The sequence below is a fragment of the Aythya ferina genome (assembly GCF_964211825.1).
Source record: "Aythya ferina genome assembly, chromosome: 7".
Classification (NCBI taxonomy): Eukaryota; Metazoa; Chordata; class Aves; order Anseriformes; family Anatidae; genus Aythya; species Aythya ferina.
In genome coordinates, this window is record NC_140302.1 from 36678117 (window position 1) to 36750205 (window position 72089).

Sequence of the window (72089 nt, forward strand, 5' to 3'; positions counted from 1 at the left end):
TTGTCCACCCTCACAAAGTGAGCACTTCTACCAGGCAGACCGTGTGCTCTGTCTTGGGAACAGCTCTGAATGGGTTTAGAGCTAGAAATGGGCCTCAGTAACATTTTTTTTTTCTTCCCACTGAGATTTGGATCTTCAGTTTTCCTTTAACACTTCAACAGTATCTTCATTAGACATGAATCTTTCTTTGTTAGATATGTATCTATAGATATGTATCTATACATATGTTAAATATGTATTTTTTTTTTCCTCTTGAAGCAATTGTTAAAATTTGCCAGTGACACTGCAGGCAGAAGTTCTTTACTGAGAGAAGGTAATGTTGTTGTCATGTATAAGCCATGTACACTTGCTATGTACACTGCACTGTGAGCTATGTGGTTGGAGAATTTGGTGTCTTGGGGGGGGAGATTTTTGGCAGCCAAATCTTATTGAAGTAAATTCAATCCACATGGTGGTCTTGGCTAAATGTAAGGTGGAAAAAGGCAGTAGTGTCATATGTTGAGCCATACTGAAGACACAGATTCATTCTACTGGACCTTATCTGGTCTGTCTTTGGTCCATTTTTGCATTGCTCCAAAAGGAAGGAAGTATCAGAAGCAGTTTGGCCAGCAGAACTAGGGAAATGATTGTTACCTTGTACATGCCACTGGTGAGACTGTGCCTGGAATGCTGGGCTCAGTTTTGGGCCCCTCACTACAAGAAGGATATTGAGTTGCTCGAGCTTGTGCAAAGAGCAACAAAGCTGGTGAAGGGGCTAGAACACAAAATATGTGGGGAGCAGCTGAGGGATCTGGGGTTTAGTCTGGAAGGAGGTTGCCATGAGAAGAGTGTCAGTCTGTCTTCTCAGAGGACAAGCAATAGAACATGAAGAAATGGGCTTGAGTTGTGTGGGAGGTTTAGGTTGGGTGTTAGGAAGAATTTCTTCATGGAGAGGGCAGCCCAGCACTGGGACAGGCTGCCCAAGGAGGTGGTGGAGCCTTAAACATCCCTGGGGGTGTTTAAGGGATGTGTGGACGTGGGGCCTAGGAACATGGTGATGGAACTTGGTAGGCTGGGTTGACAGTCGGACTTCACGACCTTGAAGGTCTTTTCCAATGTGATTCTGTGATTTTGTGACTCTAAGTACCACGGCAGGTTAAGCTGCTTTCATTTGAGAATGTCTCCTCCCCAGGACTGCTACTCCACTACTTCTCCAGATCTATTTTTACTGTAATTTACTGTAATTCAGAGGTGTTCCAGGGCATCAGAGCAATAACTTTATTGTCCTCTGATTAAAATGTTTTTTCTTGTGAGCAAACCTTGCTGTATTAATGGAAGAAGAAACAGTGATGTATCATACCATCTCTTTAAATTATGTTGTTTTGTGTCTGTGTTAGATATTAAACATTGTGTCATAAAACGTGTGGCTGCAGAAAATTTCAGTAGGCTTGACATCAAGGTAAGAGACAAATAATAAAAACATCCTAGTCTCTTTTATAACAGAGCCCTTTGCAACCATGGAACACTAAAGCTAAAATGACTTTTTGCCAATAATTTTCTTTTGGTTCTTTAAAGCAATATAGCCAAACCTCTGCAGACTCAAAACTACCAGTTATGGGATTTGCATCTCTGCTAAATGCAAAATTCAATTCAGTGTTCAGTTGTTTAAAATTTAAAATCTAAACTTAAGTATGTAATAAAAATTGGACTGCTACTGGTACTTATTAGTCTGGGAAAAAAAATGGTCTAATTCAATGTAATTCATGGGCATTGACACTACATTGGGGTTTATTAAACAGACAAGGTTGTTTTAATATATAAACCAAGAAAAGGCTGCAACATCAAGCAAATTATGCAAATTCGGGTGTTTAGGTAAAGGAGTCATATCTGCATCACATCTCAACTTAGGAGGACTGTCCCTTGCCAGATCTTCATCATGCTGGTGATGGTGTGCACGGTCAAATTGGACTGCGCTTCTCTTTCTCCTGTTGGAAGCGCAGTGCCAGTATGCTAACACATTATGGAAATTAAAATTAATAGATTTTAGAGGCTCCAGCAGAATTTGAAGCTTCATTATACTAGGCACTGAATCTATATATAGCCTCGTCACTGGTGGTGCGGTTTGTGCTGTGTGTAGTCGATGTGCTGTGGAGCAGCCTGCGTCCACGCAAGGTGATTTGTGGTGCGTATTAACTGGCAAGAAACCATGGTTTGCAGCGCTGTTTTAAAACAACATGTTCACTGAGTGCTACACTGGTGATTGTGGGTGAACATTTGCAGTCTGGCAGTGCTGCAGCTCTCTATCTCCTCTCCTTTCTGGCTGCCTCCCTCTGCCATGTCCTCTCCTCGTGCTCCAGGGGTTGCTTGCACTGCTGGGTAAGGGTGGGAAGACATCAGAAGTGCTGCCTCAGAGAGAACAGGGAGGTTCTCCACCAACAGCTGGAGATATGTCCCTGTTTTCTGCCTTTCAAAAATCAGCATTGTGCTGTCTGCCACTCTGCTGTGACCCACCTCCTCCATGCTCATTGCTGCCTGGTTGGGTTGGACCAAGCCAACCCAAACACCCCAGTCCTGGATGTCTCAGGAGAGCACAGATTGCTCTGCTCTGCTTCAGGGCTGCAAGGCCAGGAACCAGAACCTTTGTAGGGAAAGAAAGTTCGAGCAGTGTGACAACAGGCCATGTTAAAATTAAATTGTCTACAGTATGATCAATGCCCTGCTTGAGGTCATCATTTTCATGGCTTTGACAGTGCAGCATCTGACTGTATAGGGCACACTGGCAACCAAGTGAGGTGCTTTACTGTGTTTTATCAGGGCAGCTTTGAAAGAGACTTTGTAGTATGTAGGCATCTTCCTTCTGGTGAAAATAATTCCCATAAAATTTAACAGTGCTGTTGGCAGTGGCCGTAGAGGGTCAGATACAATTGCTCACCCTTTTCTAAGAGTCCTGCTATTGATGGCCAATGAAACCTCTGCTGGCACAGCTGCTCCTGCAGTGGGAAGGGAGTCCCTGGCCATCATTTTCCTTTCCTCACCTATTACAGATACCTGCCCAGCTACCATGTAGGTTCAAAGAAAACATGCTTCTTAACTCCTGTTATTTTGAAATGATTGTTAAGGGGTCACAAATGGATCTGGGCTTTCATTTTTTGGTGGGCTAATGAGGATTTAGTGAGTCGATGTGTTGGATCTGTCCTCCCCTCTCAGAGTCTTTTTGTGATCTAGAATATTAAACACCAAATTACAGTTGATCAGGCAGGAATAGAAGTAGTTACACATGCTGACTTAATGCCAGCTTGTTGGCACATCACTGTTGTTTTGGGATGGACAGTCTCCTTGTCTGAGCGGGATGTTGGGACATCCATTTGTAAGGCAATTCCTTGAACCCGTGATAATTCCTCCCCCTCCAGCTGAAAATGCTGCCATTGCATTTAATTCACTAAAATAGTGATGAAACATTCCAAGATACTTTCAAAGATTTTCATGAAAATATTGATATGATTGAAGAGTATATTTTTTAAAACATCCACTCTTCCAATAGAAGTTATAATTAATAACTGCATCTTCCTTGCAGCACTGTGCATTTTATGGAGGAAAAAAATGACACATCATAATGATACCACTGCATGTTAAAGAGGGCATTAAAACACCTCAGAATGAAAAATAAAATTAAAAAAAAATATATTAAAAAAATCCATGAGAGTAAACGTGTCACTTCTAAGAAAAGTTCCATTAAAAAATGCAGTTTTTAAACATAAAACCATGGTCTTCATTCTTAAGTCACTACATAAAACCAAGCATGGAATATTTCACATCAGACTGGAGAAAATCTCCCTGAAATTCTAATGAAGTTCATAAAATATACATGAAAAATATGCAGAAGAGCAAAGAAGCAACAGCCAAAAATTCACTGAAATTTTAGACTTGCGTTTAAATGTCTCCTCTTTTAGTAAACAAAGATCCCTTTTGGCTGCTCGTAATTGTCTGAGGGTCTCTGAGTCTCCACTTGGCAGCCCAGGACTCTCTCCCTTGCTCCATCAGGTAATATTTCCACACCGTGCACTCTGTAGCACAAAGCTGGTGGCATCTCAGCAGCCCCTCTGCAAAACGGTGTCCTGAATAAACACCACTGTTATGTGAAAGCTGTTTGGGGCAAAAAAAGGGTCACTTTCCTACAAGGCCTTGGTGCAGGTACTCAGGAGGCTGCGAACTACAAGGTGATGCTGTCATGCAGCTCTTGGTGTCCTCGGGTCCCTGAGTGCTGGGTGACGCTGGTGGTCACCCTGATGTGGCCGTCCTCAGGCGGTGACTTCCCAGCTGTGCTGGGCCATCAGAGCACACCGTGTGGTCTTGGTGGTTGTGCTGGAGTGAAAATGGAGATGAAGAAAAGCAAGGAGTGTTTTCAGCACCTCTTGGATCCCTGTTGTTCTTGCCAGGAGTGCCCATGGGGGGGGTGAAGGAGTAGTCTGATGGCATTACAAGCAGGGAGCACAAGGAGAAGGTTATTGGGAGCAGCTCAGTGCCAGCTAACCTCCTCTCACCACAGGCTTGCCTGCACCAGCCTCAACATGCAGTTTTCAGTGTTATACACTGTTTTTCTTCAGTGCTTTCAGCTTCCAAAAGTGCTCTCTAAATCAATTTTGTGCCATCACTGTGCTCACACTGTGCTGGGTCATCCCCCAGAAGTGGAACCCTGATCAGGAGGGTCCTGTAACCAGCACAGCACAGCCTCTTCCTTCACCCATCAGCAAGAGAAATGACAGAGGAAATAATAATGGAAGAAAATATTTCCAGTAAAGTTCAACACAGACCTGCTGCTGCTCTTTCCTGTGCTGGTGCAGTGCTATTCCTTTGGCTTCATTCACACCCCAGTCAGACACGAAGGGAAAGCTTCCTGCACCCAGCACCCTCCTATGCACAGCACCAGCCCCACCCTGTGCAGAAAGGTCAAAGATTTTATTTTGGTTTTGATTTTCAGATGTTCTTCTGTCTACCTCAGTCTATAAAAATGCCAGAGCCTGTGTTAGCTTGGTGCATGCAGTTTTACAACAATTTGGACCCTGGAAGAGAGCTGCTGAGTCCCTTGGCTTTGGTACTCATGCTTCTGCACTTTGACAGGTGCCAGCTTAGCAGACATAATAGGGCACAGAAGGAATAATAAGACTTGGTGACCTTGAAATTTATGGTAAATATGAGCCTAAAGTATCTGAAGAAATGCTTGTCTGCGGTTTAAATGTTTTTAGAGCAGTGATACTCCTACTGCTTGCTCTCTGCAAACATAAAGATTCACCCTTTCCTCTTAAAAAGCCACCTGGGATTCCTGGGCATGAAGTTGCCCTGATTATGAAGATTGAGGATTTTGCTAATTTCCATTTACAGCAATTTTCCCAGATAAATGTTGGATTTATAGTCTCCTGGCAGACACTGTGTAAAGGGAATAATAACCGTCTACAAACATTTTTTTTACTTTACAGCATAATGTAGATAAAATGTAAATGTGGCGGGACGCCTTCAGCACAAGGCTGCTGTGTCCCCTGGCCACAAGGCTCAGTGCATGCCTGGCTGGGCTCCTCAGTTTCCCTCAATGCCTCTTCTTTGCAGGTGCCAGTTGTCCATCGCTTTCTCTAAATTCCCAGTCCTTGTTATGAGCTTGCTGCTGGTGGCTCCTGTTGTCATCCAGAAAATCCAGGGGAGAAACAAGAAATGCCAGAGGCCAAGAAACTGGGGAAAGTCCTGCAAAGCAGAGGTATGGCTGGAGAATATTGGCCATTGGCATCGTGATGGCAGTGACCTGAAGTACTGCTATAAGCACACACCTTTAATATTAGCAGGTTTTGTGTTGCATACATATTGGGCAGCCACTTTAATTATTTGTCATCCCAGAAGTGTGTCAAAACATGTATGTATATATATGTATGTTTATAATCCACGATGGTTTGTTTATTTGCTCTAGTTCAGCAATTCCGTATCTATAAAAAATAAAGCTTTTCAGCCTTTTTGATGAATTAGCAACAGCCCTGGGAATTTCGGCAATCAACACTTGCTGAGATTCCCAGTGTTGTAGCTAATTTGAATATATTTAATGAGTTTATTACAGGAAATAACAAACTTATCCTTTTTTCTTTTTTTTTTTTTTTTTTTTTTTTCCCCCCCAAATCCTTTCATTCTTTGCTAACAGATTGTTTCATTTGTTTTGCAAATTATTTCACGAAGTTTCTCAGAATGTTCATAATCCGTTCATTAAGAATTCCTTTTGTGCTTAGGATAATATCTGATAAACTCCAAAGGAGAAGAGCAATAATTTCCTTCAGAGAAATAACTGTATCAACATCGATTTCCATGGAAGCATGGCTGCAACACCACTTTCTGCCAAAGTTAAGCAACTCTGTAAATTGCTTAAGAGTGAAAAGTTATTGCTGGCAGCTGTGAGAAGGAAGGGACTTTAGCTGGCATTTGGAGTTGTGTCGGATGTGTTCCCCCACAGCAGTGGGTGAAAGCACAGCGATCTTCAGCCAGTGCACAGGGGGAGATTTCTCATTCACTACCAAGTTGTAGAGCTCTCTTTGTTGGTGTCTCTGGGGCTGGTATTCTCTGTTAAAATAAATAAATAAATAAATAATCCTATACTGCTAGGTGCATTTAAAGTATAGAAAACCCCTTGAAAACGTTGGCAGCTCCTAAGACATCAAGAAATATTCTCCCTGTGTTGCTCTGAGGTACCTCAGATGCACTTGTCTTCCACGATATGTTGAAAAGAAAAAAAATGGGGCTGAGAGGACACGGGTTTGCCCAGCTGTGGCATCCCCCTCAGCTGAAGCAGCACTGGAGTGATTGGATAAATGCAGATTCACCTAAAGCTGCTCCCCTGGTCTCACCTTTGCTCTTTTCTTTTTCCCTTTTTAAATGAAAAGGAGCGAAGCTGTCAGCAGGACCGAGGCACACCCTCGGACTTGTGTATTGAACAGTGATTGTTCGTTGTTGTCACAGCTGATAGAAACACGTGAGGAAATTTCCTTTCTCCTTTGCTCCTGGCTGGCTTTGCTCCAAGCTAGGAGGATTTCTGAAGTCATACCTGTGTTTTCCAGCTCTTGGTGGGAATTTGAGGCCAAGTTCGATTCCTGTGCTGAAGACCAGGCAGGGGGGTTGAGGCTTTTTTCTGTTCCACCTCCCTGAACTGTCTCCACAGAAAGTTCAGGATTTGGCAAAATACAAACATGGACACTTTAAATTCTCACTTGGTGTACATGACACAGCAAAGAGAAAATACAATAAGTTTAGGAAAGGAGGAGAAAAAAACTAGCAAACATCACAGGAGAATTAAGATTTGGTAATGGGACAGGTGAGAGGTGAGTTGTCCTCATTGGCAGTAGTTTGCAGAATAGATTCACGTGGATACATTGGCCTTTTCCCTCTCTTTGTGGTGAAACACGGTGAAATCAATTTCCACTGCTCTAAAACAAACAAGCTGACAAGTCTGGTAACTGGTTGCTGACACGGGAGGTATTTAGATGCTGCTGGCATATCACACGTGTCCCTGCACAGCCCCTGCACCCACCTGGGACTGGAGCACTGTCGCTTGAAACCAAAACTGATGGCAAGACGGGAAAGGTGGAGCTGTGAGCTGAGGGATGAGCAATGTGGGAGAAAATATCCAGCCCTATGGTGCTGCCGTCACTTGTTTAGCTGGTTTGTTGTATGGGAGAGGGAGTAGAGGGCATGCTGCTGTTAACACGCTGCTCAGGAAGCTGGTAGGCAGCAGTGCAGGTACAGAACTAAAAGGAGACAGAGTTTAGAAAAATAAAAGAAGTGTAAACAGGGAATTGATAGGGTGAAAACAGAGCAGCTGTCATAGAGAGCCATAAACTGGGACACTGAGCCCACAAGGTCCTGTGGGCTTGGAGGGGGTCCTTGTGCAACCAGCACAGCTTCTGAGCCACAGCCTGCCCCCTGCCCGGCTGTCACAGGGGAAAACCAGGCTGATCTGATGGAGTTCGTTCCTGACAAACTCACGGGGGCTGATTCCCCTTATCCTGGTTGGGGTGTTGGTGATTGCAAAGGCTTTCCTTCATATTTTGCTCCAGCGTGTGGGGAGGAGCTGCAGTTAAGCTGAGCAGCCTGAAGGACAAGAAGCAAGAGCTGCGTGCTGTCACACAGACTAAGGGCTAAATCCTGCAGGTGGTGTCTCACTTCAGGTCATGCTTCTTCTGCAGTGACAGCTCACAAAGTGGATGTAGGCCACTCACGGCGAGGGGGAGATGTGTGCTCGGTGCCTATGTGTGTGCTGACTGTGTGATGGGCTCTGCCCCGGCACTGGGCACAGGGCTGGCTCAGGCCTCGAGGCACAGCAGGACACAATTGAGTGCTAAGGGTAGGCAGGACTGTGCAATTCGATTCCTATACAAAACACCTGAATCCCAGAAGATTACTGACCAAGAGACTGTGGTATTGCCCTCCTATGAATAGTGACCCCAAGCACAAACTCCCTGAGCTCTCCAGGGACCACAGCAGGCTGTACCGCCCCATTTCCCCCAGCTTTTCAGGGCTGGCTCCTCGAGGAACGAGCTTGACCACAGACAAACATTGATGAGACAGAAGGGTGAGTAATTCACCTTAAGGGGGATTTGGAAGTGCATGTTTGGGGTTAGAGCTCCCCCAGGACCCTGCAGTAAGCCTGGGGTGAACCTTGCCATTCTCAAATCTGGAACTAAGTCGTTGTTTGTATTGTAGCAAATTCCTTCGGTTCATTGTGTTAATCGACTAATACTCAGATACTGATTAAATGCTGTTAAGAATCACATAATCTGATCTTATTATTTCCTATAAAGGCGTATAATAAATCCTTAATTACTGCTACATTAGATTTGTGTAAATCTAATTCCATGACACTCTGACTTTCCTCGCTTCATAGATATTCCTCCTGCCTGTTCATGTGAAATTTGGATCTTAGTGACAGACACAAGGTGGAGGAGGTAAAATCCCCGTGAAGAAGATTTAGAGTGAAAGGGATATAACCATGTTTAATGGGGTGGAGAAAAGGAAGGTTTAGGCACAAGCTGAACTTTTGCAAAATAGAGCCTTGGGGGATGTTGTTCGAGACCTCCATTTAAAGCTGGGCTGAAAGTAATTGAGAAAAGTACTGCTAGGAAATACCTGCCCTCGGTGCTGAGGCTGGAGGCTGTCCTGGGGCATTTCCCACTGGTGCTCTCGATCGCTGCTGGGACTTTGTAACTCTCATGGGATAATGTTCTGCTGTCAAACCGGCTCCATGCAAGCACCAGCATGCCTGGTGAAGTGTCTGATGGACATCCAGCTGCATGTCATGCCAACATCTCATTAACACTCAGCCTAAGGAAGCAAGCTGCATGTGGCGTGTCTGTTCGGGTGCAGCGGGGCTGTGAGCAGCCAGCAGAGCAGGGGCGATGCTGCCCACCGTGCTGCTGGAGCTGCACAGGCAGTGCTCAAACATTTTGTCCTGCCTGCCTGTGCCTTGTCAGCCCGTGAGGGTTCACAACAGCACCCATTTCTCTTTTCTGTCCACCTCCCTGACCAGCCAGTAACCTTCATATTTCCAGTAGATTAAAATAGTTTGGCTTCTGCCATTATGTCAGTGAACACCAAACAGTCGAGAATGTACAGTAATGCAGTGGTAAAATGCTAAGGGTGCAGGTGAAAAATGTTTATTACCTTTGAGTTTCTCTTCTGTGTTTTATTTATTGCTAAATTAAAAGCTGATAGCCATATGGGATACTGTTTATTATTTTTCTGCAGTCAGCATTCTAACGCTCTACCCGTATGCAATTAAACTGAATGCCATGCTTTGCATAGAGGTTTTTATTTCTTTTAAGAACAGAAAGGAATAACTTTGTTGTTCTGCATTGTAGAATAATGTGTTTAACACCCAAACTCCAATCAATGTGATATAGATTTTGTGTTCTTCTCTTGCCATATATTTTGTACCCACCCTGCACATGCTTAGTGTTGGCTCTGTCTCTGCTCCTAACATCAGATAGAGTCATTTAAAATTCACAAAGCCACATGGGATTCACACTTGTCTGTGAATAGCTGGTTGCTATCAAAAGTATGTTCACGGTGAAACACTTATTTTTTTTATTTAGAAGTGTTTTCCTAAAGGTGCCAGAAACTGTTACTGCCTGTTATTGTGTGATAGCGCACAGTTCTATAAGCACTGCTGCCTTAAAGACACTGCAGCCTGTCTGTCTTTGTGCTTGTGCCTTGATTTTATTCAAATGTCTTTATTACAAATACTTTCAAATGTCAGTGGCTGCCCTTAGTCATCCATCTCAGCTGTCAAGTCAAGAGTTTAGAGACTCCAGCTGCAGGACACTTGGGCTGTGGAAATAAAGTCTCTCAATAAAAGGGTACTGGGGAGAGCAAGGAAGGTGGTAAGCACTGAGTCTGAGCCACATGGGTGTGCAGTTACACTCACTGCAGGTGCCTGCCCCAGTTTAGATCTGTTCCCAGACTGGGGAAAGAGCAAAACTGGGATGAACAGAAATAAATGGCCACTGAAAACAATCCTTGGTCAATTACCATAAAGCCTATTTCCTGTTGGAAAATAACATAATTAGTGGTATTTGGAACTTAAAAACTCTTCCTTGGTAGTTATTAGATTCCGTGACATTTCAGCTTGATTAACTTTTCAACAGATAGAGCTTGAGGCTGTTACAGGGAGACTTCTGAGGTGGATGCGATATCTGATGACCTACCGCAATGACAGTTTCAATTACTCAAAACAAAGAAAATGTATTATGAAACCTCATTAGTGAAAGGAAAATGATTAACTTATTGTCTGATCCTGTTTTAACACCGGCTGAGCTGAAGGGCTGCGGTGTGGAAGGAAGCATCCTCCTGCCCCAGCAGGTGGAGGGAGAGCAGTGAGAGGTTTCAGAGCTCAGCTCTACCTTTGCCTTGATGATGACATCCTGCAGGAGTTATTTATGCCTTTTGTATAGCATATATAATTACAGGGGGCTATTCTGTTCTTGAGAGCCCCCGTTTACAAAATTTGGCTTTGTCTAACCTTAAAGTGAAACAAACCCAAAGAAATAAAGCTCTGAACAAGCTGAAACTGACTGAGCTATTGAATGATGATCAGAGAGATGTTTAAATTCATTTCAAGATGTTCTATGCTTCAGACTACTGAAAGTGAATATACTTAAGGATTAATAGAATTTGCTTTTGTCTTTCTTAAAGAAGGGGAAAAAAAGGGTACTTAAATCAGTATTGTGCTTGTTATGCATACGAAGACAAAAAGGTTATGAAAATATGGCACAATCTCTTCAATACTTAGATTTAATTAACACATGCCTTTGAGGAAAAAAGCAAAAGGGATGCTCACAATAATTGTAATTGATAAACTTGTTTCACACCTTCAAAATATGGAACACAACAATGGTAATAAATGACTACTTAATAGCACGAAATGTCGGGAGAGGAGAATTTGAAATCAACTTAGAGGATAAAGGGAAAACCTGAAGAAAGTGGGTATGTCATAAGTCATCCTTATGAAAGGCTTTTCTTTTAAAATAATGAGTATTTGAAGAACTCTGTAGAAAAGATGGATGAGGGGATTGCTGTTTTTCTCAGTAAGGTGTTTTTTTAATAAAAAAGTTCTATTCCAAACCTATTTAGCCAAAGTAGTGTGTGAGTTCTGTAGGTGACTAAAGATGGTAGAAGTAGGGAAGGAGTGAGCCTAATAGGACAGTACTGAATGATGCTTTAGATATTTGGGGAGAAAAAGAGCGATTTAGGATCTGTCATGTGAAGACCTTCCCAATTCATTAACCTGGTGTATAGTTACATCAGCAATTAGACACCGTGCCATCAGAGCATCAGGAAATCCCTTGCGGTGCCCCAGTGGGTGGTGTCCCTTCCTGTATAAAAAGTGTTGTCATGCTGTGGGTACCCCAGGGAGCAAAGCAAGAATCAGGAGATTTTCAGAATCTTTTTTCTTGTAGTTGGTTTTATTAAAGAAGTAAGAAGAAATTGAGCAGACAGACAGGAATCGTTCTCAGCAGCCCTACCACCAGTATCTGCAGAGAATTTCAAAAAACAAATTTCCTTGCTTTAAAACACATCCCAGGTACGCCTGCATCATTTCTAGCCTTGGAGCCCTTTCCCCGCTTTGATTCATGATAAGTTTTAATTGGAAAGAAGTGTGTGGCAAGGTGGTTTTATAGCTCTTCTGACTCCTTTCTCAGCTGGGAGACTTGCCAGTTTTGTAGGGTGCTCCCAAAGTCTCCTTAACCACTTAGTAATTGTTTTCTGCTGGGAATGGGAATTAAGCTGTAACCATTTCTTTTAATCAGAGCTGAAGAAAATGACTGTTGTCCATGTAAAACATGAAACGTTCGGATTAGTTCCCACTGGAGCCCACTTTTGGGCTCCAGACAGGACTGAGTTGTCCCCCCAGAAATGCAGTTTTGGAGAGCCTGAGGTTTTGCCTTTAGAAGCATTGGGTCATGCTGGAGGCAGAGCTGAGCTATGTGCAAGTGTTCGTGTTGAATTGAAGTTTTTTGTGGCTTTGTGGTCCTCGTGTTGCATCCTCAGATGCCACCAAGAGTGCCTGCACCTTCACTGGCCCTGCAAGCAGCAAGCACACGCTGGGTGTTATTGTGTGCTTTCTCTTTTAATTTAAAATAAATAAATAAATAAATAAATCTCTTCTGGCAACTATTTTTTTTTTTTTAAACATCTGAAGTGATCGTTTCTCACCATCAACACCTTATTGCCAGCCTGAACTGTTAAGAGAGAATCTAGCAATTGTGTGCTAATTACTCTTATTGCTGCAGTATCTCAGATAAATGCTGAAGAGTTGGAAGATAATTAGTATTTAACCAATTAAGATAGTTACAAGTTCAGGAACGCAGCTCTTGGATGTTTTTTCCCTGGTAAATTCAGAGGGAATGCAGTAATTTAACGGCGTTTTCAGAACTAAGTGGAAGAGATGGTCAAAGAGAATTTTTTATTTTAACAGCAGCTGCGGGATTTCACCTTTCCCTCCCAGCTGCCTCCCAAGCCACCTCCAGCTTCTCATTAGACATTGTTAGATTACAGTTGTTGGATTACGGTCTGACCTCAGGTAAACCCACAGTTTTTGTTTCCACGTCTGGGTAATGTGAAAAAGTAGAAATATTAGTCTGTGAGTTATGGTAAAGATCAATGTGGTTTTCCTTCCTCTTTTATTGCAGATTGCAGCCACGTCCCAGTGGAGCATTCCCAGAACTGCCGTGGTGCCTTGCGTTGGGTCCTTCACAATAACATTTAAGCAGTGCTTGCCTTTCTGGTTAGCAAATCATTCCCGAGTGTCTGAGGGGGAAAAATCCACCTTAGTGCCTGAGCAATCTTGCTTATGTGCCTGCAGGCAGGGCTCCTGGGCTAAGAGAGGTCTAAAATAGGCTAACATTTGTGCTGATTGCCAATTAATGTGCTTATTGCTACTATTTTTTTCTAATGTAAATTACATCAATTTCAAGTGAATGTTAACCTCCTTATCTAGCAGTCATTTCTTGCCATTGGCACAGCTGCTAACCATGGGGGTTACCTGGATGGTGTCTTTGAGATGTGAGGGAGTGATGAAATGACAATTGGAGCAACCTTTGGAGGACCCTGGTGGGCCTGCCTCAGTGCAGCCCGGGCCCTGCCTTACCTTGGTTTGGTGCCGGAGAAGAGGAATTAACCCTGCTTATAAATGAGCCTAGGGAAAATTTAACAACCATATTTATGAAAATATAAACGTTTATTTAAAAACGTATCCTGGAATAAATGGCCCAAGAGAAGTTGTAGGTGAGTTCATGGCCAAATCCATCAAACTGCTCTCGCTGTGCTTCCACGTCCACAGCAGTCCTAGAGGAAGGACTGCACGCCAACCCTAGGGTGGGGGCTTTGCTTTACCTCTTGGTTAATTGCCTTGGTTCTGCAGAAACTGCATCGGTTACTCTCTCACGAGAGCAAACTGCTCTTTCATCTGCTCTTCCACTTGCCGTAAACTCCTTTTGTACATGCGAGCTGAGAGAGACTGCTCTAATTAAGATATGCCAGAGCAAAGTTAATTTTCAGAGTTTCCTCCAGATGCCAATGGGAACACAGTGCAATCATTCTATAGCTAAGGTAATTGGCTTCTGCTTCATGTGATGCTTGCTTACAAACAGCCAGTCAAATGCACCAACGCCAGCAATGAGCAAACTGGTCACAGATATTACCAATAATTCTTGAATTAAATAATGCTGAGTCTGTTAATGCCTACAGTCCTGTTGCTGTGGCTAAGAGGAAAGGAGATGCTGATTTTAGTGTTTTTTCTCAGTGGGATGAACAGGCTGTAAATGACTTGTGAATTTGAAAAAACAAGGTGTTCAGCATGTTCTTCTACTTCTTCAAGTCAGCTGTTTGTCTACATTTATTTGTTCTCATTTTATGTGAATATTTTATTCCTTTGAATTTTTTTTTTTTTTTTCACTGGTTGGGGTAGTTTTGCCAGGGCACGGCCAGGCAGCACAGGGTCCCTTGTGTCAAACAGCCTTATGGGGAAAATTGCAAAAACTCATTTTACACTTTGGAGAACCCTGGGGGTACGTTGGCAGTTGAGGTCATCTAATAGAAATGTTTAGGAATTGTTTTTCTTTATGCAGGTTTTAAATATTTAAATGTAATTTTTGAAATCACAAGCTTTCTTTAACTTGTATTGATTTTGAAGCATTGCATGGACAACGTTCACAACGCAGAGAGGCTGTCAGATGCACTCACTGCCTCTCAGGGAGATTGCAGTGGATAAAAGAATTCTGAGGAGAGAAGCAGGAAAATACATAGAATATACATGGATTTTCCCTGGTCCTGTCAGGGCACTGATTGTTTTTCTCATTATGTTATTTCCATGAATTTCATAGATGCTGGCAAAGCTGATCCTCTAGCCCGGGTGGACAAGTGCACGATTCAGGAGCTTTGCTCATGCTAAAAGGGATAAATGTGAAAGCTCTTCCTGAGAGCATTGTGGTTGTGGGGGAATGCTGGGTGGGTGTAATGCACCAGGAGGTGTAACACACCGAGCCTGTCCCTCCAAGGGGTTAGTAGGGAGCCAGGACAAATCCTGGGTGGGCCCCACACTGTTGGCAGGAGAAGTGTCCCCACGTGGGTGTGCATCAGCTGCATTTCAGGCTCCCATGCCCACCTAGAGGAGCTGCTGCTGTGTTCGAGGGGTCTGGCTCTGGCTGCTCAGGCAGATGACGGGTAGGAGAAGCCCTGCTGCACGCACGATGCACAAGCAGCTCTGCCTCATAAGCAGGAGACAGACACAGCTATAAATTTTGTAGGTGAGCAAAAGAACTCTGACAAGCCCTTTGGAGGTAAAATTTGCCAGAGAGGGATTTTTTGAAAAAAAGAGTATTCCAGCTTTTGTTCATGTATGCTTTCTGAGTGACCTGTATTAATTTTTCCTATAATTCTAAATAATTAATACTTGGTGTGAAAGCTAGAATTACAGACTGCAAGCTTCAAGCATCAATGTAATCTGAAATCAACCCTCTGATATTTACCCAGCATTTATTTCTGCCTTTAGCATTCAAGAGATGCAGTAGATAATTCAGAAGAATATATGATCAAATGCAGCTTTTGAGCAGGGAGGACAGGCAGTGGTAACAACTCTGCTGCTGAAATAACCTTTTGCGATTTCTTTCCCAGGCTGTTGTCTGCCTTTTCCTTTAACTCTGCTTTTAATTTGACTCTGAGCTATAAAATACCAGCCTCGTCTGCTTTACATTTGTACAGAAATCCTCCTCTTCAAAGCATTACAGAAACCTTAATTAATCCATTCTTGCTATGTGCCACAGCACAGAAGCGTCCTGGCCCTGCTTTAGAGACAAGAACTGAAAGAGCAGAAACCCAGGCCTTGGTTCTACAAACCCTGAGCTGCTGCAGTGATTTACACCCCATAAACATGCCAGTTGCTGTGACTTTTGTTTTCCAGCACCCAGCTCACCTTGTGTAGTAGGTGTGTAACTGATATACTTGTGGCATTGAATGTGGCATCACAGGAGGAGCAAAACCCGTTGTGTTTGGGACCCAGCAGCAACCTTGGGATTGTTCAGAGCCTTGGCAAAGCTGGGCCCACAGTCTGCATTTCACCAAGAGTGATTTCTGTGGGTTTAATCTGCTGAGAGCTCAGTACCCACATGTGCATCTTGCAGGGTAAGGCGAGGAAGCAGCCCTTGGCATGTGGTGAGCAGACCATCACCTTTGTGGTGTGGTGGCTGCTGGACTGGATTAGAACCTGTGATTTATTTTATTTTTTTTTTTTAATATATTTTTTTTAAGGTTGAAAGGTGCAGCAGGTGCACCCAGGTGCTATTTGCAAAAAAAGTCTCAACCTTCATGAAGGGGATGCTTCTGTGAGGCTCTCTGTCAGGAAGGTGCTCGCGCTTTCCAACCGCTGCCACAGGGAGGATGTCACAAACATCGCATTTCTGACACACGCTTCTGCAACATGCCAATACTAGACAGAGGTGCTCTGTCAAAACCAAATCCTCATCAGGACTGTAGTAATCTTCCCACAACCTCTCTGTGTTTGCAGGGATGTCACCGGGGTGCGCTGGCAGGCGGCTGTCATGCTGAGGAGCTCCATCCCCCGCAAGCCCCCGGGATGCCTGGCGCTGCTCCTTGTGTTCCCATGTGTCAGAGCATTAGGATTTGATATGGCACCCTAATAGCCCAGCAGGATTTGTTAAAGTGCCAGGTAAGAAAAGGAGAGCAATGATACCAGGAGCGTGAGAGGTATGTTAAGAGTGTAAGGAAAATGTGCGTTATTTACCTGTTAATCTTTAAGTGAAGGAAGAGCAGAATGGAAAGTGCTTTTCACCTAACAGAACAAGACATATCCTCCTCTCTGGAACATAACTTTCTTTCCCTCATTCCTTTCCTGGACATTTCTAGTCTGTTTTATGACAGTGATTCAGGAAAGCACATACTCATGGGCTGCCCTAACCATGGCTTTGAAATTAAACCAAGTGGCGAAGCAGAGTCAATGTGTTCCAGAACAATTTTAGACACCACATATAACCCTTTCAAAGTATTTTCTTGAGGGTTTGTTCCTGTGGTTACCTGAGGGACGCTATTTTTTGTACAAGGAAATAAAATCACAATGCTAAAAATGACTGCACATCAGAGCTGCTGGAATTACCGCGGGTGAAGTTCATGCCCGCAGTTACTCACCTGTTATTTCCAAGGCCTTGCAAGTTGGGTACAAAATTCATCTCTACTAGGAAGCTTTAAAATCTCAGTCCAAACAAATTTCTTAGCTATATAAATTAGAAGTAAAAGAAAATTATATTGTGAAGGTGCCAGAACTGTTGGAAAGTGACTATTTCAGAGAGTGATTTCATCAACTTAATTTGACCATGCGCGAGCACCGTGGGGATGTGGTACTCTATGTTGAGCTGTTAGTTCACAGAACAGGAACGTAAACTGCTTATGTCTGCCATTGACAGATGGTTCATTTCGTAGAATATCGTCAGGAAGTGTATTTAAAAAAAAAAAAAAAAAAAAAAGAGGAGAGAAAGAGAAACCCAGAAGGTTTCTCAAGGGGCTATAAGCTGGAGTTTCAGAGGCCATGAATCTATGTAGGATGATTAAAACTGCAACCAGTAATTCACGCCTCTCTCTGATCTCAGAGCTTGAAATGAGCTGTGCCTGTTTTACTTGTGACTCTTTCCCTCTCTGTATGTTGCCAACATTATTATTTACACTTCTTTGATGCATTTAAATTATTACTCATATGCAAGAGTGAACATTTCCTCCGGTGGAGAGACTGAGAAGAGTTGGGGTGGTGATGCAGCGCTGTGTTGTGAACAAGGGGCCCGTGCTGCCCAACAAAGAAAGCACAGCCCTGTACAGAGCCTGAAACACCAGGGCTGCGAGAACACCGCTACTGCAGGAGCACTGGCACATGTTTTCAAGGAGTTACAAGGTTTGGTTTCTTGTATGTTGGAACTTTAGAGTTCCTGAGTCTGGACAATGCTTGTATACGCTCAATTTTTGATGAACATAGTGATCCCAGCCCCGTGTCTGAAAAGCTTTTTTGAGTGTTGAACTGGTAAACTTGTTAATGAATAGGCTTGCTACAAACCTAATAATTTAAGACATCTTATCCCAGGTATACCATCCTTGAATACTGAACATTTAGTATGTTAATAGCATTGGGGAGACCTATCAGAAACAATTAGGAGGAGAAAGCTGAAAGCTTGAATAGGAGGAACTGGAGAGGGTTTCTGGGTGGGACAAAAGCCCTTGAGAGTTTGAGCTGGCTCTGCAGAGTCTCGTGTGGGAGCCAACAGAAACCACAACTCTTCCTGTGTGGAGGGATGTCTTAATCCCATGATTCTTATTTTTTCTCCCATACAGAAGTTGGTGTGATTTACTAGCAGAGCCAACAAAATTGCTACGCATGAGCTCTGCAGAGACTGAAAGGGAGAGAGGAGCCTTGGAAAGGTCATCCACCAAAGTGGTCTGCAACATCAAAAAATTGAAAATTAGTGTGTAGCTGCAGCTAATGGACCTTAATACATCTTGAATTGTCCTATTGGGAGCAGGAAACACTTCCAGAGGATGGATGAGGTATTAATATTTGCACTAGCCTTTAATTCTTACCGTTGCAATCTCAAGAAAATGTCTGTGTGGTTAAAAGTTTTCCCCTCACTGGCAGAGCTGGTAGAGGAAAGCCAGCACTGAAGTTAGCAATAGATAAAGTACTCAGACAATGTTTTCTTAACTTTTATTATTATTATTATTATTATTTTAACATTGACTATATGGAAACCTTTTCCTTTGAAGTATCACGCAGATAGAGATAAATTCTATAAACATCTTGTCAAAGCTCAGAGCCAACAGATGGAAATTTGGACAGAAGGGTTTAAACCCACTCACTTTATAACTGGGTTAGAGAAAATAAACTTAAGATGAAGTCTGTGCTAGGACCGTGCCCTTTAACAAACTCTGCAGCCCTTCCACACCTCAGGGCTGATCATGCACGGCTGCATGGGGAATGAACTATCTGATGAATGACTGCAGCCAGCATGCTAGACAAAGTTGCTTTAGATGCACGTATGGGCGAATTCAGAAGTGTGTCCTTAGCTTACAGGAAGAGAGTCTTGAAAACAAAGATATTCCAAAGTTTTTCATCACTACCCTGGCATGACCTTCTTCAGTTGCCATGTATGCTTATATTTTTCTGCCGGCAGGAGTCCAGGACCTCACCCAACATTATTTATTTATTTATTTCTACTTCTAAAAGGTCTTTAGGATTCCTTGCTACAAAACTTCAATCCAAAGCCAAGAAATGAATGTTAAGTTTGCAAATGTGAGCTACAGAGAACAACAACCAGCCAGGAGCTTACACCAAGCCAACCAATGATGCCAGGAACAACCACGAGCAGCTCCTGGGCTTGCTGAAATCCTGGGGGCAGAGCAGGGAAGTTTCAGCTGCTGCTGCAATCAGAGGTTATTAATGCTGGGTGCCAGAGGCAAAAGTGTTCATGCTGGTAGGCTCAAGATAGAAAAACATGGAAGAGATACTGTTTTTATAGTCTTTTTTCCTACTGCAATGGAAAAAAACTCAACAGCACAAATTGATATTCTGATTAAACTGGAGGACACCTGCCTCTGGTAATGATGGAATTAAGCAAATTATCCTTTTATTGCACCATTCTCAAGTCTTTATATAATTCTCCTCACGTCTTTCTTGTCATTGCAGCATCTAAAAACCTTTCCTTCAAACAGCATCACTGATTTCTCTTGGAGGTTTGTTCCTTTCCTTCTTTATAGAGGGAAAGGAATAAGTAGTAAGTGGTTTGGTTTTATTTGCTCTTCAGTTTTTAAATAAGGCCTAATAATTGAGTATTTTTAAGGGAAAGATAGTTAAAAGACTGTATAAATTGTATATAGAGTGAAGATCCAGTCTGGTCATTGTGATGGAAGTTGGGTGAAGTTCTTTACGTTTAGTGTATCGTCTCCAGATAAGGAGAACTTGGAAGGATTGCTATTGCTGAGCACCAGGCATAGTTTTTTTTCTGGTTAACAACCTCTTACAGACCATAGATTGCTTCTGTGTGAAGTGGAGATCTGTGCCTGAAATCTGGTATAGGCTGTCTTTATTTCTATGTCATCGTACAGGTCTTCCCAGCTCCAGCTGAAATAGCTGACATGTTATTAGATGATGCCAGTCGCTTCACCAGCCTGGTTTGCTTGTCCACATTTGTGTTCTGGCTGAGCTGCTTGCAGAGCTCCTTGATGAATAGCAGGCTTTCAGCACATAGAAATAGCCAGCCATTATGCTCCCTTTAAATGGCTTTCAGATAAATATAAAGGGAGGAGATAAATGATTTAACAATAAAATATTTGCTCATTTTTAAAGTTACCCGAGGTTCCAGGGAACTTCAGTGTTGTGGAAAGAATGCCCAAGGAAAGCTCGCTTCACAGAAACCATTGCTTCTTGGAAGCTAAGCAATGTTAGCAATGCAGCAGCACATTTTCCTGTCTAAATAGTACAATATTGTGATTTTGCTACATATAAATGTCTTTTTGGGTATGCTTTGGGTATCTTTTTGGGAGGGGCAATATGTTCCTGCTGAATTATTTTTTTTCCTACTGCTTTTTACATATCACACATAAGAATTCCTGCTTCAGGTGATGTGCACACCTGGGACTGAGTTTGAAATGCATCAGAAGCAAATAATGGGAAACACAGGAAATAATCGCTTTCTTTTGATACCTCCTCTTCTTCATGCCGCCATCTCCCCCAAAAAAGCAGGAAAGGCTTGGTGAGAATAACATAGACTGTGCTGCTGGAGCCTGGAGGAGCAGCAGAGAATGCAGAGAAGAGATTTCTGAGTGCTTTTGCTGTTTTCCGTAGGGATGCCCTCAGGTATGTGGCTGAGCCTCAGCAGTCCCCTGCTGCCAGCAGCTCCCTGTGATCCCGTTGCCAAGTTTTACTTCTCCTCTCTGCATTAATTTCTACATTTGTTACCGCATTAATTAGCGCATTGATTGCTGCACAGTGGTGTTGGTCTGTGTGATGAACCTGAGAGTTCCAGGTTTGGTGCTGAGTAACTCGTGCACGGGTGTGTGTGTGGGGGGGGATGCCTGGTCCATCAGGATGGTTGTACGTGTAGACGTGTGCATATACGTACACATCTTGTCTACACGATGGAATTTCTGTGAATTTTTAGCAGCTTGAAAGAAACCCAAGAAATAACGAATGGCCCAGGTTACAAAGTCAGAATAATAAGGCTTAAAACATGTCATCACTGGGCCTTCACTCAGCTTTCCTGTGATTTCTGTGCAGGTAAAGCCTGGCTGGTTCCCTGGCTTGCCAGGAAGGAGGGAACAGAGGCAGAGCCATCCCGAGCCATGGCTGGCAGCAGTGCTCACCCCATGAGTGTGCTGGGAGCGTCCCGTTCAGCAGGGCTCTGCTGCACGAGGCAGCTCCAGCAGCACGAGCAGCTGTGCTGAGCCTCCCTGGTGGTGTTTACGAGGGTGGCTGGTGCTTAACCAGGGGGTGAAATAGGGGCTGACACAGCAAGCACTGCCGCTCTGCGAGGGCAGCAGCTGTGCTTTGAAAAATGCCCGGAGGTAAGTGAAAAGATTTCTCGTGGGCCTTGTGCCATTTGTATGATGCTAGTGAATAAAACACCAAAATGACGATAAAGATTTTCTTCCCTTAGGTGATGGTTTACATCAGTTGCTCTAATAGCCAAGCATTAATTTTATATATTACTTTTACTAAACTCATTTTCTCTTAAGTGATATTTTCAGCGCATCCCTTTAATACATAGTATGCTCTGATTATGTCATTTTTTGTTTGTTGTTTTTTTATGCTTTTTTTTTTTTTTTTTTCTATCACAGAAATGGCCTTTATTTTCTCTAAATGGCGGGATGATTTTCCTGCCTGTGAAGATTGAGGACCAGAAGTGCTGTGTACTGAAGTCTCATACTTATCCGCAGGCCAGACATCATAGCAGTCTGTCGCATCGCTCTGCTGAGCCTGGACTTGGAGGTAATTCACTGAATATTATGGCCAAGTCCTGGGGTCTGCTGAGCAGAGGTTAAGTTTGCTACGTGGTGATAAACTGTGCACTGCGACTGCCTAGCAGACTAACTGCTCTGTCTGCTGGAGCTGGGGGAAGCCAAGCTTGGTCTGCCTGGTACTCATCAACGTACTTAAAGTATAGTCTCCAAACCATTTGTTGTCATGAAACCCTTCTAAAGCACTCTGTTAAGCTGACTTTGCTCCCTGCTGTAAGAACTGTGCACCCCAGCCAGTGAAGTGCCTCTGAGCCCCTGCGGTCCCCTCCCAGACATCCTGCCTGGGGATCGAGCAGTGGGACAAGAGGAGCACCCAAAAATGCAACAGAGAGGGTACAACTGTACATCCTGAGTCTCTGTTAGCATCATTAGCCAGGGAGAGTCTCCTGCTAGGATAAATGCCTCTGTCATATGAGTTATTTCATGTAACACATACGTACATATATATTTGACATCAACTGCAACGGCGGAGGTGTGGGCAGAGCAGTGCTGTGTTGTTGCGAAAGGAGACGGGCTTTTCAGACAAACTTGTCTCCTGAAAAGGTGTGGAAAAACATTTCTAGAGCAAACTGCTTTTTGTCTTGAGAACATTTCACTATATCAAGTGCTTCACCACTGCAAGGTTCAGTGACTGTCACAGATATTTACAGCCTGCGAACGGGGAAACCATCACAGAGGTAAGGTGGAAAAAGCACAGATACATAAATTTAGCTAACACGCATCTGACCGACTACAGCTGCAGCTGCGGAGCACACTCCTTGGAAATAAAAAAATATATATATTAAAAAAAAAAGGAAGAAATACGGGTAGCATTAATCTCTCATGATGAATGTGGTGACATCACCTTTCTAACACAATTACTTTTTATTTCTCTTTAAGAGACTTTGGCTTGGCTGCCGATGGGAAAAATGAGATTTTTATGAAGAAGACTGTGAAGAATACTGTGATTAATCTTGAGGCAAATCTCAGACTTTTCTGAAGTTTCTATTAAGCAGGATGCTAATTTTATCATTTCCACTCTTTTCCACATATTCCTTTAGGTTATATTCAGAAATTCTGAGTGTTAAACCAATCCTTTGATTTTTCCAGCTAAAGGGAGCAACCTGAACAGCCTGTGATGGATTGACTTCTATTAGATTCTTCAGGCATCACCATCAGTGTGAACTCCATTTAAGTAACACCGTCAGAGACTTAATTTATTATATAATTGATAAGAAATATCACCTAGGAAGCCTAGACAATGAAAGCGACTTCTACAGGAAATATTTTGCTAAGAGACAGTGACATGGGAATGCACCGGAGGCAGAAAATTGAGTTATGAAATAAATAGGTAAAAAAATAATTCTTCACATATAACAAACTCCTATTTATTTATTGCTGTATGGAATTTGGGAGGGCCTGGCATTACTTATTTGTAGGTGAAAATAAAACAGGAGAAGGGGAGTTAAGCAGAAGGGGCTGGAGATGGAGATTAAAAAGGGAGGTGGAAGTCAAAAACGGGAGAGAAAATTGCCAGGAGGAGCAGGGGAAATTAAGAGGTGAAGAAACAGGTGGGAAGGCAGAGAGCGTCTGGGAAAAAGGGGGAGGAGTGAGCAGGAGGCAAGGGCAATCCTGAGCTCTGGGGGTATCCTGCTGCAGGAGAAGCTGGAAAATAGCTCCTGCTGGGCTCTTAGAGGAGAATCGCCTGCCTGGGAGCAGACCAAGCACTGTCAGGGATGCCTTGGTGCCACCACAAACTGGTTCTGTTGCAGTGGAGGGTTGTTCGCATTTCTCTCCTATGCATATTTTTAAGAGTTTGTGATCACCTAATAAATCCTGCTGTCTGACAGCACTTCTGCTGAGTGCACGATGGCTCCTCGCTTCTGTACATGCTTTGTAAAGGGAACCAACCTGTTGCTAGATGAATTTCTGTCTCTTGGGTGCTGTGTCCAGGGAGGGCTTGGCTTACCAGCTGCCCCTTTGGAATTTATTCTTTGCCATAATGCCTCAGAATTGACACTTGGATAACAGAAATTAAGGCAAAACCCTGAAATAAGGAAAAGAAAGGGGAAAAAAATCATCAAACCCTTGACAAGTTGCCAGGGCAAGGTCAGGAAGATGATTGTCTAAGCTAGGAAAGAGCCAGCACCTATGGGGAAGGACACTGAAGGGTGAGAAGTGAGTAGGAGTGGGGTGCTGAAACATCTCATGATTAACTTGTTAATTATAAACGAAATAACATTTCAAGTTTCCTCCACGTTTTTCTACCCCATATTTATTTTTCATGCTTCTTTAAAACAAAGACCTTTCTCTAGTTTCAAGGCTGGTTTCAAAAAGTAGCTTTTTCTCTCCACATATCTTTGCTCTGCTCTATATCTAAGGCTATAAAACATGGCAGATAGCAATGTTTCTAATTAAGTTTTTGAAGCCCTATGCCAAACCCCTGTCTCAGGGCTGAGAGGATACAAATCACTTGATGATTACTTCCAACAATGGTCAACCAATGGGTTTGAAAAATACAGATCAAAAGGTTGATTCTCAAATATTTATTATAATAAGCTGAACAAGCAGCAGGCTGTAATTCATATGGCAGAATGAAATCCTTGCTAAATCATCACATCATAAAGAAAATTGCTTTTTTAATTTAATATTTCTCTTTCAGCTGTTTCTATAGAGACATGCTAATTTAGGAGCTTAATTTATTATCTGGAAGAATATTAAGCTAGATACAAGTTTTTCCCAAATCACTTTCAAGTGAAACCAAAGGCTCACGTAAGCGAGGCATGTGAGCAAAAGTGCAAATTGCCTCCATCATTATTATATAATGGGAAATCATGTAATGGCTCATCATTCCTCTGGCAGCAAAGGAGTGGATAATGATGCTCTTTGCTACTAGCTTGGTCACTGGAATACTGTAAACTCAGCAGTGGTACAGCAGCAGCCTTTTCCTGAGAGCTGTAGCACGGCAGTGGCAGAAAACCATTTCTTGGCTGGGGAGGCATTGGTTCTCTCTAAGAGCTGACCCAGCACAGGCTGAAAAACAACAACAAAACCTAGCTGCTTTGCTTCAAATCTGTCACTGTAGCCTCATTAGCTTTTCAACACCCAGAGAAAGTCCTTGGTATGTGTTTTCTTTATAACCCATCCAGCATGATGGGCTCAGGTCCACAAAGAGTATTGCAAGGGGAAACTTACTCTGACCCTCTTCATCTCGTGCCTGTGCTCCCCAGCTGTGGGACAGCTCATGGGATGAAGGCCAGGGGCTCTCACCGGTGTTCCCCAGGTGAACATCAAATGCTGCCTATTTCATAAAGTGTGTGAATGAAGGGGTGATAGTTCAGTTCAAAATAGGCACGTCTCTAGCTTAAGAAACTACCAGTTTCTTAAGAAACTACAGTTGCTGTCTTTGTTGAATCACAGAGATAAATAATTGCTTTGTGTACTATAAGTGTGGTTGGTGCAGCGCATAAACTATGTAACAGACTCCACAGGAATAAAAAAAAAAAGAGAGAGAAAAAAAGAGGATGCTTTGCTGGTCTAGCACAGTAAGTAAACAGTGAAAGATTACCAATACTTACAAAAAAATAATCCATAGCTTGTATCTACTATGTGTTGTTTATGATGTAATAATGTTGATCATAAAAAAGACTTTTGGTTCCTTTATGGTATTGGAAGTTTTCTTGCCTGCTAAGGGAAGGACAGTAGGCCAGGGGATGCAGTGGAGGTACCAGTGTGTTCGGGAAGTTACCCGTGCATCTCACCACCTGCAGCTGTACCCGTCCCTTCCGTGCCCCATTTGCTGCATTCTCCATGATGTGGGGGAACAGAGCAGCCTCCTGCCCTTCCTGCAACCCACTGCACTTTGCACACCTTGCTGCTGCAGAGCAGTTTCATGTTGCACGGCACACAGCAGTGATGTCCCACTGCTACCTGGCTCTGGCAGTAGATGCCTCGTGCCCTTGCTCACTCTGACCCAGGAGCTCAGCCCCACGAGAAGGTTGGCCTTGCACTGAGCAACAAGAAATGCCGTTAAAGCTTTTTAAAATTTCCTATTCTTTTTTCTTTAATGCAGCCAAGTACCCTGATTTTATATAGAAAACGCAGTTCTTCTGCTAATTAGAGGCATTTCCACAGCACTAAGGTTTAAAGATGAACCTTGAGATCATTATCTCATTATTTTACCTCAACCAGTTGTTCCTTGCTGCTCACAATTGATTTCCCTTTATAATAAAACATTTTGTTTAATTTCCCAGAGATTGATTCACAGCTCACTGAAAGCTAGAGAAATTTTTCCACCAAGCTCCATGCTCCTTGGGCAGGTGATCTCAGGGCACCAGCGGTCCTTTGTAGAACAAATTAGAAGCTTTAACAGGACAAAGATTTTGCTCCCAAGACGAATGGGTATGGGCCAGGAGCAGCTTGTAAAATCATTTTCCCACATGCAATTTTGAAACTTCTTTTATGGATTTTGTCATAAAAGGCAAAGTAAGAGGGAAGAGAAAGGAGTCACAGGTACAGCTGGCTGGGAAGTATTCCAGGGAGGAAAATTTCCCTCCAAATTGTACTTTAATTTGACAAAGGCTTAAGAAATGAAGTTTCTAATTCCAAGTTGGGAAAGGAGTATTTTGAGCTTGTACAGAGAGCCTTATGGGGATTTGTCATTTTTCTGTGGGTAAGTGAATTTGTAGGACTTGGTTTCATTATATACAGTGTGATACAACGACAAGGAGCACCACAAGTGGTTTCAGGCTCCCAAACTTTCCTTGTATATTCTTCCTGAAGATCCAGTACTGGTAAATGTTTTGATTTCCTACAAATTGACTTTTCCAGCAGGTCCTTGCGCTGACCAAGCTCTGGTCAGCGTGGTGCTGCAGGCAGGGGAGCGCTGAAGATGCGGTGGCAATGGGCTGTGGGCAGTGTTTGGCCCCTGCACTCTGCATGCCCCGAGGTGAGGCACAAACACAGAAGCAGCAGGGGCTGATTTCTTGCCATATCCCATCTTTTCTGGGAAGGAATGAAGGTTTTACTTTTTTTCTCAAGGGTTTTTATGTTCCCAGCCTGCAAGCCTGGAGGGTATCCCTGTAATCCTGCCCTGCAGTGATGCTGCCCTCTGTGCGCATTTGCCCGCTAGCTAGCTGGGCTTCTTTTTTATGTACTTATTTATTTTTTTACTGCTGCAGCTTATCTGGTGTAGTGCTCAGAACAATTTTTATATGCAGGCATTACTTTGGTATTTGTCAAACTGTTGGTATTAGTTTCACCAGCCTACAAGTACAGCTGTCCAGAATAGTGGCCTAAAACCCAAATAGGACAGGGGCCCTTTATATGAGGAAAGCATTTTGCAAACACTACAATAAAAGATTGTGTGAGTCCAGTAAGTGGCTTTCAGCAGGGAGAAAGCAGTATTGGCACTCTGTTTCTTAAAGCTAAGCTCGAGGCAGTAAATTTATTGCTAATGGTTTTGCCTTCCTTTTCTGTCGTGGTCTTTGGATGCTCTTAATTTAAAGAATTATGTTATTTTCATGCAATAGATCGATAAAAGAGAAGAACTTTCGTGGCTGCTTCTGGCTCGGAGAAGGGGCAGTGGCCACAGGCCGGGGATACACCGTTCATTCAAGCCCTGCAGAAAGGGAGTCCTCCTGCCGCTTCTCTAGGGCTCGGGAAGGTGAGATTTTGCAATATTTCTCTGAAAGCTGAGAATTAGTCACTGCTGTTCAACTGAACCCCATACCTGGGCAGCTGGAGCTGCTCGCCGATGGAGCTGCTGCCGAGGGGCACCGGCAGAGCACTGGGAGGCTGTAGTAGATGCTCAGAGCCATTCACCTGGCTGTTACTGAGCAGAACCCTTTTAGTACTTCCACCTCCTTTGAAGAATTTGATGCGATTTGATACTGGCATGTGTAACCACAAAATTAAGGACTTTTCAGTGAATTATGATGAGTGGCTCTCGGTCTGTCTGTAAAGAGTGGCTGGACAATGCACCCCGGCATCACCTCAGGAGTTAGCACATGAGTCTGCTGGCACTGCAACACATCAGGGTTATACACAGAAAATATTAACTGTCTGGTTCCCGATGAGCAGGTGCCCACCTGCATGCCCCGTGCCTGTTCTCCTTGCTGGTAAACCCAACTGCTCAGTGCTGAGCTGGTGTCTCAGTGAAGGTGCCCCTGCAAGGCAGCTGCTCCAAAAGCAACGGCGTGCAAAGTGAGCAATGTTCCTCGTGCCACTAAATGACCTCCAGGAGCAAGACAAAATATTTTATCTGTAAGTCTGTTTTCCTAGAGTGATGTAGGCTGAATGACCTTTCTCCTACTCTGGTCTGTAAACAGTGACAAGCACAAAATTCTTGAAAGAGCCTTTACGGTGCTGGTGATGGGTCTGTGGCATGAGCAGGGTGAATACGAACGTCAGGTGCGTGCCTTCCTGTCCTGACAGCACAGGAATTTAGGAAGGGCCTTGGGTGCTGCAGTCAAATTCAGGTTCCCACTGCAAATGGCAATTCTGGAATAACATTCCACTTACTGGGTTTCCACTTATGCTGATATTTCATAAGCAGCTATGCTAAGATAGGTGTTAAGGTTACTAAACAGACACTTATGAATTAAGCAATGCTATAATCTGTGCTGTGTGTTATAATGGGATCTTTAATTATGCGGTCATGCTGTGACCTCTGCAGAGGTTTGGAGCGTTCAGAAAGATGACTTAATTACAAAGTATTTCTTTTTATTTCCTCTTCCAGCCTGTATAGGTTCTCATTTCACAGCTACCTCGACTGCTTGGGTGGGTAATTTGGCTGAGGCACTTTCTCTAGGGACCGTCAGGCTCTTAGTGCAGCACCAAGCGATGCTATTTTTACAGCTCTTCTCTGGGCAATTTGAAGTGTGAGGGCTTGATGGAGAAGCTAAGGTCAAACTCGTTTCCGTGGCTGCTAATTTTGTTGCTCAGCTTGAGGCTCTTCCAGTTCATATCTGTTTTATCGTTTCCCCCAGCCTGGGTGCTGTCGCCTACAAGCTCCCAGCAGCTCTGCAGCCCTGCCCATGTCCCACTGGCTGCTCAGAGCAGAGGCCACTGTGGGAGCCTGAGCAGGGTACGGAGCACCACGAGGGCTCCAGCAGGATTGGTGAGCTTTGCTAGCCTTGTTCATGCCCAGACACTGAGGCACCAGACACTGGTGTGGAAAGCAGTGGTGCTTGGAGCATCAGGCATGCAGCAGTGGGTCAGATCAAAGCTCCAGAAGCCTCCTGGTTGCTGCCACGGAGAGCTTCATCTCCTTGCCTGCAGGCATGACCAGCAGCTCTGCAAAACAGAGAGATTTTTGACAATTTGCATACCTGTAGGGTTGTGTTGACTTGTTTGTTCTTACAGTGCACAATTTCCAATGCACTTCACAAAACCCACTTACTAGTTTTACCAGCCTAGCTTCTGGCCTGATCAGGAGCAAACAAAAAGGAAAATGCAGGGTTTCCCAGAATGTGCGCGCGGCTCTTTCATGAGGATCACAAGGTGATAAAAGCAACTTCAAAGAGAATGGCAGATTTTAGCAATAAGCACTTCTCCCGTGCCTTCAAACCACACACCAGTCCCTTCTTATCAAGAGCGCAGCTCCTGTGTGTGTGCGCATTTGCTGTAGACCAAATGTACTCGCGGTGCTTCCCAGCGTGGTGCAGCTTAATTGAACAGCTGAGCACAGGAGAGCAATTGATTTTCTGTAGTCGGGAGACACGGGGCAGTGGTTGGAGAAGTAACGCAATCCCCGCCTGAGGAAGGATTACTCAATCTATACCAGACTATGGTTTAAAAACAGCAGCTAACAGCATCAAGTGCAAGTTCAGTACACAGGTTTTGGAACTGTCTTGCGTGAAATGTTTTTGATGTCCGTAAGTGTGCCCAGAAAAAAAAATAGAGAGAAAAAGTTTGTGACGATTTTCCAGAGATGGATTCCGATGAGGTTTTCTTTCTAATAAATAATGCTCTTCAGCACAAGCAGCACAGGTCCATGCACCGATGAAGTCTTTGGATCAAACTGCTCAGAGCACAGGGGGTGAGACAGTTGTTTGTGAACGGGATTTCTTGTTCTTGCAAACACAATAAGTCATGGTGGAAGCTTAACAAGTCTCTGGTTTTGTCTGATAAGGAAGTTATTGATGAGTGGAGGAAAGGAAGAAGTGAATGAGCGAGAGAAGGCTAAAAGTGATTCAGAGACACAGGAGGGGAAAAGAATTATGTTCGTGTGAAAAACATCAAGGAAGGCATGATCAGTCGGGGTGATGGGCCAAATGATGGAAAGCACAGAAATGAAACTGGGGAAAGAAAGTGAAGGAAGAACCATGTGCCAGGGCTAGGACTTAACACATTTTAGGAAGCAAGAAGAGGCTTTGTAAAACCCTCAACCTACTGTGCAAAGCATGTGGCCAGAAGAGGGACCTGGGGCGGTGTGGAGGCAAGAGGAGAGAGGCAATAGAGGAGCAGTGACTGGTTCGTGGTGAGGTCCTTGGTGCCCTGCGGATACCACTGCCCTGTGGCGCTTCTCCTGAACCCCATCAGGGCTTCAAACCCCTCGTAGGGTTTGTTTTCCACACCACTGAGCAACCTTCCAAAACTTGGATAGTTTTGTGACACTGCTGTCACCATCTGCAGTATTTCAGTATTTTAGAGTGCATTTTACAAGTAAGGTATTTGCGCATTCTTTTCTGCTATAATTTTCCTGTATTTATATATCAAGGATGATTTTGTAATTCCGGATCAATTCTGTCTAAATAGTATTGGGGAGAACGTGGTGCTTGGGTTCATATAGATGACTTTCCAACACTGGGTTTATGAACTACATAATTTTCTATAGCGACAGACCATTTAAAGCTGATGCATTTTATTAGAATGGACTTATATTAAATAAAAAAAAAAAAAAGGAAAAAAAAACTCCTGGTAATTTTTTGTATCTCTTTAATTGGTCTTAAAATCACACTTTGATTTTTTCTTTCTGTTGGCATCATAAAAATGATGTTTTGTTTGCAAGTAATTACATATTGACTGCTGAAGTGCACTCACTGCTGAACATTTATAGAGGAAGATAGTTTTATTAAATGGAGGGAAGAGAGCGCAACAGGTTGGGTGGATGTTTGGCTGTATGCAGCCAGCTTTTACAAGGAGGGGTAGCTGATCTTGTTTCAGGACTAGAGAAAATGCAACTTTTCATTTACTTTTCTGGACTACTGCCTTTGCAAACAAAATTAAATGTTGCTTTGCAGGAAGATGGATTTTTTTGTCCTGAAGAGGTTCCTTAGTGTTTATAGTGTGACTGTAAATAAGATATTTTTGCAAAATTTTGTTACGTGTTTTGCTTGACTGGTATGAACACAAGCAGTAAGTCACCTGGGAGATTTTCCAGTGACTGTGGACTTTCTGGTAATTCTTCACAAAGCCGTGGGGATGTGATGTGAGGAGCAGCCACACTGAAGCTGTTTCCCCGTGCTGCAGCTGGCTCTGCAGCTCTACCATCCTCTGCTGAAAGTGCTCTGGTGTATAAATATTCCAATGACTAAAAAATTAAATCCAACCAGAGAGTTAATTACATTGGAGGTTACTTTAAAGATCTGCCAGCGATTCCCTCCTGGGGACCCTCTTGGGGGAGCAGTGGTCCCGAGGGGCCGCTGCTGAGAGCTCCTGCACTGGTGGGGAGGGGAGGGGGGTGAACGTGTCTTCACAGGGACATCTCTGAGAGCAGCTCTGGTGCCAGGTTCTTCAAATATCAGAGCTGCTGGAGATGAAATCCGAACAACCAGTTGTAGCTGTGTTAAGGTTTGGGCTTTGCTGAGCCCTTAAGCACACGTTGCTTCTTGCTAATCTAAACCTCGGGTGGCTGGCAGCAGCGGGTGGTGCAGCAGCACCACAGTAGCGTTTTGCTTCTGGACACATGGTTTAAAGTGGTACCAGGACAGTTCAGAGGCAGGATCCCACCTGCTGCTCCCCTTGTGTGGCTGCAGTCCCACTTTATCCCCCCTTCACCCTCTCCACTGCCCAGCAAAGCATTGCTGTGCACACCGTGTGCCGGGGCCAGAAGGGCACGGTGCAGAAACTGCTTGCAGGGCCTGCGTGGGTGCCACTGGGTCTGGATGAATCGACACAGCTTCCAAACCAGGTGTGGATTTTAAGAAAAAAAATCCACCTTTTGAGTTTCTTTTCAGAGAAGATTGTGAACGGGCCATCAAGTCTTGCTGGATAGAAAAATGAAGACCACACCACCTAATTAGACAGCCCAATTAATAAAGCCCTTTGTTTCTTGTATAAGCCTCTGTTAGCCAGTGCAGGGCAGTAATACCAACATTACTGAATGTAAAGGCTCACAGGGATTTGTAAGAGATTAAATATTTATATAGGTAATAAGAATACCCAGTTATTCATTAGGCAGGGTAAATGTACTGGAGGGACAAGAAATGCTTTTGTTTCAGAGTACAACATCTCACTGAAGGCTGAAATTCGGAAGGCTTTCCCTCCTCCCTGGTGAATGTTTGTCCACAGCGGGTTTATCAGCCACAAACAGCAGAGGTGGGAGAGCCACAGGGTGGTGCTGAGCTGAGCAGCTGCTGCCGCAGGTCTGCTGCTGCCTGAGCATCTCCAGGAGACTCCTCGTTCCACCCGGGGGGTTGTGATCAGGAATGTGTTCATTAATTCTTCTGCTCCTATGAAATAAGGAGATTTGGATGTGGCTGGCTCGATCAGAGCTGCAGCCAGCTGTGTAGGGGACCTCTGTATGGGAAAGTATCTGCGGCCAGTCTGAGAGCAAACCTCAGGAACCGCTGTTTGCCCACCTGAAGTGTCCATGCAGTGCCTGAAAATGAGTCTCATGTAGGTATGATAGTCCATGATGTGCTAACTTAAAATATGCTTCAAATATCACAATGTATTTAAATTAACAGGCAAGCCTTTTTGCCTAATTGATTGATGATGAAGTGGCAGGCTGCATTGGGTAAATTAATTATGGAGAAGGAAAGACAGAAGAAAGTGAAATACTGTCGCTGCTGTAGTAGTATTAATTGTTCACCATCTGTCTGGAAATGAAAGAGAAACAGAGCAAAAAATAAGATCTCAGAAGGTTGGATGTGAACATCAGAAATATTCCTTAAATTTTGAGGTTCCCTGATGTTCATAAAGCAGTTGATGTTCATGATGTTGGTGCTAATAAGGAATAAAAAAGAGATTTGAAGCAACTAAACATGGTAAAGCAAAAATTCCCTTGGATTTTAGTAGGTGACAGAAACTTCCCCAGGTGTGATGGAGCTGGCCCAGCTCCTGTCACTGCTGCCAGCCTGGAGAGTGGCTGTGGGGGGGTTTGGGGGCTGTGGGGTCTAATGTGTCTGGGCAGACACATTAGCACCTCCAACCTCCATCACCTTCCCAGGGTTCAAGCAAACAGGAGCTCTTCCCTTGGAAGGATACTTCTAAAATGTGAGCAAGATTTAAACTGAGAGCTGGCTTCAACACCAATAGAATTCATATGCATGCTTAATTAAAAAAATATAGATTATTTTTATGTAGTTATTATATATATGTATATACACATATTTTATATATTTGTGTTTTGTATTTATTATATTTTATATATAGTGTGGGACATAGTTCAGAAGCATACTAAGATAATTTAGTGTTGGGTCTATTAACTTTTCACTGTTGACCGAACCAAAAAAATATGAGCTTTATTGTCTCTACAACATCGTGATTAGATAGCCTCATTAACAGTGTTTATTCTGTTTCCCCCTAATTGCCTCCATTCCTTTAAATGATATGTCTTTAGAGACTGAGATTTTCTTTAATCTGATGGCTGAGGGGCAAAGCATTGGCTAATGAAAGTGCATTGCATCTTTTCTTCTCTCATGTTGGCCTTGGAGGGGGGCGTGGGAATGTGGGGTATGGATGCAGTTTATGGTAAGAAGTAGATCACAAACTGTCACATGGATTTTTGTCCCTGTGCTATGAGAATATGGTTTTTAAAACCGTGGAGCAGCACAGCATGGCACTTAGCAGCCATGCCTTTGGCTTTCTCCTGCCCCTGAGGGTTAAATTTGCAAAAGGGGCTTATAATTTGGAAGCCAAGGTAGAAATATGTGCTTGATTTCCAAGCTGCTTACCTCAAACACCAAGGGAGCTAAAGGGAGCTTCTGTTATTCCTGGGAATTGGCTGATTTCCCAGTCCCATAATTTCATGGCAAAACCATTGGTGGAGAATAAAACCAGAAAGTGATTTTTCTTGAGGCCTGCAATGAGTTGCAAGGCACTGAGTCCTGCTGGTGGGACCCTGGGGTGGCTGCGCTGCCCAGCAGGTGCAGTCACCTGTGGCTCGCTGTCATCACTCTGCCGCTTGGCCTTTACTGCATGCAAAATGCACACGTGAAGTCCTTCAGCACGTCTTTGTAGTGTAGGATCTAGTTTTCTGCCCCTTGATTTGGGGGCTGCCATGAAATCCTTTGACCTATGTCTCTGCAATCTGGGCATGTTATTTACACAGACTGATGCATGCGTGTTGTTATTCCAAAAGAAACGAAAATACTGCTCTGTGGTGTCCAACATCTCTAGAAGAATATCAGAGGAGATTGTGGCCCATCTTGCTACGCCCTATTTTTCCAGTTTCTGCAGTTACAGAGAGGGAAATAAGAAGAGAAAAAGAAAAGAAGAGAAAATATGACCCCCCTCTGGGATTCATTAGAGAAATAAATAAATATTCATAACCATCCCTGATGGTTATAGGTTTAATTCTCCTTTGGACAGAGATGATGGAAAAGATGCTTTTGGTTAAAGGCAGGGAGTATAACCAGATGTGCTGATGAAGTCATGGTGGTCCCGTTCAGTCAATTTGCTGTAAAATTCCTGTGTGTGCAGTGGCCAGCAGACAACTTGTAATTCCATTCAGAGCCAAGGTTCCCTTAAAATCAGAATCATCTTCTAAATGTTGCACTGAAACAATCCGAGGCTTTCACTGTGTTTGGTTTCTAAACAGTGCTGCTGTGTTCAGTGTAATCCCACGGAGCAGTTTGCTTGGTGTCTGTGTGCACATGCAAGCTTGGTGACCTTTTCTTGCACGTCTGAGCTCAATATCAGTGCAAATAGCACAGTTCAAAAGTGACTGAAGAGCCTGGTCTGCAGTTTCCCTCTGCAGTGGCCGAACAGAGGGTTTTCATTTCATACATCATTTACAACCTGCTGCAGTGATTCCACAAAGGCAGCACAGATCATCCAGACAAAGCCGAGAGCAGAAGTGAGCATATTATTTTGATGATCTCTATTGTCATCATCATCAGGTCTGCTCGACACCAGGTTTATTGTGCCCTACCTCACCAAGCTGCCCCGAGCACTGGCTGGCACTTCAGCATTAACCCAGCAGAGTTAATTTCTGAGGGCAGTCCTGTAACTCTGCCTTTTTCCATGGCCAGCACCCACCCTCACCAGCTGCCTGGGGGGCTGCCCAGAGCCACTCGACCCCCTGTGGGTGCCCAGTGAAGTGAATTCTTTCCAATGTGCCCTCCCTCCATCCCCCTGTTGCAGCTGGGCCATATTCTCCTCTTTCTCAGTGGGATGCTGGTCCCTTCCATGTCGCCCTTTCCTTATAGGTGTCTGCAAGGTGGTGGTGCCATTAGTGCTTTTGCCAGCTTAATTTTACTGGCTTTGGAGGCAGCAAGAAAGCTAGAACAAGAGAAAATTGCTAGTTCTACTTGGGATGAAACTATCTTCCCAAACTGCCCGTCCTCCTCCTAAAACCCTGCCTGAGAAGTGTTTAGCAGCTATGTCTCTGTGGCGAGCTTCCAGCAAGTGCTGTCCTAAAGCACTAAAAATAGGCTTGGTAATGTTTCCCCGCCGTTAATTTGCATGTTGGAACAGCAGAGCGTGAAGGCTCTCTGTGTTTGGGGGTTGCTTTAGGAGATTTCAGTACTTCTGAAGGTACAATACCTGGCAATCCATCTTAACCTTTCATTTGCAAAATGAGAGTGGATGCTTTATCAGATTTCTCCCTTAGGATTTTCTCTCGACAGTTAGTAGCAAGAGAAGAAGCAGCGGTGTCCATCCCTTGGCATCTCAGAGCTGATAGAGATTGAAGGGAAAACAACGCCGTCAGGAAGTGTTCAGTGTGAAGCTATTCCAGTTCTGTTCTGTATCAGGAACAGATTCTTTTCTGTGTATATATTCATAAAATGCTTGCATTGTTCTAAGCGCTAATTACTTGCTCACTACCCACAGACCATGCAGAGCTACCAGCAGCCCTTGTGTCCCTCAAAACAACTTCTTTCTGCCTGGCTTCCCGTGCCCCAGCCCGTTGTACCGTGGTTCCTGGCCGTGTTCCCTCGGTGTTGTGAGTGGGGCTTGGGGCCACGGTGCTGTCCTGAACATTGGGTCTGGCTCTGCTCAGCACATCCAGGCACCGGGCACTGCCAAATTATATGGATCTTAATCAGCTGGCCGATTATCAGCATTCCCTTCATCTGCTGTAATTGAACTTTAACTTCAGGCGTTTAAGACTTGATCATTGCTTTCAGGGCTTGCCTGGTAAAGTGGATGGTAATTATAGCTATATGGAACCATATAAGAATCGTGATGGGTTTTTAAGACACTTTTCCAGTTTCTCCATTTTAATTAAAGAATAACTTTAAAACTAGCTAAGAGGCTATTATTTTTGAATGTTGGTTTAGTGTTTTGACCCTTCTTCATGCAAGCAATAATTTATTTAGAAGAAAAAACATTTACAGGTAAGTGAGGAAATGAAGCAGGTTGAATTGCTGTTCAGAAAGGGAAGAAAAACTAAAAGAATTGTGATCTGATCATAGAGAAATTGTCAGCCTGATTGCTTTCCTTTTGTGCAGCTGAGAATTGCAATAAAACTGGGAATACAGCAAAGATTGATGGTTTTGTGATGTTAACTTCCTTGTAAAAGTGGACGAGTCCTTGAACAGACTCATTCATGTTTCCATCAGAGAAGAACTTTACTGAAAACAAAACAAAAAAAGTTAACTACAGGAGGGACAGAAATCAGTACAGCTGCAATGTGTAGCTGGTAGTGTAAGCATGACTTTAACAATATTTTTACAATAGGGGGGAGGGGACACACCACATTAATTAGTAGTGTTTGACTGTGTTATCTTCCTGTTCTTCTCTCTTTGCAGTGGTTGTTCCCATTAATTTGAAGCCCAAAAGTTTTTCAGATAGACATAAGTAAAGGTGGGTAGAAGAGTAAGGGAAGCCACACCCACAGGTTGGTAAAATAAGATGTAGGGCCTCAGACATCTCGCGACAAGTTTAGGTGGGGTTGGAACCATTTAGAGTGGGAGAACAGAGGAAATAAATCACCAGGGTGCAGTAGCTCGGTGTTCCCAGGGTCCTTCAGCCCTGACAGCACTCAATGGACTGTGTCAGACCTGGGATGGTGGTGATGGCACTGCAGGCTGCGATATTTATTCATAGGCTAGCAAACCCAGGCTTATTTATTCAGTTCATAGGCCATTAATTCATGATCATTCATTCCAAGAATATAACCAGAATTAGCATCAAAGTGAACTTGCAGCCTGTAGAAGAAAACTTGCTCATCGCCTTAGTTCAGTGGAAGGTTTCCTGTCAAACAAATAAATTTCCACTGCTAATTAAGTGTTGCATGCAGAGTTTAAGAACAGACTCACACTAATTCTAACCCTACAATAAAGGTTTAAAAATAATGTTTTCAACCAAATGTTATACTTCTAATTTATACCAAATCATAGCATAGAAAAAAAAGAAGAAATAAACGGTGTGACAATATTTGTTATTTCAAAACTTGGATAGTTTTGAAATAGACTTTATTCATAATGTGAGCCTGTGAGATCCCCAAGATATGTGAGTAGTAGGCAGTGGATTAGCTGCAAATTTATTGCTTTTTTTTTTTTTTTTTTTTTTTTTCTTTTAATCTACTTACTTTTTAATAGGAAAACAAAACAAAAAAGTCTGTTCAGGTTTGTATCCCCTTTTTGTATCTGAGGGGTCAAGGAACCCCTCAGAATTGGGACAATTTTTCTGATGAATTTATTTCCCTCTATTTGTAAAAGCTAACCTGGAGCCTGGAGGCAGTTCAATTAATAGAAACTTGCTTTCAAAGCTTTCTTAGAAAAAAGTTGTGGTTTTCATTTTTTATTTTTATTATTTTTATTTATTTATTTTTGTGGGTGGGTTCACACAATGGCTGTTCTAGATATAATTTACTTGTCCTGCTCTCTGCATTGATTTGTTCGGAGGAAAGTTGCAAGCATGAAGAACCCACAGTTCCTGCTCTCTAAAAAGAAAATTAATCAAGTAAAATCTTGACTGCTTAAGTAAGTAACAGCTTTTCTGAGTGATATGAACAGTGATGACTGCTGAATCTTAAAGGTCTGTCTTCCACAGAGAGCTCTGTGCCCAGCTGAATTTCTAGCAAATTGAACTGTTGTTCAGAAAGAACAATATTATCACTAATTCATCTTTATATTGGTTATTTTAAAGTCTCTTGTATGTGGTAATCAGACTCAGAATGGTGACTCACTATCAGCTTTTCATAGATAACTACTCTATTACTGCAGAAACGTAGATATATTTTTCTATATCGCTCCTTAAAACCATAATGGAGCCATGAGTATCTTTTCAATAGGCTTGTGACTAAGGACAGCATTTTCTGTTAATCAGATTTAAAAAAAAAAAAAAAAACAACAAACCCCTCCACCCCCTCCCCCCCCCCCCCCCCAAAAAAAAAAAAAAAAAAAAAAGATTCACTTCCATAAGGTCATAAAACTCTTGAGGGACAATTTTTGTCTATAGCTATGGGTCTGGAAAGCAACGTGATAACTTATTTGAATGGATGATCCCTGGAGTATTTAAGTTGGCATTTATGAGCAAAGAGAAATAGAAGGAATAAATTATGCAACTTCTGTGGTAGCATTCATTTGCAGTAAAGCGTGCATTGTTTCTGGCATGAGAAAACTGATATGTTGTAATGCAAAGTATCAGGAACAATAAAGGGAATGAATTATGCTGGGTGCTTGTCGCCAGTTCGTACTGTGGCTGTTCTGGGTATAATTTACTTGTCCTGCTCTCTGCATTGATTTGTTAGGAGGAAAGTTATAATCATGAAGAACCCACAGTTCCTGTTCTCTGAAAAGAAAATTAATCAAGTAAAATCTTGACCGCTTAAGTAAGTAACAGCTTTTCTTAATATCTGAAACAATGAAGAATACAGGTTTTGAACTGTTTTACTGTTTTAAATTAATAACTTCACATCTGCTTAAAAAGATAACACTGTCCTGAATAAAGCATGACTTTCTAGCTTTGTATAATGACTCTTTTTCAGATGGTATTACAGAGAGCCATAGAATATGAGATGAACCTTAATTAATATTCTTTCAATTACAATATATTTCACTGTCATATTCTTCTAATATTCATGAAATAGGGAGAAGCTGGTTATAAAGCTAATGATGAGGAAACTAAAAGAATGAGAGTCCAACTCCATTTCCTCCCAGAGAAGACAACTCTTTAATTCCCACCTTCCATTCATTATTCAAAGCTTTGCTTTTAAAAGTATAGACAGTGATCCAAATTCTGCCATTACTTGTGTGAGGAAAACACATAAGTATTAAAATTTCATTGAAAGTTCATTTCAAATTTGTTCAGGTTTCTTGAAGAGAAACATAGCCCTGTATGGATTAATATCTGGGACAGCGTGCGGCTTGCTTTGGCCACCTCTTTTTGGAGTTGCTGTAGTGACTGCATCTTTAGCGATAGTGGTTTTTAACCTCTTTTAGAACTAGAGCTTAGGTTGCTAATAATGCCTTGGACAGCAGTAGGACAGCTGGCGGTACTGGGCTGTGATGCTTGCTGAGGAACGATGCCCTTGCTTGCTAAATTGAGAGCTGAAGTCATTAAAGCAATCAAAGTTGTTTTTACCTAGTGTGTGCAAAGGGGATCAGAACCACAGGCTCTCCCTTCTAAGGTGTCTAGCCTCTTTTTTTTTTTGGGGGGGGGGGGGAGCTTAACCACATAACCTGCACTGATGACTCTTTCTCCACTGATGTTCCTCGACTCTGTTGGGTAACTTGCTGCCAAACTCTAAAGCAGCCACGCGTGGTCCTGAAGTAAGCTATGTGATCTTAAGGGTTGAGCTGGAGACAAATAAAGCTTTGTTTCAGACCTTTCCCATGGTGACCCTGTCAAAAAATAAGTTCGGTCTTGACTTTTTTAACACAGCAGAGCGGCCACAGCCCTGCAGATGCTGCTCACATACAGGCACTTCTCAGGTTCACACGTCTGAGATAAAAAGCAGATTTAATAAAGGCTGCCAAGTCAAACAGCAATATATGCAGCTTTCGTAATTATAAAGCAGCTTTCCTTTGCTGTGGTGTTTGAGATATTAGATGGGACTATGCAGTCATAAAAAAAAGAATAACTTCTCAGAATCAGCTGCATTGTGAAGAGAAAATAATCATTTTCTACAATAAATAAATCAAAAATCATGTTCACGGCTTCTGGAGTGTAGAAATAATAGCTGACAAAGGAAATAAAATCATGATAGTAACATATAAGTGTGAAAGAAACCCCTTTTCAGTTGACCTGCTCTAGAAGTCATTAACTAGCAATGTGCTGACAGCACAGGAAAAATAACCTCTCCGAGACTTTTATTAGTTTTCCTGCTGAACTTCAAGTAATGTCAGAGCCAGTTTGGGAATTTAATGCGGTGATTATATAGCATGTCCTTAATTATTTCATAAGGCATTATTTGGGCAATTTCTATTGACCAGTTCACAGAATGTAAAACTCACTGCTCACCTCCAAACTTCAGTGTCAGATACTTTCATAATGAAAATCGATCCCACTTGTGGTTTAAGATCAGGCCAATCACCATGCTCCTGAGGTAACTAATTTTTTTGATATTAATAATTGACATGATAGACTAAGTTCTTTCCAAATAATTCTAAGTTTTTGGAAATAGCCTGTCCTTAGAGCTACCGCATTGAAAAATCAGATGGGCAGTGCTGTGAGATGTAGCAGGGTGTGGCTGGGAGCAAGGGGATGCTGCCCTCTGTTTTTTGCAGTTGTTTTCCTTAAAGCTCATGGTCATGCAAGGTATAAACAGAAAGTAAAATGATAAAATAAAATTATGGACATAGCAAATAATATCATTTTCTTCTCTGGTCAGGCCAGCTTTCTTGCAGTGGTGGCTCCCAGGCACAAGGGAGTGCAGGGCTGGTCGCCTTCACCCAGTTTGAGTTCTGGGCTCTGCCATGCCCCCGCCCCCTGGGCTGTACCTGCAGGGACGGAGCAGGATCTCTGCAGAGTTCTTGGATTTCAAATGTGGTTCTCCCTCAGTGAGAAATAACCTGGATTTCCTGCTTTGTATTTATTTTTTATCATTCTTTTTCTGACTCAGAATGATGAGCCAAAAAGTAGTTTTCCTGGAAGAATGGGGAAAAAAAATCTCTGTTGTATGTCTAAAGTGAATTCATCTGCTGTTGTAACTTGTACTGCAATAAGCCTATTTTCCTCCTCTGTTAGGTTTTATAACTATTGTTAAAGAATATGGTCCAGATGATTTGCCAGGCAATATAAAACAGATAGAGATAAAGAAAAAACAGTTGATTTACTTATATAATACTTAAATAAGTTTCCTAATATGTTTTAAAATAGAGTTTAAAATATATTTACGGTGGTTATATTTCTTTTGTCTAAAGATAAAAAAAAAAAGATTTTAAAATGTTAAGACCATTCCTGTTGTACCTCTGCCACTCCCTGATTAAAAAAAAAAAAAAAAAAAAAAAGAAAGGGGGCAGAGGGGTGATGCTTCTCATGACCAGGTTCGTTAATGTCATTAATGTGGAGGTGATCTTTGAGCTTTCACTGATGCCATGCTAACTAACTGCGCAGCAAACCGATGTAGCAGTTACTCATTCCTTGCTACTTTGATTATCTACAAAGCTGGGCATGCAGTGAGTAAAGCACCTAGGCAAAGGCAGATGTTTTTGCTAGAGAAAGTTCTTTAATTTATTTCCACATGTGGAAGTTGCCACTGAACACACTGCACGTCCCAAGGATGTCAGTTATGGCATAATGCCCTGCCTCCCGTAAATTGTGAATTAAACCTCTGCAATCCACGAGCTCTCCGTGACACGCACCCCGGTATTTTGTAATTGCAACACAAATTGCTTTCCAAGGAGATCATGTTAAGTTCTCGATTTCTTCACTGACACCCCTGAAGAGGTGAAGTACTTTACACTTATCATTAAAACCCAGCGATCTATACAAATCACTTCCCAACGTGGCACTCACCCTTTTACTCTGAGACAGATAACCAGCGCATCCCGGAGAAGTTTCAGCTTACATCTGGGTGACAGATAAGAAATTTCGTTGGACAGGTTTCCACTGTGATAGACAGAAGTAATATCTCTGTCAGCAGGAGTATTCAACCATGTAAGTCTCTGTAAAGTTAACGCTTTGGGAGTCAACAGCTTTTATGCACGAGGAGATGTGAGGCAATGCCCCTCCGCTCCTGCTCCACTACTGAGTTGACGTGTCAGGAGCTGCAGAAAGCTGCTGTGAGCAGAGTTGTTGACTCTTAAAAACTGGTCTGGAAAAGTGGGTGTGACCTGGAATGGTTTAGCTGGGGTTTTGGGGAGGGAGGAAGAAGCTGATTAACTCAAAATCAAAATTTTCATAGAAGATCTGTTCTGGTGCAAGTGTCCACTTGTATTTGACAGCGGAGGGGAGCGGAGCAGCTGCAGCCGCTCCCTGGAATAGCTGCTCTGCAGATCTCTTGGTTTGGGAAGTTATGGGTGAAAATTGTTCTGATTGGCCCTTTTTTTTTTTTTTTTTTTTTTTTAATTACTTTTTTTCCATCTCTTGTTTGTGATCTGGCAGTGGAAGATGTGGAAATAAAGACAACAAGCAGCATGGGAAAATGTATTCCACCTCTACTGTGGTGGGGTGCCCCTCACCTTTTGTACCCATGGTTGCACTCCAAGCCCTGGGCAGCCAGGGCTTCTTTAGTTGTTAAAAGCTTCTTTAGCTGTTAAAGAAGGTCATTGTCACAGTTATTTTCCTTTTTAGAAAGTGTAATTTTTCGAACTTTCAGCACTTAATCCTTTTTGTTGTCACAAGTGTGGTTGTTCCCATCTAATGAGGTAGAGCAAAATGGCAGAAACTGTCTCTGCTAATAATAGTGATATTTGTTCTGTCCCTGTCCGCATGTAAAAAGACCTCACAGTTAAGTGGGAAATAGGCAGAAAGCAGCTGATGGAGTTATAAAATAACATGTTCTTCCCTTAAGAAAATGCAGGCTAACCTGCCATAGGTAAAAGGTCTTGTTTTTCTGATGACAGGCATGAAAGCCAAATGGAGACCTGAACAAGAAATGAGTCTGAGGACAAGGCACCAATGCTGGTCACAAATGTCACCGTGCCAAAACAGCATCGCACTGAAGTTCGCAGGATGATGAAGAGCTGGAACTTGTTACCTTGATGATTCTCCAAATCACCCTTATATTGGGGAATAAATTCAGGTCAGCATTATCTCATTTACTGCTGAAATACCTTGCTGCATTGTAGAGCACCTAAAAGTCTCTTTCATAAGGATCTAACAACTGCCTGGGAAAGGTTATTATAAGATATGGGCTTTTTTCCCCTCACTAAGTGCTAATTCCTGCCAAATGCTATGTTCAGAAATGCTTCCTGCACTCAGGGGCTTTGAAGGAGACCTATAGGCATAACCAAAAGGCTGAAATGAGGGAAGGATGACACCAGGTAGGGGACACCATCAGCCCCACACCCCTTGCACAGCCACCCCCACCCAGGGACAGGGGGCTCAGGGGCAAAACCCGAGCTAAAGCAAAGTTACAACTAATTGGAGAATAAGGAAAGGAGACAGAGTGCTCGCTCCTTTATCACTTATGCTGTCTTTATCACCTTCTCAGTGGTAGCCTGCGGTCTGAGGGAAAGGTAGGGTGCGTAACTTGTATGAAGAAGAGCTTTGCGGGGGATGCTGCCCTCTTGCAGCACACACTTTGAAGTAGGAGGCAAGCAGGGGCTGGCATTTGGACCCCAGGTGCCCGGTGCTGTGGTTTCTCTGCTGGACATGTCTGCTGCTGCCTCCAGCCTCAGAGTGGAAGACACAGACCCCGACTTCTGCCGTGTGTGTTAGGAATGCATGCTGCACACAGCAAAGGTGATGGAACAATACACACAGTGTCATTTGCTCATTAAGAAATCCAGAAATAGACAGGCACAGGTTTTTGGATCCTGCTCTGTGAGGGCTCAGAGCCAGGGCAGGGAGTGCTCGGTCCCTGCAAAGTGATCCGAGGAACAAACCAAATCACACAAACAAACGAGTTCCAGTCTCTTTCTTTCTCTTCCTGTGCCTTGTGAAGTACTTTTCATCTCTCTGCAAACCCACCTCCTAACGTTGTTCTTCTGGGGGAAGGGGGAACAGAGAAAAAAAGTCTCTTGCTGACAGCAGACGGCTGGCACGAAGAGCATGGGAAATCCAACACTCCTCTCTCTGGCTTCCCTAACAAGAGAGAAGAAAGCAATGCATCCTCTGAAATGACAGTCCTAAGTACTATTTCACTACAGAGATAAAATAATAGTTCCTGATTCATATTATCTAAGGCAGATGAATTCTGCAGAGCAGTGCTTTGCCTGCTCCCCCTTGCTCGCCTCCTACACTCCCTGGTGTTTTACTGGGCTTGTGGCAAGCAGGGAGCTTGGGATGCTATGGTTTGAGGCATGAACAAATAAAATATCATTTCTCTGCGTAGATAAAATTATAGCAGTGAGTTATTCATATTCTATACTAAAATATGTTTATGAATTCAGATCTAAAACTATATAATATGTCTCTCTAAAGATGTTTTAGAATATTTATGAAAACAATTCATAAAATTAAATTCCATTAGTTCTAGATTAGCACTTGACATTTGTCAGACTAATAACTTTTCTTAGCTGGAGGGGATACCCCGACTTTCAATAATGCTTAATGGATTCTCTTCCTGATATCTATTTGGCGGTGTTAGTCTTATTCTTACTTAGAGAAATGGCACTGATCTGACAGGATTGCATTTTTATCTGGGATGCAGTCTTTAATCTGTCCTTTTCTGCTAGCTATATGCACACATACCATTGGCATATCCGGCGAAAACACATTTCTTATTTTTTGTGTGCGTAACAATCAGCTTAAACATGACAATCCACACTCATTAATGAGTTAAATCATATATTTTTATGTCAATGCTGACAAAGTTGTTTATACGGTTACCTGCATGTTTGGAGGGAAGACTGTCTTGGTTTGATTAATACATCACGAATGTTTATGAACCGTGTCCGCCTGGTTGTCATATTCTACACCAGAGACAAGTTTTATGGAGGTTTCTTAACATACATACCTTACTTTCCTGGGCAAACAAAATTCAGGAAGCAATAACAATGACATCAAACAGGTATGTTTACTCGCCTGATTTGAGTGTTGTAATAGAGCAAGATTCACGCTTTGTAGACAGAAAAAAACTTTGATATCTGTGAGTGTAAGATCAGTACCATATATTGTTCCAGATTACACCAGAACAAAGATGTCTTAGGTATCTGGAAATAAGGATTTGAGAAATGTCTATGGACCAAAGCCTGCAAGTGGACTGCACTGCTTGTGTGCTACTTAGTGATTAGTAAGCAACAGCTAGTGAGAATTTCCTTATTAGGCACTTAAATCCTGTAATCTTAATTACTGTAAGGTTTCTCCCTTTATTATAATCCCCTCCTTTACCCTCAATTTCCTACCTAGTCACCTAAACTAAATCTGCAGCCAGAAAGCACCATCACTGTACACTTCTCAAGCATATTCATCAGCTGTCATTGATAGAAGATGGAATTATTTTATTTACCAGCTTGCAAAATGCGTAACATACATATTGTGACTGGGATAAGCAAACCAACACTGATGCTGGTATTCACCTGAACAAGAAATCTCCAAAACTTCAAAATGAACACTTCAGCCTCTGCCTGCTCGGTCACTGAAGAAATACATGTTTTCAGCTGCAGGCTCATGACACGCAGGATCTGTGTCAGTGATTGTGCTGACTTTGGTCCCAAGGTAAGCGATATGCACCATGGTTCCAACAAAAGAACCAAAGACCATAAAAATGGAGCAGCAGTAAGAGCATGAGCTCTCGCTCAAAGTGGTGAGAAGCTTCTCACTGGCTTCAGTGACAATGAGATGGATCTCGACTCTCCCCAGGGTGGAGAACCAAAGCCAGTAATGATTCTGGGTATCTAAAGGGACTGAGTATTTGGACCTCGATACTCACAATCTCAAATCAGGTGCTGTCCCTGTTCCATCAACCTCTCACTGTTTTTGAAATTCTGGTTTGCAGAGATGTGCCTCTGTGTACGCACTCCAGTACGAGCACTTTGATCCCTGGCTTAAACCCACCTCCAATACCCAGAACTGAGCCATTTTCCAGGCCATGCTCAGGAGCCTGCAGCGGAGCCCAGACCTCTTCTCCAGCAGGACAGTGCCTTTACCAGCCCTACACAAATCACCTCTGCAGTTCCTGTGATCTCTGGACCAACAATGCCTGAGTTGTTTTGCTGTGCCACAGTAAAGCTTCAAGCAAAGGGGCTGAAAGTGTTCAATTGTGCGAACATATCTGGCATGAAGTGCCCTCAAAACAAGGCAGTTCACTCTGAACAGAGGCTGTTGAATCTTTCCCATAGCTCCTGCAAACCATTTGAACTTGCACTCAAAACATCTTCTATGGCCCTCATATTTCCATACAGGTGCAATTAGGAGGAGAAGACAAAAACCTCATGAGAAGAATTTGTATAAGCCCTGGAGACCCCACGTGAGCTCTTTGGGTGTGACTGGGTGTCAGAGATCCCTGCTGCCAGAGCTCCTGGCAGTCACTGCTAGAAACTGGCCAGCATGCGTTTCTGGTAGAAACATCTATTTGTTACAGAGAACGTAAGTGTCTTTTTTTTTTTTTTTTTTTTTTAAATCAAAAAGGAAATAGTGTCTTATCTCCTACTTCTGTAGCCTCCTATGGGTCAATGCTTAGCTCATAAGCTCTTTCATGGAGTTTTTCCTGTGATTCTTGCAGCATTCTTCTCTTTTCTTTTTCTGTCTCCAACTTCAAAACCAGCAGCTTGAACATGTGCTTTCTACAAGTTTTATTGTTGTTGTTTTGGTTGTTGTTCTTTTTTTTTTTTCTCATAAATTTATTTATCTTTAGACTCAAAAATATGATCAGTACAACCGTCTTGCTCCGTAAAGGAACACAATGAATTAATATAACTAGTTTAAAGGTAAGGCAGTGGTAATTTCATACATATGAAGTTCTTTAATAGGTTAGGGAAAAAAAAAAAAAAAAAAAAGAACAAAAAGGATAAATTGTAGTAGATAAATTAAAATGAAAAACTTCAACTTTTGTACAAAATAATCATTGTGTAGATCATACTTTTTTTTTCTTTTTAATATAGTACAAACCAGTAAAAATCTACTGCCAGCTATAAAAAAAAAAAAAAAAATTTAAAGGCTTTTAAAACTTATAACTGTGATAAATGCTCTTAAGTGCAGAAAAATACAGGAACCATTTATAGTGCTTATTACCATTTCTGGAATAATTCTTTAAAGTCTCTGACAGCTATTTCTTCTTCTTCTCTGGAATGCTCTTACAGGAGACTGTAATTCCCTTGAGCCTTTCCTGAGAAAATGAGCCAGGGGTCTTACAAGGAAGGGAGGCAGCTGGGGAATTCTCTGTCTCCAGCTGGAGGAGAAGCTACGTGAGGTGGGGCTGTGGGCTCCACCTGCACGTTCACCCTGCTGCTTTGGGAGGGTGCTCCCCTGCCTGGCTCTGCAAAGCACGAGGAGGGGCTGTAGTGGACATACAGGGGAAGAAATGAGTAGGATAACCTATAGTGTATCCCCTAATTTCTTGTTGGGCTGTGGGATGCTGATGGAGAGCTGCTCCCAGCCCTTCTTCTGGGTACCTTGCGCCAATCACTGTGCATTGAAGTAGCAGCTCTGGCTTCAAGCACAAGCGCTGCTTAACGAGGCGATCTGTTGAGAAACCACACAGGAGATCCCATTAAGTGTGCTGCTTACTGCCCTCATCACCATAGCAGTTATCATCATCGTCATCGTCTGTGTTTTATTCCACATCCCAACACCCACAGGTAGCGCTTCTCGAGGTGGGAGTGCTGTGACACCATCTGGGCACTAACAGCTTGGAGAGGTGCAGCAGAATGGGAGCGGGGTCAGAGTTAATTAATGTCTGCAGACACTGAAATGAAGGGCAATTTGAGCTGAGTATTGCCCTCTCTGTGTCTGAGACATCCCCTTGTCATTGCAAGGGGTTGAGTAGGATCAAAGAGGGCATAATCAGGAAGATAGCACCCTTACTGGCTTTAGCACAGAGCTTTTGAAGGATTTTCTAGATGAGTTTATTGTTTGGTTACTCACTCCTGAGAGTTTTAATGCTTTTACACATATTCCCTGCGCTGCATAGGCACATCATCTGGTTCCAGTACTACACAAAATTAGCAACATCTCAGGAAAAACATCTAGGGGTCATCGCAGCTAGATTGATAAATATTGCATGACCACTGAACATTCAGTAGCTGTAATTGAAGCTAATAGGATGTTTGCAATTAGTAATGGGGAATCATAAAAAGTAAAGCTGCTCACATTACTTATTGCAGAAATTTAGATGTTGATTGTCCTGAGACGCTCATGTTTAATAGGTGTATATGAACTAGCTGCTTTGGTTTTGGCTGTAGTCTGTAAAATGTAATTTTCATTTATTTATTTACATATTTTAGGAATTTTCCATCCTGTTTCAGAGTTCTATATGAACATCTAGGGGTGTACATAGCTGTTTCTTGGTAGCATCAAACCGTTATTAATTATTTTTACATTGTGTATGCCTTATTTTTTATGTTTTTGATTCATGCATTCAGGTAGCAAATGTATTGTATTGTGGTTACCAAAGAGAGTTCTTTGCACTGAAGTTGTTAAATGTTTGTGAAACACACAGGACTGCCGGGGCAGCGTTTGCAGAAGCAGCCCCACACCTGAGAGGCTGGGGGTGCTGGTGCAATACACTGAATGACTGGCAGATTTGGCGGGGGATAAGCTAGGTACAAGAAAAAGGCAACAAAAATAGAATATTAGTTGTTATGAAATAGCCATTTGTTGCCTGACCTTGTCCTAAAGCATATTTCCCCCTAACTTTGCAATTTATTTCTGATGAGTTACAGATTTACACACCCTTCTCCTGGCCAGCCATGTGGACATTTACATTCTTTGTGTTCCTGTATGCTGTGGGCTTTGCTTCATGGAAGTTACATGTCAAAGGACCCTGCTGGCATTGCTCTGAGCACCTCAGAGTGTTACCAAGTATTGCTGCTGGGCTTTCACCGAGTGTTTCGTCTTTGTTTGCTCTGCTGTCTTGATGAGGTACCCCAAATTTTTTATCCTTTAAGTATTCAAAGATGGATTTTTATACAAAAGGATTGGGTGAAAATGGAGAAGTGATGTCAGAAATAGGAGAAGAAAAGTCTGAGACCCATTTTGGTTTGCATTCTGGAGGAGAATTACCAGACTGTACAGAGCAGGCTGCAGATATTGCTGCTCTTGTTAAGCTTTATTAAAGAGAGTTTGTTCTTGTTAGGCTTTATTAAAGAGAGTTTAAGATAGTTCTGCTCCATTTAGTTTAGTTTAACCCAAAGGAAATCACAGGGCGAGCTCTGAGGGGCTGTGGAGGTGAGATCTGGGAGGCTGGCTGAGCGTGAGAGCTGAATTGGGATGTGCAAGTGCCAAAGAAGGGGATGAAGGCTCTCACCACTATAGGCAGTGCCAACCTGCCTACAAATCAGCTCAAGTGGATATTTAGGAGTTCTCGTGGGCAGAGAAAACCCCTGGGTGGCACAGGTACAGTGTGTCCTGGGAGTGTGCAGCTGTGGGAATGTGACTGGGGGCTGTGCCCAGCTCTCCCCATGCCCCCTGAACTCCTTCATCAGTACCCTGTGAAGCTTGGTCTTACCCAGTAGCTCTGGCTTTGTGCTATTTGCAGTTCTAGCAATAATCCTGGGGCTAATTCAGGGACTATCTCCCTGAACAGATCAGTTTTGTGGGGAGATATCTAGTGTGGTACAGCCTGCAACCCCAAGAGCTTCAATAGCCTCTGGTGATCCTCGTGCAGGTGCTGCTCCCCCTATGCGAGGCTGCTCTGTCAGTGCTACCTGCACCGTGAGAGCCACGTCCTTCTGTAAAACAGACCCCAAGTCACAACTTAGCAATGCACAGAAAAGGAGTAACAATAGCCATTATTACCATTCTGAATTTTAATATTCTCTAATAAGCATCACAATTCTGGCAATATGAATTGAGCTTTTTGTTGACGTTTAATACATCCATCTGCCACAGTGGTCCAGAAGGAGAAATAATTATGTATGCGGGCAAGAGATCTTGTTGTGTATTGGAAAGTTGCCATAGCAAACAAAAGGATGGCTTCTTAATCTTGCCATCTTGGCTTCTGTAACCCAAGAGGCGCTTGTGCTTGGTAAGCAGCACAAGTTTTCCACTGGCTCTTTTCTCTCACCCAGTGCACAAGTCCCAGATTCACTGGGCAGAAAATCAGCACGTGGTGCTGAAGTTTAGTATGGGATCAGATGAGTGAAAAGAATGAAAACAAAGAAGGAAATATAATTCGCACTGGTATACCACCAGCAGGCTTGACAAAAACAAACAAACAACTTTTTATTGACTTTTTAATTCAAAATAATAATGGTGTTTTTGTATTAGGTTGAGCTTAGGCATGACGCAAAATTCATTCTTTTCCCTAAATTTCACTTTCACACTGAGATTATCCAGAAAATCACAGCTTTATTTAAGCAAAATTCATCTTAACAAACATGATAAAAAGATGGTGTTGAAACAATCATAAAGACATTTCCAAAGAACTACTGAACCACCTGCCTTTGATACATATACTTGTCTTGCTGACTTTCTCAAACTTTTCTCAACTGCTAGGTACCTTATACTATCAATAAACTCATATTTGTATTGACTACAGAACTGTAAATTTTAGTTGTCAGCCTCACACCAGCATGTGCTAGTTTATTACCATAGTTTTGTTATTATTATTACTTAACTTTGATCTTTATTAGCATGGAAACCAATTTTACCAAACAAGTGATCTGACAAAGCTGTCATGGTTGCATTTTCCCTTCTAAGAGTCACCTAAAGTATAAATGATTGATTTGGATCAAGCCAAATATTTTAGCCTATGTTTTCCCTGCTTGCACTTTTAGAAAACTAAAAAGTATCTTAACAGGCTTGCAAGGAACCTTTCCAACAAAAAGACGTCTGCATTGTGTGGGAAATATCAATTACTGAGGCAAAACAGCAATCCCCAGTGAGGAAGCCCTCAGATGTTGCTGATTCAATACCCAGTTCCCAAAGTCTCTTCTCCAGTAGTGGGAGGTAGCACAATGCAGGCAGGGGACCACCAAGTCACTGCTCCTGTAGGGCAATGTTTCAAACAATAATTATAAAATGCCAAGGAAAAGCATACAATTCCACTTCTGAATGCGGGCTGAGTGAGAGGGCATCGCTTTGCAGATGGGTCTGGGCTGACATGCACTATTCATTGCTTTCTAAAGAAATGTATTATATGTTGAGAAATCCCCCACCTCCACCCCAACCCACTGTCTGGAAATTATAAGTGGCTAGAGTGCATTGAGTCACACATTTTATTTATTTATTTATTTATTTATTTTCTGTAGAAATCAAGTTTCCATTAAATGAAAGAGGAAAACACTGCGTATAAAATTAAAATAGAGCACAAAGTCAAGGGCAGCATCAATTTGCTTACCATCTTCCTGGAACAATCAGAAATTACCCATGTGCTATGGATATCCAGATACTGTTTATTTATCTTAGTTCGTAGTAATTTTATGACGAGAAAAAATTATAATGTGGTTTTACAAGAAGCTTTTACAGGGCCAGTTTGTATGCCTCATTCAGCTGGGGGAGGGAAGGGCTACAAAATCTGGTAGAGATAATACCTCTGAGTATCTAATAATGGAAGCTACTTTCTGAAGCAAATTCCTGGATGTACGTGAATTTTTCATACCAAGTGAGGTGGCTATATTTTTATCTTTCTGTCTTGAAGGAGTGGGTTTAACATGATTTATTTGTCAGTTAGCTGCAGAACTGTACAACCACAAGGTCCCAGGAAGGCCAGGGCTGGCAGCAATGTGGAGTCTCTGTCCCAGTGGGTCCCCATGGCCGGTGGCTCAGGCACGTACCCAGGGAGTTTGATCTTCTCCAGGGGTGGAGCCCCACAGCCTCCCTGAGCAGCCTGCCCCACTGCTTGACCATCCTCGCAGAAAAATAAAAATAAAAAATCTAAAAAAAAGTGCTGAGGCACTGAATGGCTCAGATGTGTACAAGCTACTTGTACACTATGAGCATGTACAAGAAGGATACAAAACACCAGAGTGTTTGTTAAAAATGCCTATGAGAAAGAAGGGAGGCTGGGCAAAATCTTCAAAAGGGATCAAACAACTTAGAAACCTGAACTGACTTTCAATGAGACGTTGTATGTCAATTTTGAAATCAAGTCCTGAATTTCTGTGTCACCTGCATGGCTTTGAAAGGGTCATCTTTGACTGCTATCACATTTTGCAGAATTTACAACCTGGATGGAAGAATTTGCAGACAAAATGAGATGCCAGCAAAATGAAAATGAAGGAAATGAACTGTAGAGAAATGTCAAGTGAATTATTTCAGAAATTTCTTCCATTTCACTGTGTCTTATCAAAAAATTTGTATCAAATGGAACCTTTAAGTATTCATATTATCTTAACTTTCATCTGACATGAAGCAGATTAGCTAACAGTAGCAAATTTAGTATGCAGGAAAGTGGAAAATGCATTTAAATAACAAATGTACACAAAAAACATCACAGAAAACATGCTGAGCACCATTTTTACAAACTCTGCTCTGAGCTTGATAATCAGATGTGTTAATAATTCATCCAGGACTGCTTCTTGCTCGGTGATGGTGCTATTAAGACATGGGGTAAGGCTCCTGATTCTTCAGAACTGCACGTTAATCCTAAAGCCAGGAGTGGCTTTTGATCCATGCCATTGCTCGTGGCTCTACGGTCCTGTGGTGACCACAGAGGCTCTGAGAGTCCTTGACTTCTGGAGGTGATAACATGGACGTAGAGATGAGGTTTTTTGTTTTGTTTTGTTTTGTTTTGTTTTTTGAAATATTGCAGTTAGGTATGCAGGGGCTGGGCCCAAACTTGCAAATGTGTACATGTGGGCCTCCCTTCTCCAAAATTACCAACACTGTTCTGAATTTTAAAGATGCTACACGGCCATTTCTGATATATGTCATAAGAAGGAGGTGCATCTTTCCTGGACGTGTGCCATAACTTCCTGCCTGCCCCCGACGTCTTGCAGGTCCCGCTCAGTTTGGGTATTTATTCCTTTTTTAACAGATATATTGGTTTGGATTTTACTGGATTTACTGGATTTATTTATTTATTTATTTATTTATTTATTTTTTAACAGATCATGGCTGTCACTTTATGCATTTTCATTCTTTGTATGGCAGGCTTCTTGGAGCAGAACAAGTGTATATGGGAACATGTGGAACAGTGATTTACATTAATTACTCCCTAAGTGACTGATTTCCCTAGGAAGCTCTCCCGCTGTGAGATGTACATAGATGCACATGACACTCATAGCAATGCTGCCGTGCTCTTTGAAGATTTCATGCTTCCTGTGCCACAGTCAGATTTGTCACGTTGGAGGGTATCAGCATCTCAAAAGCTGCTACGCTGGAAAGACAAACAACATATGCTAGAAAAGCAAACACGTGTTGTTACATTTATTATGAGAACTGCTGATGAAAATTAAATACAGAATGGTCCTTTATACATTGTGAGCATGACCATATTTATGCACAGTAAGAGAAAGTGTGATATCACCACTTTGTTGATTAGTACAGAGGAGAGAGAAGTTAGTAAACAACAAGAAACTTGTCATTTTTCAGGGTCAGAGTAAAACTCAATATTCTATTTTGGTTTTGAAGGGAGAAAGAAAAGAAAAATTAATGTAATCTAAGTAAAAAAATTAAAAGCTTAAATGGTAAAAACACCATGGTTGTATTGCGAGCATTGCATGTATGCACCTGTATAGATATTTAGAGATGCATGGTCCTGTGAAATACAGATGTAAAATAATTGATCCTATGCCTTTCTAAGTGTTAAAAATGCAGAACTCTCCAGGAGGACTTGTTTTTGCATAAAAACGATCTCCTCCCAGGACCAGTTCAGGTGGGTGGCAGCCACTACCCTGTGCTCAGCATTGTGTGCCGTGCTCTCACCACAAAGGTTCCTGACTTTGATACATGTGTGGAGGCTATTGCTTACACCCAGTTAGTATTTGTCCCAGATTTCTCTGATTCTTTGCTTTGATGGCGGTTTTGAACACTTGCTGTATGTTCCATGCACGGGGATGATGTGCAGGCAGTGCCCAGCCAGGGCACCGTGGGAGATGGCACCGTGACACTAGTGGCTGGTATCCCTGACCATGGCATGGGGCTGTTTTTACAGTCCTTTCCAACCCAAACCATTCTGTGATTCTGTGAGTGGGAGCCAGGAGGCACTTGGGAACAAACACATCTCGGGTGAAAGTCATTTCCTCCCTCAGAAAAGCTAGCGGCACCGAGGTGAGGGGGGCGAGGGCTGTGGTTGCACCCTTTGACTTTGCAGTTTATTAGAAAAGAGCCTCTGAGGGACGGAGGCCTTTCACACATCACCTCCCAGCTCGCTGTTTCCCCTGGCAGGTGGATATTACTGTTTTCTTTGGTGATAAACAAACTAGAAAACTCTTCAGCTTCCTCTTAAGGCACAAGCGTATCATTCTGTTGTTTGTTTGTTAACAGTTCAGAATGAAATAGTTAACTGAATTGCCTTAATCTCTGTCCATCATTCTCAACATTTGTTGTACGCCCCATCCACTAATGGGTTTGCATAATTCCTATGGTTACTTTTGTTCCTGTTACATTTAACCCCTACATCCCTTTCTCTTTTGTATGCTTGTACCTCCTCCAAAGAGGCGTCTTCCCTTGCTGCCACCGGGCTCACCACCCAGCTCGCCATGCCTTGCAGGCTGCTCGAGAGTGAGCGAGGGATCCCTCCGTACCCACAGCCCGTGAGTACCAGAGCTCACTGCTGCCGCTGCTCTACATCCATCCAAGACTCTGAATTATGTTTGGTAGAGGCTTTTTCTTTCATTTTCTTTGATATGTACATATATATAGTCATAGGTACATTCTAATGCACCTATTGGATGATAGCAAATGCTATATTTACTCCTTAAGGACACTTTTATTTTTTTAATGCATTTGTTTTTTAAGATAAAGACAATATAGTCCAAAGGGAAAACAGACAGACAAAATAAAACCAACCAACCAACCCAAGATATTCAGTATCACTGTGAAATTTCAAAGGACTAGAAGGGGAAAAATGCCAGACATATTACTGTGATCCTGGTATATTCAGCTCTTGAAGCTTAGGAATTCAAAGCTATAGAACGAAGGAGGTCTATACGGTAGATTTTTAGAAGGTTTCTCTATTACTGTTAGCTATGCTGTTTGACAAATCCATCTGCATATGGATAACCCTCCTGGCCGCATATGGCAAGTCAAAAAAAAGAAAGTGAATAAGAATATAATCACCCTCTCTATACCATACCCATTTACACTCCAAACATTCAGGCCCTGAAGGATTAGAGCTGAAGCTATTTTTGTTGCATTTCAGCACTCATTGGCTCAAAGATAGCAGAGTTATTTGCCGAGGGATGGACTAGTGCTCAGAGAAGTCTCTCCTGCAGAAACAGAATCTGTTTTGAATACCTTTATCAGAAAATGCCCACCAGACAGATGCAAAAGCTAGTTTACATCTATTCTTTTCAGAAACAGGCTCTGGCTTGGCCACTGGAATACTCCTGTATATTCTTCCCATCCTACTGATAGCCCTGGACCTGCTGCACATTTTTATATTTTCTCTGAGCTTGCCGTGCACAGCTAAACGTCCACTTCATAACTCTGACAATGCCTGAGCAGAGAAGCAAGGCTTCATCACAGAGAACAAATAAAAGGCAGAGGTAGATCCTGTAGATGAAGATTGCTGTTATGGTAATTCAGAGCAGGAGATAATGACTGGCTAAACAGAATTAAATCATTTAGCTTTTGCTTAAACAAACAAAAACAAAACAAAACAACAACAATAAAACAACAACAACAACAACAACAACAAAATAAACAGGTCTACGAAAGGATAAAAAGAATTTTGAGTGAGGAGCATCAAAAATATTGTTATTTAAACTCAAGACATATTTATGACAAGGCACTGCAAAATACAGAAAGACGTCTGAATTGGGAAGAGTAGAAAAGACCAGAGGGAACCAAACTCATGAGCTTGGTCCCTTCCTGTCTGTTAAGAGGGCTGTACCAAAAAATCCTCTTTTTGTGCAAATTCTGCTTGCTTTATTGCTCTATCCTACAGCAGCTTCCAGTTGTGCTGGGTGCAGACGCCCATTTTTATTGGTATAGGTAGGGTTTGGGCAGTGCAGTGATCAGGGCCCATCTTCCCCTCCATGTTGAGTTAAAAGAGACTTTGTATACTTCAGGAGATGTCTCTGCATTATGGGCAACAGCTACTGATACTGTGAGAAAAAAATCTGCTCAAATCTGAAGCAAAATTACTCGGGCAAACTTTACTGCAAGTGAGTTTAGCAATGGAGTGTGCTGTTATTGCATTATACCTGCTGAGACGCTGGTAAAAATGGCATCGCCAGCTGCCTGCTAATAATTATGGAACATATTAACACTTTCCAGTGGATAGTTTAATTGCTTCCTCCCTCAGGAAAACAAATTTCATAAACCTCAGCCTGTTGTTATTTATGGCACATTTAAAGCTTTTTCAATAATCTCAGCAGTGAATTATTGTACATGGATGCAACATGAGAAAGTCAGACGTGCTGCAGCCCAGCGTTACGAAGCCCTATCGAATATTTGCTCTATTGCTTTTGTTGTCACAGGCTGTTTTCCCACTGGAACATTAAAATCTGAAACTGGCTATAACAACCGCTGAATGATAAAAATAAAGCTAATGGCATCTAAAATGGGATTTCAGTGTAATGAGCTATGGTAACGCTGATACTCGAGTACTTGCTGGTGACCCTGGAGCACTGCCGAGTGCCCGTCCAAGGCTGCTGCTATGCGCTGAATGAGGTGAAAGCAGTGCTTTTACTGTTGAGTAAGGGCTCAGGAAGGGAAGAACTGGGTCAGAAACGGGCTTAGGGGCTGCAGTGGAAACACTGGATGGTTTCGTAGCAAAACTGGCATCTGCCCTTAAAGCATCTCTGGGTGAGGGGAGATGTGTGGAGAGAGCCGTGTCCTTGGCCCACCGCAGGACCCAAAGGGCTGGTGGTGGTGGTGGGAAGGCTGTGTGGTAGTGGGGCCAACGCGTCCCCTCATGCCCGGCTGCTGCTAGCATTGCTGTGGCTCAGCTTCCCTGCCTGGGTGTGCCCGGGGCTCAGTTTCACTTCCCTGTCTACTTTCTGAGGATCTTTAGCTATGCAGCTCTCAGAGCGGAATTGTTGCCTGCTTGACTGCTACTTGTAGCCTGGAAAATCCGACCACCATGTAATTAACACAGTTTTTGACAAGCTCGGCTAAAGGGATGTTTTTTTAAAATTGTAGAGGCAAGCACTTGAAGGTCAAATCCATTTTTGTCCCTGTAGCCTTAATGCTTCTCCATACATTTCCACCCTGTGCATTGAATGGAAAAGATATCATGTGAGCATGTAATTACAGACTGTATTATAGAGCAATAATTCCTCAGCAAGACAGCTAAAGACTGACTGAGAGCTAATCTATCCAAAACCAATATACCAGTCCCAGCACAGGCTGGACTCAGGCCAGGATGTAAGCCAGGAACAGCTTTCGTGACACTGATGAATACGGTTTAGCTGCTGATGGATGGAGAGCAGACATCCCCTTTTATCCTTCTAGACCACTCTGGCATTCAATCCTGCGCCACTGCCCTGCCTGAAAGTAAGGGCAAGGTGTTCAAGAGCACGCTGACACTTTTGGAGCTTTCTCCCCAAGAAGCAGTGGCAGCAAGCTGTGTTTCTGCTGGCAGGGCTGCCTGTGGAGCCGTGCAGGTCTCAGCTCCTGTTGGCAGCAGCGCCTGAATACCAGAGGTGCCCCCAAGGCCTGTGTGGTGCTGGTGCTGAGGGGGGAGCGGGCCAGCACAGGGCCTGCTGAGGACAGGAGATGGGAGGCTTGGGGCAGGAGGCCACAGCAGAGGGTTGGGTACAGGCTGGGTGTAATGCTGCCGTTGTGGTCATTAGGGTAATGCTGGTGTCAGTGTGAGCTCCGAGCTGCAGGCCTGCAGTGCTGTGGGGTGTCCGTGCCGGGTGTGTGCTGGCGTGGTGCATAATACACACAGTGGCCCTCTTCCAACGTTGTTTTTGTCAGCTTCCTACACAGAATGCAACCCAGAGAAGGAAAACAGTGACTGTGGGCAACTGATCACTGAGCCGGGCCTGGAGGGAGTGCAAGGGGAGCAGCAAACAGACATCCCCATCTGCAGGCTGAGCCCTCGCTGGATGCTTGGCAGAGCCCTCCGCCCTGCTTGGAAGAGAGGCTTTAACAGCCCTCCTCACCCAGCACTGGTAATTCTCATAATGGGAAATGTGAAGGCGTTTAAAAGAAAACACTTCTTATATCATTTCCTGTATTACTTAAAGTCTCAGACTATCAAACCAAATTCAAAGCAACTTTGGGAATGTTAAGGTACTTTTGAAATAAGTGGATGTTGCTGCTATATTTCTGTCTACTGGATCAGCCAAAGTGACAGCTAAACAGAAAATCCATTAGAAAATTTATATGTGTACTGTTGTTTGGAAGTTGGAAGAAAACATATTTTGATGTTTAGATACAAGAAGTATGATGTTCAGGGACTGGAATAATCCCCACAGGACACAGTTCATTCGCAGTACATCATCCAAGGACAGTCAGCTTCAGGCTCTGCTTTAATTTCCTGGTGAGCTTCAGAGCAATATTTATTCTGCAGACAAAAAAAAAAAAAGGGAAGAAAAAAAAAAAGAAAACAATCCTGCATCTAGTGAATATTTATATCAGAAGGGGAAGGATTCTTTAATAACTGAGAGTACATAAATCCATGAATAGGAGAGACTGGAACAAAAATTGAAAGGTCTAAGTGTGCGGACAGTTTGGTTGTAATTTCTAATTAGAAGGAGTACAGAAGGAAAACATTATGCTCATGATTCATTTTAATATAGATGGAAGAGTAGGAGTTTCAAGCCAGCATTTTTCAAGACTTTCCACCCACCACACTGGCTGTAAATCCACCACATCACCTGCGACAGCCATGGTGCCCTGTGTAGTGCCCACGGTGCTGGGCTGGGCACGGCACGGTGCCTGTGCACCCCACGGGTGGCATCTGCCATCAGGAGTGTGCATGGCATGGCAGGGCTGACACCTGGGGCCCATTTCTGGAAAAAAAAAAAAAAAATAAGAAAGGAGCAGGGCAGCGGGGCAAGCAGGGCCCCGCAGCAGCCAGGTGAGCTCTGGCCTGAGCATGCCCACGCTGAGCAGAAGTTGTACCTGGCAGGTATTCTTCCTATAGGGACATAGGTTTGGGACATGCAAAAATTACAAAGATGTGCACTTCTTTAGCAAAAATTATATTTTGGCTCACTCACACAGCAAATAACTGTAAGTAAGGTGTCTTTAAAAAATAAAAAATTACTGCCTGAGCCAAAAAAAAAATTGACATTTGTTAAGGTGAAATGTCCTTACTGGATGATGTGGTTGGAAGCAGACCTCCTGAGCTTCTGCCAGGCCCAGCCTCCTGCCCACAGTGGGCCAGTGCCAGCAGCGTGTGTAGGATCCTACCCCGGCAAGTTTTCAGCATCTGCAAGGACTTCAACAGCACTAGGAGTATTTGGAAGAATAGAGGCAGAAACCACTGTGGTTTACACAAGGTTTTAGCACTGAGTGTATCTAAACTGTGGATTGCAAAGCCATGGCTTGAGAACAAAAGCAACTGTTGAACACCCACAAAACCACTGTACCACTTCCGGCTGGCAGCCGAGATCCATCAAAGTCTCATTAAACAAATGCCTCCCTTGCAAAAGAATATGAAAGATTGGGAAAAAAAAAAATCAAGGTGTGTGTATTTCTGAGAAATCAACTAAGAAAAGATAAAAAGAAATATGGAAAAATTGCAATTGAGAATTTGGAAACATTGGAATAGCTGATGGAGAGATCTGGCAAAGACACGACACCTTGTGAGAAGCAGCTTTAGAGGACAGAAATTTCCTTGTCATGGATAACTCCCTGAGCAGCAGAGATAAATTATAGGTGTGTATTTCAGTGAGTTCCCAATCTGGTTTTCACTTTGTTATGTCAAACTCAGCATGCACATGTTCATCATTGTCGCGGCCAAAATTTCCCTGTGCCCAGAAAGACAGTGAAAGGCTTTTTAAATAGCTACCTTGCACTCCAGCAAGTGCCAGCCTGGGAAACACACTCGGATGAATAATGCCATCACTCGGTCTTGCTCGCAGAGAAGTCGAAATGTGAACGCTGGCGACTACAGACACGGCACAGCCAGGCGCTCAGCGGTGGAACAGATGTAGGAATGAAAGCTCTCGCCTCTCAGCTATTCCCTGCCAGCCCTCAGCTGAGGCACGGTGACTAAGGAGCTCAGCACTTGTAGCTGTGCTCTGCAAAGCAAGGTAATTAACATAAATCCTCTCCACCAGCAGCTTAGCTGCTCCTTGATGCTTTGCGGTGAGTGGCCAGGCAGGGTGGGGTGCTGTCCCCCCGTGTAAGGATGCTGGTGGGGAAGGTTGGGTGACATCCAGGGATGATGCTCTGGTGGCTCTGTGGGCACACTGGACATGTGCTCTGTCCCTCTCCAGAGCAACCCTCAAAAACTAACATTTAAGTCTTGCCCTGGATTTGGAGGTCGAGCAGACAGGAGCCTTGGGGTGCCTTGATGCCAGCCTGCCTCAGCCATTTCGGAGAGCCAAGAGGTAATTTTAAACAGGAAAAGATAAAGAAAGATGCTGGTGGATACCGTATCCTCTCTTTGCAGCACCTGTGGATTTTCCATTGAAAAATCGGGTGTGTTGTAGGAGAGAATAATATTATAAATCAAGTTGTATTTGGATTATAATGACGAAGGGAGAACACACTTTCTATATGCTAAATATATTCATGCAGTTATATTACAGTAACATTCCTTAAATTGATGACATTTATCAGTTGAGGAAAACAAATTGCTATATACAGAAGAAAATAATTAAAGGAAAGGGAAGAATAATAGCAGCATCACAGCAGTCAAGTCTAGCAATGTCTTAACAGAAATATTGATGTTCTTTTGGATGCGTGTCAAGGAGAAATGGAAAGATAGCAGGGCAATTTCTTCCGCAGTTATAACTACAAAATATCTTTAAACTCTTGCAGTCATATACACCCAGGATGAAATTTTGTTTCCAGCAGACTGGCTTGTCTTTGCTTTCCCTGATAGGAAAAAGAAAAATTGGTTACAAGGGAATTTTTGTTTATTTGTCTTTTTGGAACCTGTTGAGTGTCATCTATGCTATGCTTAACCTAATGTATCGCTGTGAAAAAGGGGAAAAAATACAACCTGCAAGTGTAGGGATCATTATGGCGAGGCCCGGTGGTGCTGTTACACTTATTTAAAGGGGCTATCGGCTTTTTCATCATTTCCCCTTTTCCTTTCCAGCTGCTGCTGATTTGGCTGAGATGTTTGTCCAAGGCGGAACTTCACCAGCCAGGAGCAGGCTCACGTCACCGAAGTGGCTGGAATTAAACTCCACATTTTTAAGGAAAGGGCTGTTTTTTCACTGCAAGGGCCGCACATCTGGGAACATCTGGAATTCCAGCGGTGGTGCTGCATCTGACTGGGCCCTCTCAGACTCTGGCAACGCAAGGCACGTGGGAGAGGCTCACATCACCTCGTTATCAGCCTGTCAGTGCCTAATTGAACAGATGCAGTGCCGCGCCTGTGTGCAGCATTACTTATACATTCACCTAATAGATATACATATCAGAGGTGCTTGATGGGCCTTTTATTACAACGCTGGCATATAGCACCGTTGCTAAAGCTGTCAGGGCTTATATCGCTTGAAAAATAATTGTCCAGTCCCTGGTTAGTGCTTAACACAACAGTTTTCCTAGGCCATAATATAAAGCATGACAGTGATGTACTGCTACTGCACCTCGTAACTGAATTCCAGGGCCCACGTTTCTCGGGTTTTACCAGGGATGTTCACGTTAAGATTGCAAATATCCATGCAAATCCCACTGCCAGAGCTCCCCAGTGAAGGATGTGATGCCGATCACATCTGCCTAAATGCTCCAATCCCACACCAGTCGCACCGATGGAAATATTGCAGCGGGCATTGGGTTTGCTGCATGCCCATGGGCACCCAGGGGTGACTGGGGACAGTTCTGGAGCCCAGACCTGACACATGGAGGCTTGCGAGGTAAGTGGGAACCAACGGGGATTGACAGCAAACTTGTATGAAGTTTTTCTAAACTGTGCATGCTTGTTCTTAACTCTGGCTTCCTTTACAGACACTCTTATAAACAGAAAACAGCTTGTTAACAGTAGCAAAATGGAAATTTCCTCTGTGCGATATAAATTTCAGTGATATACATGAATATAAAACAGTGTAAAACCACACTCTTCTTTGCAAAAACAAATGTGCCTTTACATTACAGAGGAAACACCAATACATTACAGTCATTAGGAAATATATAACGTTGACATTAATTGAAGTGAAATGAGGGTGTGCTTGAACTAATAGAACTGAGGGAAAACAGGTGAATTGTGGTTTGTAACTGATGGAGCTACTCGGTATGAGAGTAATTTCTGTGCTTGGTGTGACTGTAATCCATCACCAGCATGGTAAGTGAACAGGATTTTGGTGAAAGCATCTACCGAGAAGCAAATTTTTGTGTAGCTTTACACAAATGCCCACGCTCGCATGTTGCAGCACAAATGAACAAACGTATTTCCCATGTAGTTTCAGTAGTGGTACCAGTGCACATTCCCTTACTGGAGATAGAGATAGACTCAAGGATATGTAGCACTGACAGCAAATTAATAGTATGCATTTCTAAAACGCCTCTGTATTTTGGTTGTGCAGCTTTTATACTTCTCTCAAGCATAACTGTCCTTTTGGTGACATCACATTTTTTATTGTATTTTACTGTCCACTCCCACATAATACACAGATCTTCTACTCGCCAAAAGAGGATGTGCTCTTGTCAACTAAGGCAGTTATTCAGCATCCCGGAGGTAAGGGACGTGTAATGGCTGGGTAGAGAGATGTTTAGGAACTCCAATGCTGACAGTGCAACTTTTGTGTTACATTTATACAATTGAGAAATTATCAACCTGACATTAAAACAAGTCTTGCTTTAAGGGGGTATAATTTTTGCTAATGGATTGCTACATTTCATTTCCATATTTTTTTTTCCCAGCAATTTTATGCTTAAATATCATTGCCCCTTTGAATTATGTGAGGCTCTTTTTGCTGTGAGGTTCCAGCAATTTGCCATTGCCAGCCTCATGTGTGTGATTAGTTTAATTAGCACTACAGCTTTAATGGGAGCATTGGTGGATGCCGCGTGCACTCTGTTCTTCACTGGACAAAGTCAAATGTTGTGTTTCTTAATCAGCCGCAGCTGAAGTGCTCCAGCCCTTACAGGGCTTTGTGCCTGAGCAGAGCTGACAGATTTTGCCACATTTTCAGGGAGCACTATATTCTTTATTTTGGCTAAAATGTCTGCCTCCATCTAGTCTGTGCTTCGGAAATGTGCGTGCACGTTGGGCGTGCTCAGTGAACTCCTTTTCACAGCTTTCAAAATACGCTACCTTGGCCTTTCAGGTAATCCCTAATTATTAATGGCACACAAAACAAATAGTATTCTTACTGTCTGGGAGCAGTGCCTGCATAATGGATGGGGAGAATCAGACGCAATGCATCTTCTTAATACAGAATAAAGATATTTCACAAAACCCAGGAAAAGCTTGACATTGAAAACAGCTCCTGGGGAACTGTCAAGATGACAATAGAAAAAGCATTAACGATTCATCAATGTGCCATTAGCCCTGCGTGTTAGACCTGATGCTGTGTGAAGTCAATAGATCATTTTTATGCCCTACAATAGAAAGAATTGAGTTGAAATGGAAGCATATGACCTCTAGGCTACATTAAACTGTTACTAAGAAAAAGATCATTATCTAAAAAGTGCAAAACCATATTCATTTGGTCTATTTGCCTGTTGGACTCTGAACATTTTTATCTGTTTACTCTTCCTTCACCTTGCTAGCAATGCGTAAATGCTCAGCAGAAGCTCAGAAAACTCAAATGCAGTGTTAGGAGAACACATTAGCCTGTGTGATCATCGTCATTTTTAAAGAAAATGGTGTTTGTTTTGTATTTCAAACAGCTCTTTCAGTGGTGGTTGTGGCTAGTTTTCAATTCAGGTCTCCCTTTATTTTATATATATATATAAATGTACCTACTTTATGTCCATTATATGTTTTAAGAGAAACAACTTTAAGCAATTAAAATACGCACACCAGCATCAACCTTTTTCTCCTTAAAAGTGCAGTTCTTTAAAAAGGAAACTCAGAAACTCAGTTGTTTCTGTTCAAAGGACCCTGTTTTTACTCATCATGCAAATGCCACGAACACATCAATCCCCACCTCGGGACTGCACGCACCGACCTGCGCGCCCGGTCTGAGATCAGCGGCTCTGACAGTAAAGATCCATGATGGGCTCTTTTATTGTCGGAGAGGAACCGTCATCATCAAAGCACCACGGTGTGTCTTCTTCGTTTTGCTCCTGGAGGCCAAACTGTTTTGGAAGATTACATTTTACCTGCAGATATTTGTAATAAAGAGCGTCTGAGTACTTCTCTTGTTTATGTGTTGACTGCAGTGAAACTCATATAGACCTTAATGCTGTGTTCCTGCTCGTTGGAGAGACAGTGCTATCAATTCGGGAGCCTATTGAAAGGAGCGATTTCATTTCTAGGCTCACTGCTGGTTCAGACAAAGGCTACCCTGGCAGGAGCAGTGGTTTTGTATTGCATGCAGGCAAAATGGATGGGACTTTGCTCGAGGAGGGAGCTGCTCCCCCACCCTATACAACATTTTTTTTTTTTTTCTTTAATGTTTGTGCTCAGCAGTGGTTTCAATTAGTTTTATTTTAATTTCAGTTGAGTATATTACTCCATTCCACATTGATTTCTAAACAACTGGTTTTATTGATTTAAGACAGTAAAGCTGTCATAACAATGCGGTAATAATACAATAAAACAACAATAGGTTTTTATTTGGCTTGGCTGCAAAGCAGCCTCATGTTGGAACGTGCAGCAAGTCCACGGCAGCAGCACTGCTGTGGTGTTAGAGCCTGGCACGCACACACACATCTGGGCAGCCAGCCGCGGGGCCAGGTTTTCACAGGAATGGGAGAACTTCTACTAATGTGCATGCCAACAGTGAGCGTTCGACCCCAAACCCAACAGGTGGAGTTCGAAGGATGAGCTTCAGGTTAGTGCACACACAGGGAACACAACATCTAGGGCTGTTCTCAGATGCAGTATGCAAAAACTTGGAAAACTTCATGGACGCTACTGAATTAAGCTACTGTAAAACCACTGATGAGAAGGAATCCTGAGGAAGCCACTATTTTGCCTAACCAGCATGGAAACTCACAGTAGTTGTTCTTCCCTTGTTTTCATACTGTTTCCATCTCCGTGTATTCCAAACTTAATTTTCTTTTTTTTTTTTTTAATTCCTATTTTTAAACCTAAACTGTTTTAAGCACTGTTTCTCACCCTCAGTCAATCCAGAGATCGCAGTACTTTTGGTTGGAAGGGGAACAGCTCTGAATTAAGAGCTGGTAAGATAATCACAGAATCACAGAATCACAGAATTTCTAGGTTGGAAGAGACCTCAAGATCATCGAGTCCAACCTCTGACCTAACGCTAGCAGTCCCCATAATGAAACTGAAAAGAACCATATTACTATATGCTATTATTATGACTTTTTTTTTTTTTTTTTTTCCCTTGCTTTACATTATTTTGGTTAAAGATTTCTCACATGCTTCCTGGTGGCTGGGGAGGATTGGACCCAGAAGAAAGCTGTTTGTGTAAGTGCTGGGTGGGCACTGACACCTTGCTGTAAGTCCCAGCCCCCAACAGTGCTGAAGGAGGAGAGGTGCTGATGGCACTGATGATGCATTTCACCTGGCCTCTGTTCACCTGATTGCTTCTTAAAACACCGTGGTTAAAGCTAAGTAGCCACATATATATGGAAGGCTGTTAAAAAACAAAGGTGGGGAGGAGATCCCTAAAACTGGCTTAATAACAGAAATCCACAGCTGTAAATGGATAAGTGAAGCTAAGAGTCTGACTGATGACGTATTTAATATTTTTTGATCAAGATCACACACAGATCACACACAGAATTTCTAGGTTGGAAGAGACCTCAAGATCATCGAGTCCAACCTCTGACCTAACGCTAGCAGTCCCCACTAAACCATATTCCTAAGCTCTACATCTAAACGTCTTTTGAAGACTTCCAGGGATGGTGACTCCACCACTTCCCTGGGCAGCCTGTTCCAATGCCTCACAACCCTTTCAGTAAAGAAGTTCTTCCTTACAAATAATATCCAGAGGCATAGAAACTCTGATTTACCCCCAGAATGATGTACTGGCATTGTAGGAAAGCTTTTGTCAATGGCTTCTTCAGGGAAAAAAAAGATGCAAAATGCCTGTCAGGTCTCACAGAAAAGCAAACTATAGATGTAAATAGCATTTTCCCCTGCATCTTCATGAAGCATATTTGGGATGTGTGTATCATCTTAGTGATGCACAACAGAAAACAGGAAAGGAGTGCTTTTTTTTTTTTTTTAATGGAAAACAAGAAACTTATAAACCTGAGTAAATACAGGTCATCGGGTATTTGAAAGCTAAATGACATATGCCTTATGCATAAACGGCATTAGAATGTGTTTTAGTGCAAAAACGTGTTTTAAAATAGTTTCACATTTAAAACCATTTGTATAGTCACTGCGATTCGAAGGGCTCAGCAGGCTGGGATTTTGGAGGTTGCTACCACCCCGTGTTCCAGGCAGCTGAATGTGTCACGAAGCTGGCTCCTTGAGACAAGCCGGGGATGGGGAGGCTGTTGTGAGCCTCGTGAGCAGCCATGCGTTTATCTGATTTCTTACCTACAGGCCCTGCTCATTTCTCTAAAACAAACATTTAATTGTTATGCAAGAAGTCAGTCAGCCATGAACACCCTTACTGAATAAAACAAAAGGAAAACGTTTAGGTTCTTTTTCCTTTTTACAGGATTAATGTATTTGTTTCACAAGAATTATCTTAATCCGGTAGCTGTCCTTCAACAAGTTATGAACAGGAGCGATGTCTTTCCACCAATGAATTTCATTTAACTGGCTCAGATTGTTTATGAGATGTTTTCAGCTCTGAGTCCCTAACAGTAATAACTTGTCCAAATAAATTAATATCAAAAATCCCTTGATATCCCCCAAATAATCAAATTATTTTGTCAACATCCCCAAATCACTTGTGTTGACTCTAGCGAAAGTTTGTCAGACTTAACTGAGAAGCACAACTCTTCTGCTGTGAGCCCAGAACTGCTAATTTCTGAGTTGATTAAGTGTTCTGGTTTGCAAAGATCTCTCAAGTTCTTTTTCAGCAAAAATGGGTCAGAAGAAATGAAGGCTAAGGGACTTCTGGTCCCTCTGCACATCCAGCAGCCCAAAATAAATCACCAAAAGCCCATTTCTTCTCCCTCCTGCCTGGGAGCCCCCAGGTTGTCCCACTGAGCTCCCCCCTCCTCAGCCTCCTGGCTTCAGTGAGTTACATCCATAATGTCCCAGCTGCAAAAATTATGGAAATGCATTTTCTCCTGAAGCTTTAATTGCTAGGTGTTGGAAATGCTGTGGAGTTCAGAAATGGTGTGTAGCCATGATGCTTAGCCAAGTGTCGCGGCAGCAAAAAGCTGAGCTGTGTTACACCGTCTGCTGGGGCTCCTTTGCTGTGACTTCACAGCTTGCTTGGACCAGATGCTTTCTCCCCCTTTCTTCCCTCAGAGATACTCTGGCAGACCAGTCCAAACACGAATATGAAATATTTTATGCACATGAAAACAGTACAGAGCAATTTTAGTAAAATAGAAGATCTTTTGGTGGGGAGTTGAGCAGGCTGTAAATATCTGAGGATTAAGGATAATTTACACCCCTGGGACCAGCCACAGAGGATTACAGCCTCGTGGAACCATTTACCTTGAGAAAAATGACAAAATTTCCAAGGACTGATGGTTTCTTTAGAGAAGATTTGAAGCTTGGGCCGCACTTGTCTTGAGCTTATCCGCTATCAATTCCAGTTCATACAAAGACATTTGCTCTGATTATTATTATATCCCTGCCCTTTCTTGCCCTTGAAGTATTGGCACTGTGGCTCTGAAGACAGATTCAATTAACAAACGGGATAGATGCTGACCTTTCTCAGATTGTTATTCTATCCTTGATTTGCTTTAGGGGAGAAATATTTCTTTCTTGGATAAATATGAAATAACAAATAAATAACCAAAAATTGATTTGTAGTTTCAAAAAAAAAAAAAAAAAAAAAAAAAAAAGGAGGATGGTGGGGAGGAAAGAAATGAACTAGTCAAGCACAGACACCGGTATTAGCTGAAGGGCTTCGGCACCTTGCACAGGGATTACTCACCAAGTGCGCTGCCATCCATCACGATTATAGAGCCGGGGGATTTCTACAGCAGCTTTTTCCAGAGAATCAGGTAACTTAAGCAGCATAGCGCTTTTCACCTTTTTCTTGCCACTGTGACTGATTTTCTGCAGCCCAACGAGGAAATTTTCTCTTTGCTGCTTTTCCCGTGTTAGGGACTGCAGCTTCAGCATCGCAGGTGGCAGGGACAGAGCCCCGGCAGGGACATGGACAGGACAGCAGTGCTTTGGGGCATCCCACATCTGAACCCCCATGGACAAAGCTCTGTTATTGCTGATGAAAGCTGAGTTTGGCCCTAGGGAGCTCGCTGAGCATGGATGGTGATTTTAGCAATCCTCCTTCTCCCTGTATTCATCTGCCTGGCATCCATCCGTGATCAGGTCCAACGTCCCGGTGAAAGGACTTTTGTCTCACTTGTTTACCTTGGATCAGGCCCATGAACCCGCAGTTATCCTGGAAATTATTTTATTATATTTGGTGTTTATTCATTTTCTCCTCATACAAACTGAAGTGGAGCTGGGAATGCAGCTGCTCGCAGCGCTCATGGTGGGTGAGGGAAGCACGCCTTGCCTGGTGCACGTCAACTTCAGCCACAAGCAAACAGTGGTTGGAATTACACATGAGAATTGTTTTCTGCTCAATGAACACACCAAGGCAAAAACTTACCTCATATATAGTCACATTCCCCAAAATGATATTTTTATACTTCTAAACAGCTTTCCTCCCTTCTCTGACCCTGCCACCCATGCACAGATTTGGGAAAAGATGGAACAGTGCTTTATTTTTCCTTACCAATGATGTAATTATTATACAGTGTTAATTGCAGAGAAATTTTGGGATAAATCAGCGTGTAAAAAAAAAAAAAGTAATTAATATTTTAATAGTACCAATTATTTTATAATTATAATAATGTAAAATGTCATAATTATTTTAATGCTATCATGCTACAAGTATTAAATTTAAACCTTTCTAAGTACTAGTTCTGAATCTGTCACTTTTTCTCAGTCTACTACATTATTCTCTGGGTTGCTCCACTCACAGCTGCAAGTCAGTCTTGGGGAAATTGCACGGGCAGCCAAGAACAGTAAAATCAGAGAAGTCTTTGCTGGAGCAGCAGAAGGAATTGGGTGTTTCAGGTGCTGTTTGGCACACCGTTACGCTATGCACTCACAGTGCCACTCCCTCCCGAAGTGTTATGAAATGTTTCTTACTAATATAGGAAGCATATTTACCATCTCCTAATATATCCATATGATCCACCTCCTGATGCTGCTTGTCCTTGGACAGGCCAATGCTTATTCTTAAACTCCATCTCATGAGGCTGGTGGTGGATGCTGGACATGATGGGGTTGTGTGGAGTCCCCTGCTGCTCTCTGCTGAGGCTGCAGCCCCATGGGGGGGCACTGAGCCTTGGCACTGGCAGGGCTCTGCCATGCTCACAGGCTGCTGGAGACCCCATGCATGAACCCGCCATCTCCTTGCTCTGCCACATGCCTCCCGCTGCTGAAAGGCAGTGTGACAGATGTGTGCTTGTGCCATTTATATCAATTATAACACCGGGATGATATTTGTTTGGCGTGCTGCTGAAAACCTATTGATCACCTAGTTTTTAACTTGATGCAGACAGCCGTACAGATTTGATTTATAAAAGAGATTTATTTTCTGTTTTGACAGAAACTGCAGACTTTTCTGCATAACTTATTAAAGCACAGATTAAAAGTGACGTGTTGATTTGTTACTAACTTTGAGGATTTCTTTCTATGCTGTTTGCCTCCAGCATTGAGCAGTCCGTGGAACATGCAGCTCATATATGAATCCATCTTTTTATCTTTATTTTTAAGTCTTGGGCCTTGTTCTAATGTTATGCATGCTGCATTCAACCAGCAAAAAGGTAAACAGACAGACTGAATTTATGCCAGTAAATCACAATAATCTGTTCAATGGCAAAATATTTAATCATGTTGAAACTGGAGGCCAGGTCCTCCCACGTGGCTTTATTTTGGCATCGCAAAATGCACATTTTTTAAAGGTCAGAGCTTCTGATTTCCATATTCTTCTGTTTCTTTCTTTTTTCTTTTTTCTTTTTTTTTTTTTCCTGATAATTTGGTTCATTTGAATAGGCTGTTATCTAATATTTCACTACCAGGACTTCTGACCTTTTCGGCATTATTTTTCCTCTGTAAATGAGCTGTCCTCGCCGCATATTATTCCATAGGCACATCCTCATATACCCAACTGTGGCCACCCAAATGTGAGAGGAAGAGTCAGGTGGCCGAGGGATGCCAGGAGGAGGAGGAGGTGGCTGCACACCCACCTGCACCAGCACTGCCCCGAGCTCTGCCCGTGTGCTCCAAGGTTTTGCAGTGTAATTGCGAGTGCAATTCCTCACTCAGGTGCAACAGCTGAGCTCCTCCAGGCCATGAGCGTGGCAGAATCCAAAGCAGACTCAGTCATTGTGCTGCGGTTTTCCTCCCTGCTTTGCCAGCTGTAACAGCTACTGAACTGCTGGGCAGGGACTGGTGAAAATCCAGCTCAGCTCCTTGCTTGAGGAGCTCACAAAGGAATAGGACTAAAAGCCTTGATCTTACATAAACTGCAAGTCAGTCTTGTGTAAATAGCAATATTAGGGCTCTGTAATGCAATCAAACAGCCACAAGCCACTGGGGCAGGGAAAAAAATCCGGGAGTTTAAAGCACCTTCATTATTATTTATCGAGTATTAAAGTTGTAGGCACATTAGGAATATAAATGGATACACAAATGATCTAATTTACAATCGTTGTTCACAGCCATCTGTAATGGTTTTCTGTTTTAGAAAGGCAGATCGTATCATTATTTTTTTAATTGTTTATCTTTTAGCATGTCGTTTTGTTACTTACAAATTTAGTCCATGATCATGCGTTCAGTAAGAACGGTATTGAGTGAAGATATTTGACAGTGCTCTGCTTTTTAGCCATACCTAGGCTTGTGTTTTCAGTTCCTCCTAGCAGCATCCCGCGCTGCACGCACCCTGGGGCTGGCACGTCAGGCAAAATGCTGATGTGAAGATAAATGGAAAGATTTTCCTTTCTGTATACCATTTCCACTT

At 42.8% G+C, this 72089-nt stretch overlaps 2 long non-coding RNA genes across 8 annotated transcripts; both read left to right on the plus strand.

The window, feature by feature from the left end:
• The first annotated feature begins 8446 nt into the window (after positions 1–8446).
• Positions 8447–43553, plus strand: LOC311439935. 6 transcript variants are annotated; one of them, XR_014695084.1, is made up of 10 exons: positions 8447–8575; positions 16562–16723; positions 17771–17953; positions 18388–18600; positions 19277–20905; positions 21886–22036; positions 23155–23395; positions 26875–26992; positions 27576–27709; positions 43392–43553. It is a non-coding gene; the product is annotated as an uncharacterized lncRNA (long non-coding RNA). The 6 variants fall into 6 exon arrangements; XR_014695085.1 differs by having other exon boundaries at positions 26878–26992; XR_014695086.1 differs by lacking the exons at positions 26875–26992; positions 27576–27709 and adding exons at positions 37188–37276; positions 39134–39214.
• Positions 43554–46850: 3297 nt separating this feature from the next.
• On the plus strand, positions 46851–54320 carry LOC311439936. Of its 2 annotated transcripts, none has more exons than XR_014695090.1 (3): positions 46851–47019; positions 49314–49512; positions 53686–54320. It is a non-coding gene; the product is annotated as an uncharacterized lncRNA (long non-coding RNA). The 2 variants fall into 2 exon arrangements; XR_014695091.1 differs by lacking the exon at positions 53686–54320 and adding an exon at positions 52261–52367.
• The last annotated feature ends 17769 nt before the right edge of the window (positions 54321–72089 follow it).